This window comes from Patagioenas fasciata, chromosome 9, assembly GCF_037038585.1.
Source record: "Patagioenas fasciata isolate bPatFas1 chromosome 9, bPatFas1.hap1, whole genome shotgun sequence".
Taxonomy (NCBI): Eukaryota; Metazoa; Chordata; class Aves; order Columbiformes; family Columbidae; genus Patagioenas; species Patagioenas fasciata.
The window spans coordinates 1,607,567-1,677,569 of record NC_092528.1 but is presented as its reverse complement, the minus strand read 5'-3'; the positions used below and the strand labels follow the sequence as shown (position 1 = coordinate 1,677,569).

General features: G+C 51.5%; 6 protein-coding genes across 6 annotated transcripts in view; 3 read left to right on the top strand and 3 right to left on the bottom strand.

Annotated features, from left to right (window-relative positions):
- The window catches only part of LOC136105093 (olfactory receptor 14J1-like), a 3,223-nt gene extending 2,380 nt beyond the window's left edge, over positions 1–843 (top strand). Inside the window, exon 2 of the mRNA XM_071812816.1 lies at positions 817–843. Within this exon, the coding sequence (XP_071668917.1) occupies positions 817–843 (27 nt within the window). The remainder of the gene's footprint in view (positions 1–816) is intronic.
- Positions 844–4,877: 4,034 nt separating this feature from the next.
- LOC136105296 (olfactory receptor 14J1-like) lies at positions 4,878–5,828 on the bottom strand. The gene has a single exon (XM_065844995.2). It carries the CDS (start codon positions 5,826–5,828, stop codon positions 4,878–4,880), a length of 951 nt encoding a protein of 316 aa, XP_065701067.2.
- A 7,782-nt stretch (positions 5,829–13,610) lies between these two features.
- Positions 13,611–14,525, bottom strand: LOC136105297 (olfactory receptor 14J1-like). Its single transcript, XM_065844996.2, has one exon. It carries the CDS (start codon positions 14,523–14,525, stop codon positions 13,611–13,613), a length of 915 nt encoding a protein of 304 aa, XP_065701068.2.
- An 8,130-nt stretch (positions 14,526–22,655) lies between these two features.
- Positions 22,656–23,669, top strand: LOC139828672 (olfactory receptor 14A16-like). Its single transcript, XM_071812815.1, has 2 exons — positions 22,656–22,671; positions 23,122–23,669. Exons 1-2 carry the CDS (start codon positions 22,656–22,658, stop codon positions 23,667–23,669), a joined length of 564 nt encoding a protein of 187 aa, XP_071668916.1.
- A 12,308-nt stretch (positions 23,670–35,977) lies between these two features.
- LOC136105243 (olfactory receptor 14A16-like) lies at positions 35,978–51,383 on the bottom strand. The gene is made up of 2 exons (XM_065844908.2): positions 50,961–51,383; positions 35,978–36,511 (listed from the first exon to the last, which is right to left on the bottom strand). Exons 1-2 carry the CDS (start codon positions 51,381–51,383, stop codon positions 35,978–35,980), a joined length of 957 nt encoding a protein of 318 aa, XP_065700980.2.
- A 4,363-nt stretch (positions 51,384–55,746) lies between these two features.
- Positions 55,747–56,343, top strand: LOC136105092 (olfactory receptor 14J1-like). Its single transcript, XM_065844643.2, has one exon. It carries the CDS (start codon positions 55,747–55,749, stop codon positions 56,341–56,343), a length of 597 nt encoding a protein of 198 aa, XP_065700715.2.
- Positions 56,344–70,003: the final 13,660 nt, after the last annotated feature.

The following is a 70,003-nucleotide window of genomic DNA, read 5'->3' as shown; positions in this document are numbered from 1 at the left end:
TCATCCACAGCTTAAGGACCAGAAAGGTTGAGTACAAGTGAGGCATTGAGAAAAATGGTCAGGAAAGCTTTGAGGTGCACAGAGAGCCCATCAACATGCTGGCCTGCTGCTCTCTTCTGAACAGGCCCAGAGGACCTGGACAGCATTTGCTGTGTCCCAGAAACTCGCCTGGAAGGTTGAAATATAGAGAAAACTTTTGGTGCGGGAAGGGACAGACAGGTGCTGGTGGAACAGGCTGGTGTGACCGTGAGACATCTCTCCAACACCTCAGAAAAGTCCTGGCTCTCAGGGAGGATGCATGGTCCTCTGAGAAAGAAAATATCAAAAATGACTTATCATAGAATCATAGAATAATTGTGGTTGGAAGAGATCCTCAAGATCGTTGAGTCCAACCATAACCTAAATCTGGCATTAAACCATGTCCCTAAGAGCCTCATCTATCTGTCTTTTAGACACCTTCAGTGATGGTGACTCCACCACCTCTCTGAGCAGTCTGTTCCATTGCTTCAAAACCTCTCGGTGAAGAAAAGTTTCCCACTATCCAATCTGAACCTCCCCTGGCACAACCTGAGGCCATTTCCTCTTGTCCTGTCACTTGGTACTTGGCAGAAGAGACCAACACCCTCCATGCTCCAACCTCCTTTTAGATAGCTGTAGAGAGTGATAAGGTCTCTCCTCAGCCTTCTTTTCTCCAGACTCAATCCCCCAAGGTCCCTCAACTGCTCCCCATCACACTTGTGCTCCAGTCCCTCTACCAGTGTTGTCACCCTCCTCTGATCTCTCTCCTGCACGTCGATGTCTTCCTTGTCATTTAAGGTGCGACCTCACCAGTGTCGAGTATGAGGGAATGATCACTCCTCTAGTCCTGCTGGCAACACTATTCCTGAAAGAAACCAGGAGGCTGGTGGCCACCTGGGCACACACTGGCTAATGTTCAGCTGCTGTCAATCAACACCCCAGGTCCCTCCCTTCCAGGCAGCTTTCCAATCACTCTCCCTGAGACTGTAGCGTTGCCTGTGGTTGTTCTGACCCAAGTGCAGGATGCGGCACTTGGCCTTGTTGAACCTCATACAAGTGGCCTCAGCCCAACCCTCCAGCCAGTCGGATCCCTCTACAGATCCTTCCTACCGTCCAGCAGATCAACACTCCCACCCAATTTTGTGTCATTTGCAAACTTACTGAGGGTGCACTCGATCCTCTCATCCAGACCATTGATAAAGAGATTAAACACAACTGACCCCAATACTGAGCCCTGAGGACACCACTCATAATCGGTCACCAACTGGATTTGACTTCATTCAACACAACTCTTTGGGTCCAGCTAAAGCATCCCTGTAGTCCCCTTGAGTCTCCTGCCAGTTCTTCCAAAAGTTATACATTCTCCTTTTATTCCCAAGTTCCAGCCACAGCTCTCTTCAGCCGGGCCAGAACTTCCTCCCTGAGAGCTCGCCTTCTGGCACAAGGGCACAGCCGCTCCTGCACCTCTGAGATCACCTTCCTGAAGAGAGAACACCCTTCCTGGACTCCGTTGTCTTTCTGGACTGCCTCCCAAGGGACTCTGCCAACCAGCCTTCTGAACAGATCAAAGTCTGCCTTTCGGAAGGCCAAAGTAGCAATTCTGCTGACCACCCTCATCGAGTCCAACTCCTGTCCCTGCACAGGACACCCCACAGGTCACCCCGTGTGTCTGAGGACGTTGTCCAGTCTCTTCTTGAACACTGTCAGGTTGGGGCCGTGACACCTCCCTGGGGAGCCTGTTCAGTGTCCAGCACCTCTGGGTGAAGAACCTTTTCCTCATGTCCAACCTAAACCTCTCCCAGATCACCTTCTGCCATTCCCTCGGGTCCTGTCACTGGTCACTAAAGACAAGAGTTCAATGCCTGCCCTTCCTCCTCCCCTTGTGAGGAAGCTGTAGACCATGATGAGCTCAACTCTCAGTTTTCTCCAGGCTGAAAAAAAGAAGTGACTTCAGCCACTTCTCATACGGCTTCCCCTTCAAACCCTGCAATAAGTTCATAGCCTCTTCTGGACATTCTCTAGCATGTAATATCTTTTTAATACTGTGGCACCCAGCCCTGCAAACAGTGCTCCAGGTGAGGCTGCAGGAGAAGACTCTAGAACATAGGAGAGACCCTAGATCAGCATCAATGCTGCAATCACCTCTTCTCCACACTGAAAAATAATAAACTATACACTTTACTAAAAAAGAAAATTTTATTACAAGCTTTTGAAATCATTCTCTGTAACTAGACTAGGAAAACTCTTAAATTAACTGTACAAGCTAAAAGGAAATTACACAAAGAGACAAAGTCAGAAGAAAAAAGTACTAAGTACCTTGAAGTATTAATGAGTTCCACTGAGGGCAAGAACCAGCAAAGCCTCCCCAGGGACTCGTTAGAGCAGAGGATTGGAGGCCATGGTGGCAGATAAACAAAGGGAAATGTGCAGGCAGCTGAGGTGCTGAGAAAACCCTGGTTTTGTTGGGTGAAGCACAGAGGCCAAGGCCTGACCCCCAGCCCCTGGGAAGGCAGATCCTGTCGCTCACACATTGCTCAGGGCTCTTCCTGGGCCAGGGGGATGTGGGCTGTGTGGTGCTGAGTGAAGGACAATGGTGTGACAGCTCCCAGCCTTCCTGGGGGTGTGCAAGGAGGCCATGAGGTGCCCCAGTGCCGCAGGACAACATGTCTCCTCACAGGCCTTGGTGGCAGAGGCGATGGCCATAGCCAAGGGGACAAAGACTTGGGTTCTCTTGGTGACATCCAGCCTTGCCAGTGCCCTTTGCCATCTCCACCACAGGTTGTCCTACACTGTCCCACAGCTGCTTCTGTTTCCCTGCGGGCTGTAAACACCCATCTTGCTTCCTCCCCTTGCTCTCACCCCGGTATTTCCATACATTGACTGATGTGTCTCCACTCTCATGCTCTGTTCCTTGAAACACAAGGAGATGGACTGATCTCCTGCTCCTTTTGGGTGATTTCTCATGCTCTGTGTCATCTTCTATGACATATCATAGAAGGGGAGAATAAAGATATTCAACAGTGTTGTCCAAGTGCTGATCACTGAGAGATGACACCAGTAACTGGCTGCATGGAGGACTTTGTACCACTGATGATATTTGTGCCAGCTTCCCACCCAGCCAACATCCCACCCAGCATCCACTTCTTGAGCCCCATCAGCACCACTCTGGCCAGAAGGAGACCATGGCTGAGCTTTGCAAACACCCTGTACACAACATGCCTTTCTTTCCCCTGTCCATTTGGGTTCAGCAATCCCTTCCTTGTCCTTCACATTCCTGGAAATGGCTTCAGGACCACATGTCCCATCCCCTTCCCAGGGAGGGAGGTAGGGTGGCCAGCCTGTAATTCTCCCAGTTCCTATTCCTGCTCTACTTCAAGATGGGTCTGCATTTTCTGAAGACCCCAGAATCATTCTGGTTTCTATGACACATTTGAGAGCACAATCCGGAATCATGGCTAAGGGTGACGTAGCAGACTGGAGCACTTGCAATGATCCTGTCCAAGGCAGCTGAGATGAATCTCATTGATCCAACGGGGTTTGTTCCTCGAGTCACAAACAAAAATATCAGGGTTCCATCAAGCATCCGCATCTGAGCTGCCCTCCTGGACTCCTTATGCACCCAGGGATGTTCAGAGACTGAGTCTGTCCCTTTTTCACACAGAGGCAGGAGTCACAGTGTCCCTCTGGCCTCCTGGTACGACACTCAAATGATGGGAAGTATCTCATCCCTTTGGTGTGTCACATACTCTGTACTCACCTCAGATTTCCCACATCATGAGGAATGGACACATGGACCTTGGTTCAAGGAAGAAGATCCCAGTTCAAGGAAGCAGGCCTTCATGGTACCCCCAAGGAACAGCTGATGGCATTTGTGCTCGCTTGGGTTCATCTCACCTCACATACATGATGTGCATGTTTACAACTCACCTGTACAGTGCAACATGGACTTCAGACCTATTCATTCAATGTATCTTCATGGAAAGAAGAACAACCTCTCTGAGCTAAGGTGGGAGGCCAGGGTTAGAAATGGTAGTCCTGAGGGGCCAGTGCATGATGATTGACCTGAGGCTCCTTCCAAAGGGGTGTCCAGTGCACACGGGCACCAGTCGTACCCTGCTCTGCTGGTCCTGCAGGTCTCTGGCAGGAGGCCTGGCTGTGAGGGGACACTGCTGTGTGCCAGCCCTGCACACACACACTGCTCAGCTGTACAATGGGGTTTGCATCTGTGCGCAACTTTCTTGGGCTTTTCTTGAGAGAAACTCTGTAAAAACACATAAACATACAGGCACTGCCCTGAGGAGATCACCCTTCATTATGCATGCCAGCTCTGTCACAGCAGTGCCCATTGCTTGTCCTTGCCTGCGGTTACAGGTCTCACACACAGCAGGATGGTGACCAAGCTGCCAGAGCACTCAAGCCTTGAACCAACACAAGGGGTGGGAAGGAAACTGTGAAAGTGGAAAAAAAAACAGCACCTGAAGATCCAGAGACGGTGCTCCCCAGTGACACTGCTGTACCTGGACTTCATTTCCTTCCGTACAAACGCACAAACTGTCCCTGCAGCTCCAAAAGTACCTTGGAGTAAGGATTTCAGGAAATATTCCCAAATATTTGTGGTGGCCGTTCTTATGGTTAAACACATAAAACCAACTCTTTATTTAAAAATCCACTCAGACAGAAAGGCACATAAGAGAGTGAATTACAAAGGGGATGACAATATTCTAGTGACTAAAACTAAACCACCATCACAAAAAAAAAAAAAAAAGGCAAAATTAAAGTAGAAAAACAAACCACAAACAAAGAAACAAATAAACCACACAAAAAAAGAAGATGAAATACAATGAATTGTTCTATAACTGCTATGCAGAAGCTGACGAGAAGACTTGCTTCAGGAAAATATCAGTCATCAGTTTGCACAGGACATCCTTGATCTCCTGGTTCCTCATGCTGTAGATGAGGGGGTTCACGGCTGGAGGCACCACCGAGTACAGAACAGACACCACCAGATCCAGGGATGGGGAAGAGATAGAGGGGGGCTTCAGGTAGGTGAATATGCCAGTGCTGACATACAGGGAGACCACGGCCAGGTGAGGGAGGCAGGTGGAAAAGGCTTTGTGCCGTCCCTGCTCAGAGGGGATCCTCAGCACGGCCCTGAAGATCTGCACATAGGACACCACAATGAACACAAAACACCCAAATACTACTGATATACTAAGCACAAGAAGCCTGACTTCCTTGAGGTAGGAGCGTGAGCAGGAGAGCTTGAGGATCTGGGGGATTTCACAGAAGAACTGGTCCAGGGCATTGCCCTTGCACAGTGGCAGTGAAAATGTATTGGCCGTGTGCAGCAGAGCATTGAGAAACCCAGTGGCCCAGGCAGCTGCTGCCATGTGGACACAAGCTCTGCTGCCCAGGAGGGTCCCGTAGTGCAGGGGTTTGCAGATGGCAACGTAGCGGTCATAGGACATGATGGTGAGAAGAGAACATTCTCCTGTAGCATAGAAAAAGAAAAAAAAGACCTGTGCAGCACATCCTGTGCAGGAGATGGCCCTGGTGTCGCAGAGGGAAATGGCCATGGACTTGGGGACAGTGGTGGAGATGAAGCCAAGGTCCAGGAGGGCGAGGTTGAGCAGGAAGAAGTACATGGGGGTGTGGAGGTGCTGGTCCCAGGCTATGGTGGTGATGATGAGGCCGTTGCCCAGGAGGGCAGCCAGGTAGATGCCCAGGAAGAGCCAGAAGTGCAAGAGCTGCAGCTCCCGTGTGTCTGCGAACGGCAGGAGGAGGAACTGGGAGGAACTGCTGTTGGACATTTGCTGCCTCTCGACATAGGACACTGACCAAAGAAGAAAAGGCAGTGACAAGTTAGGGGAGACTTCTCTGAGCAAAATCAAAGCTATTTCTCATACACCCTCCCCCTCATCTACACCCCCTTGTCCTTTCCCAGACCTTCCTCCAACTCTGTGTCTGAGCCCTGGGTGGTGCTGTCTGGAGGTGCTATGAGGAGCAGGGCCTGTACCCGCTGGCTGTCGAGGAGTCAGCCCTGCTCTGCAGCAGGGGACATGGGAACGGGGGGCAGGGGGCAGTCCTGGGGTTCAGCTTTGTCGGATGGAACCAAAACAAGTCTCATCCTTTCCTAAAAAGCATTTTCTTGGTTGCAGCATCTCTGCATTTCTCTGAGGGGCTTTCAGATAACACACAGATGCTGTAGGACAGGTTTCCATCCTGGATGGAACCTCACTTCTGGAAGGAAACCTCAGCGAAACACACAAGGGTCCTAATGGTGGCATTTGATTCAGGGAGACTCAGCTCATTCCCCAGCCCCACAGGCTGCATTGCCCACACCCCACAGGTAAGAGCAAACCTGGGACAACTGTTCCCATGGACACAGCTGCAGGAAAGGACCCACAAGATCAGGCTGTGACTCTGCAGCTGAAACTGCCATCCCCAGAGAGCCTGACAGCAAGAACAAGATCCCAACAGCAGTGACCCAGAGCAGGGGAGCAAGAAGGACAATGCGGTGAGGGTGGGTGTGAGAGAGGCCAGGGCAGAGGCAGCCGGGCACTCAGACAGCGTCACACTTCCCAGCTGTGCAGCCACCTCCCAGACACCAACATTGCCGGGCAGCTGCTCTCAGCCCCTGTGCTCTGCAGAGGAACTGGAGCTCTGGCTTCACAGGAGCTGCTTCATGCCTTGGAGCCCCCGGACCTGAGGGCAGAGGCTTTGCTGGGTGGGACAGGAGGCAAGGGGGCTGCTCACAGGAGGGATCAGCACTGCAGGGGATCACAGGGTCTTTCCTCTGTTCTCCCTCCCATAACAATTCTGGGTTTAGTTTCCTCTCATTTCAGATCATTTCCCTGCTGCCCGGAGATTCTCCCCCTGGGAGGTGTTTCCCTGTCCATGTCTCTTCCCTGTCAGTGCTCACAGACCCCATCCCACCCTCTCTGCCCTCCCCCTGGCCCTACAGGTCCTGCCTGTTCCCAGGGCACTGCCTGGGGGCATCTTCCTGTTTGCAGGCTGGAAAACAGGACAGGTCAGACTAGGCTGACGGGTCCAGCCAAGGTGATGCAGGTGCTGTGCACAGGCAGAGGGGTGGTGAAGGGATGTTATGAGCCTTCTGGCAGATGTACTGATCACTCACAGTTGCAGTTCAGGAGTCTCAGTGACTTGTTTAAGCAGGAGAGCTCATTTTCATTTTCTCCTTTCCTGCACCCCACACCCCTTGAGAGAGGAAACTGAAAAGACAGGCTCAGGAAAGCTCCTTATCTGTCTGGTAATCCTTGCACTGATCTTGTCCTTGAGGCATCCCCTTGGAAAAATCCTGGGAGTGATCTGGAGCTGTGAGCAACTCTGACCCACACAGCACCCTCTCCACAGCGGAAGCATCTTTTCTGCCCTAATAGGGTTTGATCCTTCCACTCACATCTTCTCCCCTCCTTGTTGTTGGAATCTCCCCAGGCAGGCTGAGCACTGACCCTGGCAGGCGGTAGAGTCCCTGCCCCGGCACAGCCCTGGGGTGCAGGGACCCTGCTCTGCAGGACAGCCCTGGGAACCCCTGGGTGCTCCCCCTGCAGTCACCCTCAGCAGAAGGTGCCATGATGCCCTTTCCCATTGATGATGCCACAGGGAAGCCCTGCTCTGGAGTGTGTTCTTCTCTACAACAGAGATACTGTGAGAGAGACTTGACAGGTGCTGTAAATTGTGGGATGTATCATCTTTAGGGTCTCCCTCCAGGAAATGCAGCTGCATTGTCCTACAGCCAGACACTCACCGTGTAAGGACTGTGAAGATTTGTCTCTCAATGAGCCCTCAGCAACGAACCACCTACATTGCCTTTCCCCTCTCTCTGCCTGGCTCCTCTCCCCTCGGTGCTGCAGGCAGAGCCCTCAGCCCTGCTGCGCTGTGCAGAGGAGCTGCTCCTGGGCAGAGCTGTCTCTCTGCAGCGCTGCCGCTTGCCAGGAGCTCCCTCTGTCCCAGGAGCCCAGCCCAGCTCAGCAGCACAGGAGCATCCCATGATGTCCCTTTCTCTGTCCCCTCTGGGCTCCCTCCACATGCCCCTGGGGCTCCAGGGGCACAACTTCAAAGTTGAAGTAATCAGTGATGTTGATTCTCTCTCCTCTTCAGAGACACTTCTTTACAGCACTGTATATTTAGTTTTTAAAAATAAATCACTGTGAGAATCATATTTTCTTGTCCCATCATTAGACAGGACACCAGGAATCTCACAGCAAAGTATCTAATTCCTCAAAGCTAAAGGAGGAATATCTTCAGTTGAATGACTTTAGGCATTTTATTCTGGTTTTATACTCGTAGGCCTAGAGAGACATTCATCAGTCTTTAGCCATGTCATGTCTCTGCTCTGAAGCAAAGCCTTTGCACACATGGGCTCTTGGACACTTGGTACCAGGTTTCTTGTGGCAGGTCAGAGCTGGGCTGGTGCCACAGCTGGGGTGGTTCAGCCCAGATGTGAGGCAATGGCCTCAGCCAGGGACCTGACTGGGGAGCTGGAGCTGTCAGTGCTGCAGACAGAGCTGTGACACGGGTGGAATGAACTGCCAGGCAGGGTGGCAGAAGTGAGTTCATCTGGTCTGCAAGGACAGCAGCCTCCAAGCACAGAACAGCCCAGATCAGAACTCAGTCCAGACCTGTAAGGCGATTCAAGAACTGTTACTACTGCAGGAACAGTTAAAAGAGAAACAAAGACCCTGTGTGGCCATTGATTAATTTAAGAAGGGAGAGAAGTGATATTCTCAGTGTGTCTTGTCTTCCCTCTTCACTACCAAGGTCTCCCAGTTCTCTGTGACTGGAGGCAGAACAACCAGCAGTGGATGGGGATCAAGTCAAGGGTCACTGGAACTAACACAATCCTTTCCAGTCTATGGGACAGCAGGGGCAGCATCCCAGGAGCTGAGACAGCAGGACGATGTCACAGGGAGGCCACTCTCCACCATCTTGGAAAGCTCGTGGAGACTGGGGGGACTCCCTGACCACCGGCAGCTCTCACACAGTGTGTGCACTTTTCAGAATGGCCAATGGGTGAGCAGGGGAACTAAGGGCTGTGCCCCAGAACATGTCCACTGGGACCCCATTTCTGGGTGTCTGGAAGAGAAGGTGACGGGGTCTAGCCAGGGCAGGTCGTGTCTGTCCATCCTCTTTGCTTTCTGTGAGGAAAGGACAGGGTTGTGGACGTGGGCAGAACATTGATGGTCTGTTACCTGGAAGTCAGCAAGGAATTCAGCATCATCCCCCTCAACATTCTTGTGCCCAAGGCAGTATATTATGGTCTGTGTTAGTGTGTAACAAGAGAGGAAAAAGCAATCTGGATGCTACGGCTTGAAAAGTTGCTATAGACAGTGAGAAACTTTCCATTCCTGAGGACAGTCAAGCACTGGAAGCTGTTTCCCAGGTGTGTGCATCCACTCTACCCCAGAAAGTGACCAAGATGTGTTTGGATCAAGCCCTGAGTAATCTGGTCTGACCCTGCTTTGAGGAGGAGGTTGGTCAAGAAACCTGCTGAGGTCCCATCCAGCCTGAATGTCAATGTCCTTTCATCCCCTTCATGTTTTCAATTTAGAGACAGCTTTCAGGTTCTCCCTGACCACAGGAATAATTCAGAGAAGGTCCAGGGCTGCTTTCCAAGTGCCCCCAAACCGCCCCGACCACAACTTGTACATCCCTTTTCCTTTAACCCCACCCAGGTTCTTCTTTTTTGCTGTCCTCATGCCCACCTTGTTCATCCTTTCAGAGCAGGTTGTTCAAGAGGTGTCAGCATCCATGTACAGAGTCTGCACATCAGCCAGGCAGCAAAGCCACCATTACAGAAATGTTGAAAAGGCACTTGACCAGCTCCTTGAACCCAGGAATCCGAATGCCATGTCTGCTGAGATGCCAACAAACACCCAAGCTGTAAGTGAAGGGTATTTGAGGATATTTTGGGTATCCTGGCTTGTCTGCTGACCCGTGTGGTGCTTCAGGCTGTGAAGATAATCAAAACCAGCCATTTGACTGGGGTAGTTCCATTTTCCACGTGTCACACAGGGCAGATGAAGGGAGCTCAGAACTCCAGACTCTGCTGCACAGCTGGGACTGCAGAGACTGGAGATGCAGGTGACAGTGTGTGTCAGTGCACACCACATAAAGATTCTGGCTTCCTTTGTGCCTTTGTACCAAAGCTCAGCCTGCTCAGATTTTGAAAGGATTGCTCCAAACCCCTGTGACCCAAACCTCTACAACTGTCTCTCCTCAACAGCCTTTTACCCCAGGAAGGGGAAAACTGCCAATGCAGGCACCAAACCAATGCCCAACCTGCCTGGAGAGCCAGGACAGTTGTGCCACACAACAGCAGCCTCTGAGGGAAGCTGGAGGTGATGGAATTGAAATGGTTCCAACCCAAATCATAGAATCATAGAATCATTGAGGCTGGAAAAGACCCTTAAGAACATGGAGTCCAACTGTAAATCAAACAGTGCCAAGATCACCACTAAACCATATCCCTCAGTGCCACATCTCCAATTCTTCTAAATACCTCCAGCAATGGAAGCTCCAGTCCTGAGCTGGCAGGACACCATTGGCTGCAGTTGGCCATAAGATACTGGTCATGACTGTGAGTTCAGCCCTCGCTGGCAGAATGTCTCACACATCACTGAGGAGGGCAGGGGGTTGGGAGATGGGAGCACGTTTCAGTTTCCAGATCCCAGCACAGAGCCCAAACCATCCTGCCTTTGAACTCTGGCATCCCAGTTCCTGAGATGCAAAACTGGTGGCCTTCTGTGGATAATCATGTTAAAAAGCATCAATAATCCTTCAAGTGTTTGTGTAATTTGCCTAGGAATGTCAGTTTTTAAACAAAAAAAAAAGTTTAATATGCTTATATTTAAATATCTGTAAAATAGAACCGTGCATCTGTGGAAGCCCCTCTGGCAATAACAATTAAATAGGTATTGGCACTATAAGGCTTCAAACCTCATCCACAAGCACACATCTAAGTGGTTCAGATGAGGGGTGGTCTGGCAAACGTCACCCTTTGTGTCCCCAGGTGCATGGACACTGCTCATGTGCCTCTGCAGAGAGTGGCAGGAGCTGGATCCCCTTCTCGGGACAGACTCCTTCCAGGAGATACACAGACACAGGGGGAACTCATCAGGTCTTTACGGCATTTTACTCAGCATCAAGTTTGAGATATTGGGTGCTGTCACGTGACTGCCCTTTCTGCACAAATGATCATAAAGAGACAACCATTTAGTAAGACACGGTCATAAAGGAGCTGTTATGGACAAGAAAGCTCATCGTGAACTCTGGAGAGAGCGAGGAAGTTTATAACAAGCACCAGGAAGAACCAAGAAGCTCAAGGCCTCTTCTGAAGAGCGGAAGGCCCTGAGCAGCCGTGATTGGCCATGTGTAGGTGTGGGAGATGGTCAGGGCATGTCAGGGAGAAGCAATGAGATGGCTGATGGCTTCAGCGAACCCTTCCAGCCATGTCTGAGCTCAGAAATGGAAAGCAGTTGATGTCTGCAGGTGGAGGAGGAATGGGAGAAAGATTTTCCTGGGAATATGGAAGGAAGAAAGGCCTCTCTTGGGCTACTCATGTATGGCAGTGACATTTGCATGCTGTGAGCTTGGCTGTGCCTGGGAGATGGGGAATGGCTGCTGCTGGGGTGTTTGTGCTCAGTCATGGCCCATGAGCTGACCCTGCTCTGCTCCTCTCTCACACTGCCCACACTTGGATGGTCCTCAGGAATCATCCATGAGCCTGGTGGATGCATGAACCTCCTGGAGTGATGGGTATGGATCCAAATAGAGGATTCAAGCAAGTTTGGGACTGGGACAGCTCAGGTGATTGGTGACCATTGCCAGGTGTATGAAAGAAGCTGGATGAGTGGTGAGGAACTCACAGGCATTTCCAACTCCACAAAAAACCAGAGCCTTGCAGGTAAAGCAACAGCAGTTCACATAAAACCCACACCCAAAATACAAAACACACTGTCCATAGGCAAAGCCTTGAAAAACATTTGAGAAAGATCTACCAGGTCCCAGGGGTCAGGGCTCAGCCATTCTGGTGATGAACAAACATCAGGAGCTGACATGGCATCAGAGCCACCTCCACATGGCCCTCACCACCTGTAGCCAGTGTCTCCAATTCTTTCCTTCACCAGCCTCCAGATCTATTATATCCAAAATCTTATCCCTACATTCAGACCCTCCCAGCAGTCCTAAAGAGCCAAATCTTTACACATTGGTATGTTGGTTACATAATCATTTTATCACCATGCTTGGTTGTTGAGGAAGGGTCCCAGGCTGAGCCTGGGGCTCCCATCCTACGGATGTGTATTTTAGTATTATAAGGAGCGTATAAGGAGCAAAGTTCAGCTAAAGGACACTTGATGTAACAGTCTTGAGCAGATGTTAAAAGAAGACTCAACTAATTGTGCAGGCTCCAGAGTGTCTGCGCTGCAAGGACAGTGTTCTTTGCAGGTTCTGATTGGGAAATTCGTTCACGGAAACACATCCCAGTGCTGCTTTCTGATGGTTCCTTATGGGATGCTAGTCCCAACATGATGTCACCTCAACAGTCTGTCACACAGGTCTTCATGGAACCACAAGAAATAGCTGATGGTGTTTTTGCTGACTCAAGTTCATGTCAACTCACGTACATGATGTGCATGCTCACATCTCATCTGTACAAGGCAAACATGAACCTCTGATCTACTCATTCAGTGTAATTGCATGGAGGGGCAAAGAACTCTGAGCTGGGGTGAGAGGTCAGTGCTTGAAATGGTGGTTGTGAAGGGTCAGTCGATGGTGATTGACCAGAGGCACCTTCTGAGGGGTGTCCAGTGCACAGGGGCACAGTCCAGACCCTGCTCTGCTGGTCCTGCAGGTCTCTGGCAGGAGGCCTGGCTGTGAGAGGACACTGCTGTGTGCCAGCCCTGCACACACACACTGTTCAGATGTACAATGGAGTTTCATCTGTGGGACACTTTTGTAGGAATAAGCTTGAGAGAAACATTGCAAGAAGATAGAAACCATCATGCACTGCCCAAAGAAGATCACTTTTCCTTGTGGAAGTACTGTTACTGAGGCCAGTTCTGTGATACAAGTGCCCATTGCCTGTCCCTGCCTGTGCTGACAGGAGTGACACAAAGCAGGACGGGGACCAAGCTGCAAGAGCAATCAGGCCTTGCACCAACACAAGGGATGAGAAGGAGAGTGTGGGAGTGGAACCAGAACAGCTCTGGAAGACCAAGCACTGGTGCTCCCTGGCAGTGCTCCCATGCGAGAGCTCTTTTCCCCTCCACCCACCCACAGGAACTATCTCTGCAGCTCTAAAAAGCCCTTGCAGGATAGATATAGTGAAAAACAAGTCACTAAACAACCCTTTATTCTGCTTAGAGACAAGAAGAGCACTGCTGCTCATTTAAAAAGCCAACAGTTATAAAAGAAAAGCCAACATGGAATTAGAAAGGGAATGACAACATTATCACAATAAGAAAACAACCAATAACACCAGACAATCCAGTTGACAGGCTGGGCCTGTAATTAGCTACATTAAAACTCCTATATAGAAGATGATGGCCAGTTTATTGCTTAAAAAAACTCTAGGAAATGAGTTTCCTAAGGGCATCCTTGAGTTCCTGGTTCCTCATGCTGTAGATGAGGGGGTTCACTGCTTCAGGCACCACTGAGTACAGAACAGACACCACCAGATCCAGGGGTGGGGAGGAGACGGAGGGGGGCTTCAGGTAGGCAAACATGCCAGTGCTGAGGAACAGGGAGACCACGGCCAGGTGAGGGAGGCAGGTGGAAAAGGCTTTGTGCCGTCCCTGCTCAGAGGGGATCCTCAGCACGGCCCTGAAGATCTGCACATAGGACACCACAATGAACACAAAACACCCCAATATTACTAATATACAAACCGCAAGAAGCCCAGTTTCCCTGAGGTAGGAGTGAGAGCAGGAGAGCTTGAGGATCTGGGGGATCTCACAGAAAAACTGGTCCAGGGCATTGCCCTTGCACAGTGGCAGTGAAAACGTATTGGCCGTGTGCACCAGGGAATAGAGAAACCCAGTGGCCCAGGCAGCTGCTGCCATGTGGACACAAGCTCTGCTGCCCAGGAGGGTCCCATAGTGCAGGGGTTTGCAGATGGCAACGTAGCGGTCGTAGGACATGATAGTCAGAAGAGAAAATTCTGCTGAAGCTAAAAAGACAAACAGAAAGAGTTGTGTAGCACACCCTGCATAGGAAATGACCCCGGTATCCCACAGAGAGTTGGCCATGGATTTGGGGACAGTGGTGGAGATGGAGCCCAGGTCAAGGAGGGAGAGGTTGAACAGGAAGAAGTACATGGGGGTGTGAAGGTGCTGGTCCCAGGCTATGGTGATGATGATGAGGTCGTTGCCCAGGAGGGCAGCCAGGTAGATGCCCAGGAAGAGCCAGAAGTGCACGAGCTGCAGCTCCCGTGTGTCTGTGAACGCCAGGAGGAGGAACTGGGTGACTGAGCTGCTGTTGGACATTTGCTCTCTGTGAACATGGGGACCTGCCATAGGAGAAAAAGACAGTGACAAATTAGGGGAGACTTCTCTGAGCAAAATAAACATGCTGTTTCTCATTAAAACCTCCTCCCTGAAAGAGGGATATGTCAGTTTATTTTGTTTCTACAAAATGAGAAACATGTTTCATCACAACTTAAAATACAGCTTAGGCACCTGGTTTCCATGAATCATCTCTGGGGCAAGACCCCCAGTGTTGGTGTCAGAACAAGAATGGAACCACACTCCCACGCCAATCCCATACAGCAAGAGCACCAGGGAGAGGTGGAGAAACAGGGAAGGACACTGAAGTGTTCCTGGAAATTAAAGCAATAACAAAAAGGCAGATGGGCATGCTGTGGAACCTTCTCCTTACCCGGCTGTGCTGCTGCCACTCACATAATGACACTGTAGAGCAAGTACTTTCAGAATGTTTTGTGTACCATGTTCCAGGAACCCTTCACCTGGAGGAGCAGCTGCTGAGGTGGAGATTCGTGACATGGACCCCATGGCTTTGGGGCAGAGGCTCTGCTGTGGAGGAGAGGAGACCAGGGGTTGCACTGGGCAACGTCTCTGCACTGCAGGGGATGGCAGGGGGGTCCTGAATCCCGCCTCCCCAGCATTTCTGCTCCATCTCCCTCTCCCTGTCCATGCCTGTGTTGCCTCTAGTTGTGTCTCTGTCCCTGGATCTGCTCCCTGTCAGTGTCACAGACCCCGTCCCACTGCTATATGCTCAGCTCTGTCTTGCTCACACCTCCTGGTACTGCCCAGGGGCAGCTCTGTGTGTGCAGGGGCTCAGGAGCAGCTCAGACAAGTCCTAAGGAGAACTCGAGTCTCTGTGTCTTCTCCAAAGAGAGAAAGAAATCCCCATCTCCCACTGCACACCCAGACAACCAAGAGTGGAAAACTGAAAGCACAGACTCCTTCCCTTGCAGCTTTTGCTGCCTTGATGTTGTTGTTCAGAAGGACCCTTTGCAATGTCTGTAGGGCTGATCTGGAGCTCTGGCAGCCCTGACCCACACAGCACCCTTCAACCCCAGAAGCTCCCTGCCTGCCCTGCCAGGGGTCGCTGCTGCCATGGGATTTCCCTGGGCAGGCTGAGCGCTGACCCAGGCAGGCGGCAGAGTCCCTGCCCTGGCACAGCCCTGGGATGCAGGGACCCTGCTCTGCAGGACAACCCTGGGCACCCCTGGGTGCTCACCCGGCTTCACAGCTGTTCAACATTGCCAGACAAGAGCCCCCTCCTTACAGATCCCATAAGCTGTGCCTGTGCCAGTTTTAGGAGATGCCTCCAGGAGCTACAGCTGCATTGCCCTGCACCCAGAGACTTACCATGGCAAGGGCTGCAAAGGTTTCTCCTCCAGTGAGCTCTCAGTCATCCTCCCAACCCTGACCACCTTTAATCTCTCTCTGCCTTGCTCGTCTCCCTGAGATCCCCAGGCAGAGCCCTGAGCCCTGCTGCGCTGTGCAGAGGAGCTGCTCCTGGGCAGAGCTGTCTCTCTGCAGCGCTGCCGCTTGCCATGAGCTCCCTCTGTCCCAGGAGCCCAGCCCAGCTCAGCAGCACAGGAGCAGCCCGAGGCGCTTTAATGACCCCTCTGGTGGGTTTGGTGCTGAGTCCATGACCTCAGGCCCTGGAGGAAGCTGAAGAAACTTCTCAAAAAGTCAAACTCAGATGCAAACTCCAAAGTTTCTTGTTATGTTAATGGGTCCCACTGAGGGACAAAACTGAGAAACCATCCCCAGGGTTGGTTAGAGAAGAAAACTGGATGAAGTTATGACAGTTCAGGAAAAGCAATGTAAAGGTGGCTCTGATGATGAGTAAACTGCATGTGTTTCATTAACCAAAGGGTCAAGCCTTGACCCGCGGTCCTGGGAAGGCAGATCCTCTCCCTCCCACGTTGCCCAGGGCCCTTCCTGGACAGTGTGATGTGGGGCTGTGCAGGACCAAGGGCAGGACTATGGTCCCACACCTCCCAGGTTCCTGGCTGGGGACAAGGAGGCCATGAGGCCCTTGTGCTGGAAGGACAAGGTGTCTCCTCACAGGGATCAGAGGTGCAGACAACAGCCGTAGCCAAGGGGAGAAGGAGCTGATGTCTGGTGGGGCATTTCAGCCTCTTCACATCCCTTGATCATCTCCACCACAGCCTGTCCTGTGCTGTGGCATCCCCTGCACCTCTTTCCCTGCAGGCTGCAGACATCCCCCCTGCTGCCCCACCTTGCTCTTGTCTGAGCATCTTCCTTCCTTTGCTGAGATCTCTGCATCCTCCCCAGCTGCTCCTTGAAGCACAAAGCCTTGGGCTGATGCAGACTCCCTCTGCTGACCTGCTCCACCACAGCACTGCCCTTCCAGTCACATTCCTTTCTGCTCATCTCCAGCCTGGACCTCCCCAGCTGCACTTTGTGCCATTATTTCTTTCTCATGCTCTTTCCCACTATTTAGAAAACCTCCACCACCTCTGAAACCACCCTTCAAGCACTCTCAGGCTACTCCTGCACTGCTGCAGCCTCCCCAGCGCTGCTGGGCCAAAGCAGCCCAGGTCCCTCAGCATCCCACACCATTGCACAAGGTGCTGAACCTGCCTTGGCAGAGCCCTGCACTCTCCAGTTCCTCCCTGCTTCTCCAAACTGGGAAGCCGCACACTGGCACACCCCCGTGTGTGTGGGGTCACACCAGTGCTGAACCGAATGGGATGAGAACTCCAGGTGTCTGGGTCCCCACGCTCCTCCTCATGCAGCCCCGTGTGCAGCTGCCTTGTTCATGGTGAGCATGCACCACGGGCTGGTGTGGGGACCTTGGAGTGCCCAGGCCCTTCTCCTCAGGGTCACTGCTCAGTATGTCAAGTCCTCGTCTGTCCTGACAGATCGTGTTGTTCTCCTGCCCCAGTACAGAACAGGTCACTTCATCTTGTCAAAATTCAGAGCTTTCTGAATGGGTGAACACCAGATTTTCTCAAGGTCTGGATTGTCCCTTGACTGAAGCTCCATTTGCTCATCTGTTAGTGTTTGCAGTCAGGTGGTTTATCCTAATGAGGTTTTCTCTCTCAAGATAACACCATGAGGAGTTATAGAACATTACAAATATCATCTCATGGAGAAACAGTGGGGGCTTGAGGGTCCAGTACTCATCATGCCAGAAGTCTGGAGTCAAAGTGATAGATCCCCTTCATGTTGGAGAGCAGCAGGAATGCGTGGAGCTCTGCCTGGGGACAGACAATGTCAGCTGAAGGTTGAGGAGTCACCATGAGAGGGCAGAACAACATGGGCAATGTTGTAGTCACTGGACATCAGCTGCAGACTCACTGATGAGAAAGAGGAATTAGATGAGGCCTCCTTCAGACAAATGAAAGAAGCTTGGTGTTGTCAGGGCGGTGTCCTCGTGGCAGACCTGAGATATCCCAATATCTGCAAGGTACCAGCCATCCAGGAGGGGTTGGAGCTCATTGACAACATCTTCCTGACACGGGTGACTGAGGAGTCAGTGAGGTGAGATGCCCTGTGGGACTTCACACTTACAAACCAGAAAGAGTTGGTCAGGATGGAACAGTCAGGGATGGGAAAGTGGAGCTGAGGCTCCTGGGAGATGATCACAAGGCCAAGAGCAGGATTTCAGGAGAGCAAGCTTTGGCCTGCTGAGAGACCTGCTTGGGTCCTATGGGATATGACCTTGGTGTCTGCAGTGCTTTTCTCTCACATCTCCTCCCTCCTCTCTCCCACCTGCTGTTGTGCAGCGTTTTTTTACCCCTTCTCAAATAAAATATCCCAGAGGTGCTGCCAACATCACTGAGTGGCTCAGATGTGGCAAGGCGTGGGTCCATCTTGGAGCAGCTGACATGGGCTCTGTCTGATGTCAGTCTAACACCTGTTGTCTTCTCAGAGAGGTGACAACTGTAGCACATCCACACTCACCCCCATTTCCAAGACTTTACCACGTAAATCCATTAGATGTTACAAACTACTTTATCATGAAGAAGAAATGGAAAAGATCTTCTGTCAGCAGCCTTAGAATGTCTCCAGTCAATAAAAAGGTTCCTATGGGGAGCTGTAGTTGCCTGATATTCACTGGCCAGGCAAAGCTGCAGGTGCCAACAGTTCAAAGGATCTTGGGCCAACTTATTAAAATGCCTGCCTGGTGGGCAACAAGGGTGATGCTCACCTGGATCTGGTACTGACAAAGAAGGAAGAGCTGGTGAGGGATGTGAACATGAGTGTCCACCTTGGCTGTCGTGACCAGGAAGTAGTGGGGTCCTGGGCACCAGAGAGGAGGGAGGAAGGCCAGTAGGCAAAGGCAGCACACAGGAGGTGGAATCAGGGGAAGCTGCAAAGCATGAATTCAGAAACCTTGGCCATGGATGCAGTGATGATTCCAGAACTGCCCTGGACTAGATTCCTAAAGGGGAGGCTGAGGGCAGCAAGTGAGCTGACACTGCTTCCTTACAAAAAAAAAAAAGAATAGACAGGGCGATCATGGGCCTGCTGCTGAATTTCATACGAGTAGAATCAGACAGGACTGAGGTTCTCCATGGCTTCTTTGCCTCCATCTTCACCAGAAAAGTCTCCTGGGACTTGGTTCCTGAAGGCAGGAGTCTGGAGAATATCCAGCAGTGGATGGGGCTCAAGTCAGGGGTGACCTGAGCAAACTCAGACACCACTACAGAACAGGAGATGGGTCACTTGACCAGCTCCCTGAACACAAGTGTCACTGTGCACAGCACCTGAAATTCCCAGGTACAACCACCTCTTGGTCCAGAGGATTGTGATTCCTCTTGAGTTGTCCTGTCCTGTCTCCTGTCTCAAGTGGTGCATCAGGTACTGACTTTACAGACATATTGTTTTGTCCTCATCAGTACATGCTCCAGATCAATGCTCCAGAGGCTTGCAAGAGCATTTTCAATGTTAATGAGCCCTCTGCTGCCATGATCCTGAACTGCAGCTATTGAAACAATGAACAAACCCCTAATGAAGTGAAAGGCAGAAGCAAAACACAAGATTCTGAGGGTGTTTGGGACCCCATGAAGGGCCATCACTGACACAGGTGTGAAGGAAACAACCAGTGCAGGACACAGCTTCCAGTGCTTGACTGTCCTCATGACTGGGAAGTTTCTCACTGTCTATAGCAACTTTTCAAGCCCAAACATCCAGATTGTTTTTTCCTTTCTTGTTACACACTAACACAGACCATAATATACTGCCTTGGGCACAAGAATATTGTGGGGGATGATGCTGAATGCCTTGCTGACTTTCAGGTAACAGACCATCAATGTTCTCCCCACGTCCACAACCCTGTCCTTTCCTCACAGAAAGCAAAGAGAATGGACAAGCACAACCTGCCCTGGGTAAACCCCGTCACCTTCTCTTCCAGACACCCAGAAATGGGGTCCCAGTGGACATGTTCTGGGGCACAGCCCTTAGTTCCCCTGCTCACCCATTGGCCATTTTGAAAAGTGCACACACTGTGTGAGAGCTGCCAGTGGTCAGGGAGTCCCCTCAGTCTCCATGAGCTTTCCAAGATGGTGGAGAGTGGCCTCCCTCTGACATCGTCCTGCTGTCTCAGCTCCTGGGATGCTGCCCCTGCTGTCCCATAGACTGGAAAGGATTGTGTTAGTTCCAGTGAGACCTGACTTGATCCTCATCCACTGCTGGTTGTTCTCCAGATTCCTGTCTCAAGTCACAGAGGCCTGGAATACCTTGCTGAAGAAGATGGAGGACAAGAGACACAGAAATTCTTTCACTTATTAAATTCGTCACTGGGCAGATGGTGTATTTGTTTCTCCTTCAACTGTTCCTGCAGTAGTAACAGCTCATTATGGGCCCTTGAATTGCCTTACAGATCTGCACTGAATTCTGATCTGGGCTGTTCTGTGCTTGGAGGCTGCTGTCCTTGCAGACCAGATGAACTCACTTCTGCCACCCCGCCTGGCAGTTCATTCCACCCGTGTCACAGCTCTGTCTGCAGCACTGACAGCTCCAGCTCCCCAGTCAGGTCCCTGGCTGAGGACATTGCCTCACATCTGGGCTGAACCACCCCAGCTGTGGCACCAGCCCAGCTCTGACCTGCCACAAGAAACCTGGTACCAAGTGTCCAAGAGCCCATGTGTGCAAAGGCTTTGCTTCAGAGCACAGACATGAGATGGTCAAAGACTGATGAATGTCTCTCTAGACCTGGAAGTATAAAACCAGAACAAAATGCGTACATTCCTTCAACTGAAGATATTCCTCCCTCAGCTTGGAGAAATCAAATAATTTACTGTAACATTCCTGGTGTCCTGCCTAATGATGGGAAAATAAAAGATGATTCTCATACCAATTTATTGTTTAATACAAAGAACACAATGCTGGAAAGAAGTGTTGCTGCAGAGGAGAGAGAATCAACATCACTTATTACTTGAGGTTGTTTCAAAGGATGTGTCCCTGGAGACCCAGGGACACCTGGAGGGAGCCCAGAGGGGACAGAGGAAGGGACATCATGGGCTGCTCTCGTGTTGCTGAGCTGGGCTGGGCTCCTGGTTCAGAGGGAGCTCATGGCCAGCGGCAGCGCTGCAGAGAGACAGCTCTGCCCAGGAGCAGCTCCTCTGCACACGCAGCAGGGCTGAGGGCTCTGCCTGCAGCACCGAGGGGAGAGGAACCAGGCAGAGAGAGGGAAATGCAGTCTGGGGTGGGAGGATGCTGAGAGATCACTGGAAATGAAATCTTCTAGGATATTAAGCATGTGGTTGCAGAGCATTGTATCTGTAAATCTTGGCAGGATCTCAGAAAGCTGTCACATTGCAGAGCCTACGAGAGATGTAAGTACAGCTCTCAGAGATTCTCTGATGCAGAGGAGAGGATGAGCTGCAGAGCAGGGGTTGACTTCTGCACTGCCAGAGTGACAAGACGTGAATGCTGCGTTCTCCCAAGGGTGGCTGTGGGGTGTAGATGTAAATGTGCAGGCAGGGGTGCCCAGGGCTGTCCTGCAGAGCAGGGTCCCTGCACCCCAGGGCTGTGCCAGGGCAGGGACTCTGCCGCCTGCCAGGGTCAGCGCTCAGCCTGCCCAGGGAGATCCCAACAACACTGAGAGGAGACGCTGTGAGGGGAAGGAGCGACCCCCAGCAGGGCAGGGCAGGGTCCTTCTGCTGCTGGGTTCTCTGTGGGTCAGGGCTGCTCACAACTCCAGCTCACTGCAGAGTGCTTCCAATTGGAGGTTTCAAAGAGAAGATCTATGCAGGTATTACTGTAAAGATAATGCTGCTGTAGAGAGAATTCAGAAACCTCTGTATGATCCCCTGCAGTGCAGATTTATCCTCTGAGCGGCCTCCTTGGCTCCTCTCCCACCCAGCAAAGCCTCTGCCCTCAGGGCCGGGGGCTCCAAGGCATGAAGCAGCTCCTGTGCAGCCAGAGCTCCAGTTCCTCTGCAGAGCACAGGGGCTGAGAGCAGCTGCCCAGCAATGTTGGTGTCTGGGAGGTGGCTGCACAGCTGGGGAAGGGTGGCGCTGTCTGAGTGCCCGGCTGCCTCTGCCCTGGCCTCTCTCACACCCACCCTCAGCGCATTGTCCTTCTTGCTCCCCTGCTCTGGGTCACTGCTGTTGGGATCTTGTTCTTGCCGTCAGGCTCTCTGGGGATGGCAGTTTCAGCTGCAGAGTCACAGCCTGATCTTGTGGGTCCTTTCTTCCAGCTGTGTCCATGGGAACATGTGTCCCAGCTTTGCTCTGACCTGTGGGGTGTGGGCAATGCAGTCTGGGGCAGGGTAATGAGCTGAGTCTCCCTGAATCAAATCACATTATTAGGACATTTTGCTATGTCTTTGAGTTTTCCTTCTAAGCTGTAAGCTCCACATCAGGATGCAAACGTGTGCTATAGCACCTTAGTGTTATCTGAGAAACACATAGAGGTTACATCATTGAAAATGCTGTTTGGTTTGAGAAATGAGCCATGTCTGTCTTGGGCTAAATGTGGGGTGCTGAGATCTTAGGAAAGGGTGAGATGTCATGGCTCCATATGGCAATGCTGAACCCCAGGACTGTCCCCTGCCCCCCATTACCATGACCCCCTGCTGCAGAACAGGGCTGACTCCTCGGCAGCCAGCGGGCACAGGCCCTGCTCCTCACGGCACCTCCAGCCAGCACCAGCCATGGCTCAGCCATGGAACTGGAGAAAGGTCTGGAAAAGGACAAGGGGTGTGGAACCAGGGAGGGTGTGTGAGAAATGGCTTTGATTTTGGTCAGAGAAATCTCCCCTAAATCCTCACTGTCTTTTCCTCCTTGCACAGGTCCTCATGCCCACAGGCAGCAAATGTCCAACAGCAGCTCCATCACCCAGTTCCTCCTCCTGCCGTTCGCAGACACACGGGAGCTGCAGCTCTTACACTTCTGGTTCTTCCTGGGCATCTACCTGGCTGCCCTCCTGGGCAACTGCCTCATCATCACCACCATAGCCTGGGACGAGCACCTCCACACCCCCATGTACTTCTTCCTGCTCAACCTCGCCCTCCTGGACCTGGGCTGCATCACCACCACTGTCCCCAAGTCCATGGCCAACTCTCTGTGGGATACCAGGGTCATTTCCTATGCAGGATGTGCTGCACAACTCTTCCTGTTTTTCTTTTTAGCTTCAGCAGAATTTTACCTTCTCACCATCATGTCCTATGACCGCTACATTGCCATCTGCAAACCCCTGCACTACGGGACCCTCCTGGGCAGCAGAGCTTGTGTCCACATGGCAGCAGCTGCCTGGGCCACTGGGTTTGTCAATGCTCTGCTGAACACGGCCAATACATTTTCACTGCCACTGTGCAAGGGCAATGCCCTGGGCCAGTTCTTCTGTGAAATCCCCCAGATCCTCAAGCTCTCCTGCTCACACTCCTACCTCAGGGAACTTGGGATTCTTGTGGTTAGTGTCTGGTTAGGATTTGGGTGTTTTGTGTTCATCGTGGTGTCCTATGTACAGATCTTCAGGGCCGTGCTGAGGATCCCCTCTGAGCAGGGACGCCACAAAGCCTTTTCCACCTGCCTCCCTCACCTGGTCGTGGTCTCCCTGTACGTCAGCACTGGCATGTTTGCCCACCTGAAGCCCCCGTCCATCTCCTCCCCATCCCTGGATCTGGTGGTGTCTGTTCTGTACTCGGTGGTGCCTCCGGCAGTGAACCCCCTCATCTAAAGCATGAGGAACCAGGAGCTCAAGGATGCCGTGTGGAAACTGACAACTGGATTTCTTCTGAATCTATAAACTGTCTGTCTTCTACATAAGAAGACATTCTCATTGCAGGTTCATCCTGTGTGCAGTATTTTTTGTCTCTACTTGTGAGTTTGGTTTTTTTTTATGATAATATTTTTATTCCCTTTGTAATTCACTGCCTGCTTTTCTTTTCTCAGTGAGTGTCTGTGTCAATGTGGAATCGTGTTCTCTGTGTTTAAGCAAAATAAAGGATCCTTCACCAATAATTTTCACTGACATTCTTTCTCCAAGACCTTTCTGGAGCTGCAGTGATAGTTCCCATGCGCATGGGTGGAAGGGAAAAGAGTCCAGCATGGCAGCCCTGCCAGGGAGCACCAGTGCTTGGTCTTCCAGAGATGTTCTGGTTCCACTCTCACACTCTCCTGCTCATCACTTGTGTTCGTGCAAGGCCTGAGTGCTCTGGCAGCTTGGTCACCGTCCTGCTGTGTGTCAGTGTTGTGAGCGCAGGCAGGGACAGCCAATGGGCACTGCTGTGACAGAGCTGGCCTCTGTAACAGTACTTCTATAAAGAAAAGTGATCTCCTATGGGCAGGGCCTGAAAGTTCTTCTCCCTAGGTTCTTCTCCCAAGAACATGCCCAAGAAAGTTACCCACAGATGAAACACCATTGTTCAGCTGATCAGTGTGTGTGTGCAGGGCTGGCACACAGCAGTGTCCTCTCACAGCCGGGCCTCCTGCCAGAGACCTGCAGGACCAGCAGAGCAGGGGCTGGGCTGTGCCCTGTGCACTGGTCACCCCATCAAATCTGCCCTAATCATCATGGACTAATCACTCTAGCCCAGATCTGTCACCCCAGTTCAGAGAGGTACTTTGTCCCTACGGTACATACAGGCTGGGGGACGAGATGCTGGAGAGCAGCTCTGCAGAGAGGGATCTGGGAGTTCTGGTCGACAGGAAATTGAACAAGAGCTACCAGTGTCCTTGGAACCAAGAGGGAACCATGTCCTGGTGCATCCAGCACAGCACAGCCAGCCGGGCAGGGCAGCCGGGCAGGGGGGGGTGGATTGTCCCGCTCTGCTCTGCGCTGGGCTGACCTCAGGATATAAAGCTACTGGAGAGTGTCCAGAAGAGGCTGCAAATTTGGTGAAGGGTTTGGTGGGGAAGCCGTATGAGGAGTGGCTGAAGTCTCTGGGTTTGCTTAGCTGGAGCAGAGGAGACTGAGGGCAGAGCTCATGGGGCTGCAGGTTCCTCAGCAGGGGAGCAGGAGGGGCAGGGCTGAGCTCTTCTCTCTATGACAGTGAGAGAAACCAAGGGAATGGCAGAAGATGTGCCACGTCTTCCTGCACCAATCTCTAGGCACTTGAAGGACAAGGAAAGGATTGCTGAACAGAAATGAGTGGAAAATCCAATGAGTCCCAAGAAATGCTCTGTACCCATTCCAGAGCTTTAGATCCCTGGGAAAGAGCTCAGTGACAGTGCAGCCCATCCAGCTGCATCTGTGTCCCTCACTGAGCAGCACAACCAGTCTGCAGTCACTCCATGGTTCTGCAACCAACCTGTTCTGCAGAGCATCACTGCCAGTTTGGGGCCCTGTGGGGAGCACAGGGAAGGGGCCAGGAGCACCAGAGCAGATCAGAGGAGGGATGGGGGAGGTCAGACAGGAGCTGACCTGGGCTGGAAATGGCCTTGGAGAGAAAAATGCTGGTGTTCAGCTGCCCCAAGAATATACCCAGAGCTTAGGGTGCAGGGCCAGAAGTCCTTGCTGTCCTGGTGCTTCACCAGGCCTGGGAAGTAGCTGGAGAAGGATTGGTGTCCCCCACTTGCCATCTCTTAGTGCATCATCCCTCGTGAAGGGTGGCATGGAAAGCAAGTCTGGGACCCTGTGTCAGGTCTTGCACTGAAGAAAGTATTCACCCAGAAGCCACATCATTTTGCTCTGGTACTTCAGTCCTGGTGCTCATCACATGTCCTGAAGACAAACTTATGCACCCCTCTTGTCAACCTTACCCCAAAAGTCACGCCTAGACAAGGCTCCTGAGCTGGGTCTGAGCTGGAGAACTGGGGTCCAGCTGTGACCAGAGGAAGGACAAGGCCTGTCCTGGGTCCTCTAAAGGGCTGGCAGCCTCTGTGATCTCCACCAGAAAAGGAGCCATTCAGGAAACCGTAGACCATCCCCATGCCCTTTGGAGGCCCTTAGTAAGAGTTCCTCTCTCCAAATATCCAGCCCAACTTGTTACTGCATGAACAACCTGGAGAAACTGCCCCAGGACCCTCATTCCAGACTCCACCTCCTCCACCCCATACAGGCAGTGCTCTTCCCATTATCACTGTGATGGTTCCAGGGGACCCAAGAGGGGAGGAGATGTTGGGTAGGGATATGGTGTCCTTCAGTACTCCTCATGGTACCTTCTGCTGGGCTTTGTGCCACTGGTCACCACCCTCTGAGCCTGGATGTTCAGCCAGTTCTCAGTGGTGCTAAACAGGAATATGCCCATGAGCACATTGGGCTGCACTGGGAGGAGCGTGGCCACCCAGTCAAGGGCAGTTATTGCCCATCTTGACTCAGCACTGGTGTGGTCACATCTGGAGCGGTGTGTCCCAGTGTGAGGTTCCCCATTCTGGAGGAAAGGGGAGGAGCTGCCATGTGGCCAGAGAAAGTCTGGGTCACATGTGGAGATGTTGAGAGACGCAAACTTCTTCAGCCTGGTGAAGGGGAGGCTGAGGAAATGTGCTGTTTTTACTGAAATTAAGTTAATTTTCTTCATGCATTTTGAACCTCTCTCCTTCATAGCCAGTAGAGTCTTATGTTTAGATTTACTATCATAACAATGAGATAACGCTGATTCTTCCCTGGATTACAGTTAATGTTTTCTTTTAGCAGCTTTACAGTGTTTGCCACTTGCTCTGAAAGGAATGTCAGAACTCACTGATATCTTGGCTGTTGTCAGGGAAACCAAGGACTTGTTTGGCCATCTGGCTGCAGGTGCAGATTGGCAGGAGGGGATACAGACAGGACAGCACCTGGATTGACATGCAGGCTGATCAATGAAATATTCCCTATGATTAGCGCCATGCTCAGTCTAAAGCTGGATCTGGCTTTTAGGGCTTGTTACATCCGTTACTCCGGGTTTTCCAGCTGGTTTGGTTGTTCCATTCACAAGTTTCATTCTGTCAGGAGTTCGATGTCAGTTCGGCCTTTTGCGGTTCTACCATTCTGCAGTTGGCCTTTGGGTCTTTCTGCCTGTTGCCCTTTTGCTCTCTCTTGCTGGGATGGGCTGCTCAGGAACAAGGTGCTCCCTTCTGCAGGACTGGCTGTTCCGTGTGACTGGAGTTACATGGGGGATAGCACTGAGTATATTTTCTTAATTTAATTAATCTGTTTCTATTTAATTTACCTGGACTATTGTCAGGGAAACCAAGGACTTCTTTGGAGTGCAGCTGCAGGTGCAAATTGGTAGGAGGGGGCATTGACAGGACAGCACCTTGATTAACATCCAGGTCAATCAATGAGCTATTCTCTACCACTAGCGTCATGCTCAGTATAAAGCTGGAGATGCCTTTTCCAGCCAGTTAGTTTTGCTTTTCAGACTACTTTAGTTGGCTCTGTTTGGAAGTTCCATCCTATTGGGAGTTCAGTGTTAGTTCAGTTTTATGGTGTTTTGCTGATTTTCAGTTGGCCCTTGGGCCTCTCTGTCGTTTGCACTTTTACTTTCTCTTACCTGGATCAGCTGTTCAGGACCAGGGTGCTCTCTTCTTTTGGGCTGTCAGTTTAGCACAAACGGAGTTATGTGGGAGATTGTACTGAGTATCATATGTTCTACTTTATGTATGTTTTAGTACGTATATTTTAGATTATTATTATTATTAGTGTATTATTTTTATTGTCTTATTATTATTTTTTTTCTAAACCCACATGTTTCTCCCTTTCCTTTCAGTTCTCTCCCTTATCCCACTTGGGGACTGGGAGCAGGATGTGAGCAGTTCTCATGGTCTTAGTTGGTGGTTGTAGTGAAATCACGACAAGAAAGGGCACTAGTAGCTTCAGAAAACTTGAAATCACTTTCCAAGATGATGGCAATTTCTTTCTTTTTTTTTTTTTTGGTAGAGGAAAACCACATGAGAAAGGAAAACCATCAGAAACTGCAGCTCTGGAGGTCCAGAGTGGAGCTCAGGATACAGAAATGTCATTCTGAGCACAGTGCTGTTCAGAAGGACCCCGGATCAGCCATGACTTTGTGTTCCAAGGAACAGCTCGTGAGGATGGAGAGACAGCAGCACAGGTGGGGACACACTGGGGTGAGAACAAGGTGGGGAAGCGCATGGGGTGTCTGCAGCCTGTGTGGAAACAGCCACAGGCCTGGAGCAGTGTAGGATGGACTGTGGTGGACATGGTCAAGGGTGCTGGCAAGGCTGGATGTCCCTGCAAGAGCCAAGGTCTTTGTCCCCTTGGCTATGCCTGATGTTCCTGCCACCGAGGTCTAAGAGGAGACACATGGTTGTCATGGCCATGGCACCCATTGCCTCCTTGCACCCCCAGGGAGTGTCACACCATTGTCCTGCACTGGGCATCGCACTCCCCACATCCCCAGGAGGAGCCCTGAGCCACAGGTGAGGGACAGGATCTCCCTTCCTAGGGGCAGGGGCTCAAGGCTTGGCCATTGTCCTTCATCAAACAAACCAAGGGGTTTCTCAGCATCAGAGCTGCTGCACTTTGCCTTTGCCTGATGCAATCACAGCCTCCAATTATCTGCTCTAACGAGTCCCCGGGGAGGCTTTGTCAGTAACAGCCCTCAGTGGGGACCATTAATGCTTCAAGGTACTTTGGAGTTTGCTTCTGACTAGGACTTCTTGAGCAGATTCTTCAGTCTGTGCTTGGTATCTGAGGTTCATGGACTCAGCACCAAATACGCCATGGGGCTCATTAAAACACAGAAAGACCTAACGAGCGATGTTTCTTTCTCTAATTTTCTTCAAATCTTCCAGACTTGTAGAAGTAACTGGAGAGGTTTCAATGGGACATTGCTGATGAAGATTTCAAAGAAGATCTCATAAAGGAGGGTTTTTTCTTTCAAGGCTGTTTTCTGTCATTTTTCAGTGTATAAAGGAAGTGACAGCAGCATTCTACACTGGACATTGATCCAGAGGGTCTCCCGAAGACATCTGGACAGGCAGGAGAACAGTCCCTTGGGGCTGGACACTGTATGGACAACCTCGCTCCTCACCCCCCACCCCCAGTCTGCCGGTTCCCTCATTGGCCACCAGAGACTGCATCACTTTTCCTCACATCAGACTTCTCCACTGAGCTCTGCAGGAGATGCTGCAGCTCCTGTGCACCAGCTCCACCTGCTCTCCTGTGCAAACACTGCACAGTTTAATAAACAGTAAAACACTTTCCTCAGCTGTGTGTGTAAGCTGGATCTGATGAGGTCCACCATCCACAAGGGACATCCACACAAGAACTGGTCTAGACAGAGAGACAGGAAAGGATAGCAACAAACACAATGAACGTGTTGACTGCCATGTTAATTAGAGCTCTGAAGAAGGGGGCAAGTTTGTAACTCCCTGAAGCTCAAAGCAGGAACCAGACAGTTGAGAGGAACTGAATGACCAAAGAGCAAGTGGAGGAGAAACCTGAGAGCACTGGGAAGGGCAAATGTCCAGACCGTCTGCCGGAAAGTTGTCCTTTGACAGGGACATTGAATCAGGAGAGGTGGGAACTCCTGAATGACGAGGGAGATGAAAAAATAGAGTGTTGGTAATAGAAGTACAGGGGAAGACCGATATTTCTTCTTCTACCCTTAGTACACTTCCCCATAATTCACTTTTTGGTCTTTAATTTTTTTAATTAATACGTTTAAAAGAACAAACCACACTCAAACCCACACAAAGAAACAAACAAACAAAAACCCAAACAAACAAATAAAAAAATAACTAAACAAAAATCTCCAATCAAACAAACAAAGAAAAAAAACCAGGAGAAACAAATACCCCACAAAACCAAAGCAAAAACAAACAAACAATCAAACCCAACAAAACAACAACCAAAACCAAAACCAAAACAGCAGGAACAACAACAACAAAACAAAGCAGAAACAAAACAACAACGCAAAGGTGCACCTTTTCAAGCAGACATCAGTCATCAGCTGTCTCATCATTAACAGCCAGTGCCAGTTTAGGGGCCCCAGTGTACCTGAGGTGCTGGCCTGGGATTGGCATCTATCACACAGGACCTGGGGAGACCAGAGCACCTTGCAATGCAGGTGGAGCCTGGGCAGGGCTTCCCAGGGCATCTACACTGGCACCAGGTGTTTGTGTCTCTGGAGCTAAAGACGTTTGTGTCCTAAATCCATGCCCAGTTCTGGAAAACTCTTTCCTTTTCAAAGAAAAGAAACCCCCCCCTAATGAAAAATAAGGAAAAGTATGTTGACACCTTCCTTTGCTTTGGATCTTTGTCTTCAGTTCTTCTTCTTTTAATTTTCATCGACATTAACTGACATCTGATGGGCCTACAATCATTAAGCCAAGATCATTTTGTGTCTTGCATAGCGCCCCATGCCCTCTAAACCTTCCCTGCCCAGGACTCCTCACACTTTGCCCAGAGCGAGTCGCACTGAGGTGTTGGCTGGTTCACTGGCTGAGATGTTGGTTTAGATGGTCACCTACAGCACAGGTGGATCCTGCCCCATCATCGTCTGCTCTGCTCCAGTTAGAAACTGAGCCCAACATCACAATGGGATCATAAGAGAACTGAGGTTGAAGGGACCTCAGGAGTCTGCAGTCCAACCTGTCACCAACGGGGTCAGACCAAGGTGTTCAAGCCTTGATTCAATCTGAGTTTTAGCAGGACTAGAGGAGTGATCATCCCTTTGTACTCGGCACTGGTGAGGCTGCACCTTGAATCCTGGGGTCAGTTTTAGGCCCCTCATGACAAGGAAGACATTGAGGTGCTGGAGAGAGTTTAGGGGAGGGCGACAAGGGTGGTGAAGGGTCTGGAGCACCAGTGTTATGAGGAGCGGTTGAGGGAGCTGGGGCTGTTCAGTCTTGAGAAAAGGAGGCTGAGGGGAGACCTTGTCACTGTGTACAACTGCCTGAAAGGAGGTTTTATCATGGTGGGTGTTCGTTTCCTCTCCCAAATAACAAGTGATAGGACAAGAGGAAATGGCCTCAAGTTGCACACAGGGAGGTTTAGATTGGATATTAGGAAAAAATTATTCAGGGAAAGGGTTTTGAAGCAGCAGAACAGACTGCCCAGCGAGATTGTGGAGTCACCATCACAGAAGGTGTTTAAAAAACACCTTAGGGGCTCTTAGGGACACGGTTTAGTGCCAGATTTAGGTTATAGTTGGACTCAATGATCTTGAGGGTCATTTTTGATATTTTCTTTCTCAGAGGACCATGCAACCTCCCTGAGAGCCAGGACTTTTATGAGGGCTTTGAGAGATGTCTCATGGTCACACCAGCCAGTTCCACCAGCTCCTGTCTGTCCCTTCCCAGACCAAACCTTTTCTCCATATCCCAGCCCTCCAGGTGAGTTTCTGGGACACAGCAAATGCTGCCCAGGTCTTCTGGGCTTGTTCAGAGAGTACAGCAGGCCAACATGTTGATGAGCTCTCTGTGCACCTCAAACCTTTCCTGACCATTTTTCTCTGTGCCCCACTTGTACCCAAACTTTTTCACCTTCAAGCTGTGGATGAGGGGATTGAGCAGGGATGTGGGAATGGTGTTGAAAAAAGGCTTTGTCAAACTGTCTTGTGAGGGCTGTTATGGGCATCCCACAGTCAAGGATGAAGGTGGTGTAGAAAACAGTGGCATGCTGAGAGGTCCAGGTGGACAAGACCTTGTGCTTGTCCACACTGGGGTAGAGAGTAGTGATGCATTCATGGGATACCCATATGAACAGGAAGGGAACAAATGGCTCCAGGGGGACAAAATGCCTTCCAGCCAGTTCTTTACCCATCGCAGATGCACCATCCAGGCCATGAGCTGCAGCTTCTCCAGGAGATGCTGTGGGATACAGTGTCAAAGGTTTTACTGCAGTCTAAGGACACGACACCCACAGCCTGCGTGGCGGATTCACTCCCCACGACAGACTTTCCCTCATCTGCTCAGCCGGTCACCTTGTCATAGAAGGAGATCAGGGTGATCAAGCAGGACCTGCCTTTCACAAAGCCACGCTGATTGGGCCCGATTGATTATCTTGTATGTGTGACCTCACAGTCCTTTCCCAGCCATGTTCCTGCTGTTGGCCTATCCCCTGCAGAGGCAGAAGTGACCTCACAGTGCCCTGCACAGCCATTGCCTTCCTACTGGACTATGAGTTCCTGAGACACAAGTGACCACATGGCATCGGACCCAGCCATCACCCTCCTTGTGCTCCAGTGTGTGAGCAGATAGAACTGAGCTGCTTTCATCAAATGTATCCAATAGATTTCCTATCAAGGGTTTGAGTGCAGAAACGTTCCTCAGAGGAGCTGCTGTATTTACTCTGGGGCGTTATATATCTCTCTTGATAGAGCTCTCCAAGGAAAAGATTCATGGAATCCTACAATACTGCAGGTTGGAAGAGACCCCTGAACATCATCTCTGTCCCACTGACCTTTATGGCACCCCAAGGTTCATTTGTGCTCCCTTGGGTTCATATCATCATGTGCACACATTGGACATGCACATGATCTGTATGGTTACAACTTATCTGTACAATGAAAACATGGACTTTTGACCTAGTATTTCATAGAATTGTAGAATGTCCTGAGTTGGAAGGAACCCACAAGGATCATTGAATCCAACTCCTGTCCCTGCACAGGACACCCCACAGGTCACACCGTGTGTCTGAGGACATTGTCCAGTCTCTTCTTGAACACTGTCAGATTGGGCCGTGACACCTCCCTGGGAGCCAGTTCAGTGTCCAGCACCTCTGGGTGAAGAACCTTTTCCTCATGTCCAACTGACCCTCCCCTGGCACATCTTTCTTCCATTCCCTTGGGTTCTGTCAATGGTCACCACAGAGAAGAGATCAGTACCTTCCCTTCCTTCTCCCCTCATGAGGAAGCTGTAGCCACCATGAGGTCTCCTTTTAGTCTTCTCTTCAGCTCTGATGCTGAGAAACCCCTGGGATTGATTTCTGAAGCAGAAAGGAGAAGCCATGACCTCCAGGCAATGGGAAGGGGGATCCTGTCCCTCACACACGGCTCAGAGCTCTTCCTGGGACCGTGGGATGTGGGCGTGCAAGGCCGAGGGAAGGACAACACTTGGACAACAACTTCCAGCTTCCCCATGGGGCTGCAAGGAGGCAACGAGGCCCCAGTACCATGAGGACAACATGGCTTCTCCTGGGCCTCAGTGGCAGAGACAATTCCCATGACCAAGGGGACAGAGACCTGAGTTCTGTGGGTCCCTTCCAGCCTTGCCAGCGCCCTTTGCCATCTCCACCACAGGCTGTTCTACACGGTCCTACCCCTGCCCCTCTTTCCCTGCAGGCTGCAGACACCCATCTCGCTTCCCCACCTGCTCTCACCCCAGCATTTCTGCACCTTCACTGCTGTGTCTGCACCCTCACTGGCTGCTCTTTGGAACACAAACCATGGGCTGATCCAGCTCCCTCTGGGTGACCTCTTGCACCACAGCACTGCCCTTCCACTGACATTTCTTCCTCCTCATATCCAATCCTCACCTTCCAAATTGCACTTTGCGTTTTTTTTTTCTCTCTTCTGCTTTTTCCAACTACCATGGAAAGCTCAGCCGCTTCAGAAACTGCCCTTCATGCAGGGAATCCAACCCATTAGGCTTCTTGTGGTCTTTTACCTGACCTCACCATGATTTTCTAAATCCCATGACTGCTACGGGCCGCTCAGCTTCTCTGACAGACACGACCGTGTTCCTGCTGCTGTCCCGTCATGTTCTCAGGTGGGATGGACATGGTAACACATCTCTAAGGCATCTCCTACCCATCACCTGGGTAGGGCCTGTGGGCACCTAGGCAGAGGTTCTTTTCCAGCCATGTCCCTGCTGCTGGGCTGTCACCTCCAGAGACAGAACTGACCACACTGTCCCCTTCACAGCCACAGGATTCTGATTGGATTATGAGTGTCTGAAACACAACTGAACTCATGATAGCACACTCATCCATCCTCCTCCTTAGCACCCAGGACCTCCCAAGACTGAAGCGTGTTCTACTCAGTCCTATACCTGCCCCTCTTTCCCACAGACTGCAGACACCCATCTCGCTTCCTCACCTTGTTCAAATTTGTCAAATATATTTCCCACTAACACTGTGAGTGAAAAGCACTCCTCACTGGAACTGCTGTTTTTATGTTAACACCTTCTAGATCTCCTCTACAGCCTTATTTTTCATTTATTTATTTATTTTTATTATTATTATTCTACCTATTCCCTCTCCAGAAACCTCTCCAAGGCAAAAATTCTGTCAAATCACAGAATAACTCAGGTTTACAGAGAACCCTTGTCTCACTCATCTTGTCTCACTCTCCTGCCCAGGGCAGGGTGAACCAGGTGAGGTTGCTCAAGGACTCCATCATCCTCAAAGGCACTGAAAGTTCACTCCGTTACATCATAGGAGGGGAGAATAAAGATGTTCAACAGTGTTCCCCAAGTGCTGGTCACTGAGAGATGACACCAGTAACTGGCTGCATGGAGGACTTTGTACCACTGATGATATTTGGGCTTGATGGTTCAGCCAACTTCCCACCCAGCATCCACTTCTTGAGCCCCATCAGCACCACTCTGGCCAGAAGGAGACCATGGCTGAGCCTTGTAAACACCCTGTACACAACATGCCTTTCTTTCCCCTGTCCATTTGGGTTCAGCAGTCCCTTCCTTGTCCTTCACATTCCTGGAAACGGCTGCAGGAGGACGTGTCCCATCCCCTTCCCAGGGAGGGAGATAGGGTGACCAGCCTGTTATTCTCCCAGTTCCTACTCCTACTCTTCTTGAAGATGGGTTTGAGGTCTGTGTTTTCTAAGGACCTAAAAACCATTCTGGTTTCTATGGCACTTTTGACATAAATATCAGGGTTCTGTCAGCTGTCCACTGGTTTCATGGGCTCCTTATGCACCCAGGGATGCTCAGAGACAGAGTCTGTCCCTTTTACACACAGAGGCAGGAGTCACAGTGTCCTTCTGGCTTCCTGTTGCCACTCCCAAAGGATGGGAGACACCTCACCCCTGTGCTGTGTCACCTGCTCTGCACTCATCTGAGATGTCCCGCATCATGAGGAATGGACACGGGGACCTCAGTCAAAGGAAGCACAACCCAGTGCTGCATTCAGGTGATTTCCCATAGGTTGTTCCTCCCAATATGAAGTGAGCTCAAGACCTCGTGTGTTCCACAGGCCTTCACAGAATGGAAAGGAGTAGTTGATGGTGTTTGTGCTCACTCACGTTCATGTCACCTCACGTACATGATGTGCATAGTCACATGTCATCTGTCCAAAGCAAACATGGACTGCTGAACCACTCATTGAGTGTCCATCCATGAAGGGAAGAACAGCCTCTTTCGGTGAGAGCGCAGGGCTGGAAATGGTGGTTGTGAGGGGCCAGTCCATGATGATGCCCTGTGGCTCCTTCTGAGGGGTGTCCAGTGCACAGAGGCACAGCGCAGCCCCTGCTCTGCTGGTCCTGCGGTCTCTGGCAGGAGGCCTGGCTGTGAGAGGACACTGCTGTGTGCCAGCCCTGCACACACACACTGTTCAGCTGTACACTGGGGTTTGCATCCATGGCCACTTTCATATGCATATTCTTTAGAGAATCTTTGGAAGAAGACCTAAACCATCATGCCCTACCCATAGGAGATCACCTTTCTATCTGGAAAGGCTGTTGTGAGGCCAGCTCTGTCACAGCAGTGCCCATTGCCTGTCCCTGCCTGCACTCACAGCACTGACACACAGCAGGACGGGGACCAAGCTGCCAGAGCACTCAGGCCTTGCACCAACACAAGGGATGAGAAGGAGAGTGTGGGAGTGGAACCAGAACAGCTCTGGAAGAACAAGCGCTGGTGCTCCCTGGCAGGGCTGCCAGGCTGGACTCTTTTCCCCTCCTGCCATGCACAGGAACTGTCCCTGCAGCTCCAAACAGGCCTTGGTGAAAGGATCTCATGAAGAAAAGTCACTACAGGGCTCTTTACTTTCTTTAAATACACAAAGGGCACAGTCAGTGGTTATAAGAACAGCAGAGAGTGAATTTACAAGGGGATGACAACATTATCACAATAGAAACACCACCAACAACAAAAAATAGAGATGACAGGCCAGGCCTAAAATTAGTTACATTAAAACTACTATGCAGAAGGAGATGGGCAATTTGTTATTTCACAAAATAATCCAGTCATCAGTTTCCACAGGGCATCCTTGAGCTCCTGGTTCCTCATGCTGTAGATGAGGGGGTTCACTGCTGGAGGCACCACTGAGTACAGAACAGACACCACCAGATCCAAGGATGGGGAGGAGAATGAGGGGGGCTTCAGGTAGGCAAACATGGCAGTGCTAATAAACAGGGAGACCATGGCCAGGTGAGGGAGGCAGGTGGAAAAGGCTTTGTGCCGTCCCTGCTCAGAGGGGATCCTCAGCACGGCCCTGAAGATCTGCACATAGGACACCACAATGAACACAAAACACCCAAATGCTACTAAAAGACTAACCATAAGAAGCCCAAGTTCCCTGAGGTAGGAGTGTGAGCAGGAGAGCTTGAGGATCTGGGGGATTTCACAGAAGAACTGGCCCAGGGCATTGCCCTTGCACAGGGGCAGTGAAAATGTATTGGCCGTGTGCAGCAGAGCATTGAGAAACCCAGTGGCCCAGGCAGCTGCTGCCATGTGGACACAAGCTCTGCTGCCCAGGAGGGTCCCGTAGTGCAGGGGTTTGCAGATGGCAACTTAGCGGTCATAGGACATGACGGTGAGTAGAGAATACTCTGCACCAAACAAGAAACAAAAAAAGAAGACCTGTGCAGCACATCCTGCATAGGAAATGACCTTGGTATCCCAGAGAGAGTTGACCATGGATTTGGGGACAATGGTATAGATGGAGCCCAGGTCGAGGAGGGAGAGGTTGAGCAGGAAGAAGTATATGGGGGTGTGGAGGTGCTGGTCCCAGGCTATGGTGGTGATGATGAGGCCGTTGCCCAGGAGGGCAGCCAGGTAGATGCCCAGGAGGAGCCACAAGTGCAAGAGCTGCAGCTCCCGTGTGTCTGTGAACAGCAGGAGGAGGAACTGGGTGATGGAGCTGCTGTTGGACATTTGCTGCCTGTGGGCATAAGGACCTGTGCAAGGAGGAAAGGACAGTGACAAGCTAAAGGAGACTTCTCTAAGGAAAATAAACATGCTGTTTCTCATGGAAAACCCCCTGACCGATGGAGGGATGTTTCAGCTCATTCTCTCTTTCTACCAGCTGAGAAAAACAGTTCATCACAGTTTAAAATGCAGTTGGGCATGCAGTTTCCATGGACACAGCTGTAAGGCAAAATTCACTGAATTGGTGGCAGAACAAAAACTGACCCACACTCCCACCCCAACCCCAGAGAGCAAGAGCTCCAGGAACAGGTGGAGAAACAGGGAAGGACACTGCAGTGCTACCAGAAAATAAAGCAAGGACAGAAAGGCTGATGGGCATGCCGTGGAACCTTCTCCTTACCCGGCTGTGCTGCTGCCACTCACATAATGACACTGTAGAGCAAGTACTTTTAGCACCTTTTTTGTGTACCACGTTCCAGGAACCCTTCACCTGGAGGTCCAGCTGCTGAGGTGGAGACTCATGACCTGGACCCCATGGCTTTGGGGCAGAGGCTCTGCTGGGGAGGAGAGGAGACCAGGGGTTGAACTGGGCAACGTCTCTGCACTGCAGGGGATGGCAGGTGGGGTCCTGAATCCCGCCTCCCCAGCATTTCTGCTCCATCTCCCTCTCCCTGTCCATGCCTGTGCTGCCTGCAGCTGTGTCTCTGTCCCTGGGTCTGCTCCCTGTCAGTGTCACAGACCCCGTCCCACCCGCTGTGTGCTCAGCTCTGTCCTGCTCACACCTCCTGGCATTGCCCAGGGGCAGCTCTGTGTGTGCAGGGGCTCAGGAGCAGCTCAGACAAGTCCTAACGAGAATTGGGGTCTCAGTGTCTTCTCCAAAGAGAGAAATAAATCCCCATCTCCCACTGCACACCCAGACAACCAGGAGTGAAAAACTGAAAGCACAGACTCCTTCCCTTGCAGCTATTCCTGTCCTGATGTTATTGTTAGGAAGGACCCTTTGCAATGTCTGTGGGGTTGATCTGGAGCTCTGAGCAGCCCTGACCCACACAGCACCCTTCAAACCCACAAGCTCCCTGCCTCCCCTGCCGGGGGTCGCTCCTTCCCCCACAGCTTCTGCCAGGGCATCTCCCTGGGCAGGCTGAGCGCTGACCCTGGCAGGCGGCAGAGTCCCTGCCCCGGCACAGCCCTGTGGTGCAGGGACCCTGCTCTGCAGGACAGCCCTGGGCACCCCTGGGTGCTCACCCGGCTTCACAGCTGTTCAAGATTCCCTCACAATATCCCCGTCCTTACTGATCCCACCAGCTGTGCCTGTGCCAGTTTTAGGAGATGCCTCCAGGAGCTACAGCTGCATTGCCCTGCACCCAGAGACTTACCATGGCAAGGGCTGCAAAGGTTTCTCCTCCAGTGAGCTCTCAGTCATCCTCCCAGTCCTGACGACCTTTAATCTCTCTCTGCCTTGCTCGTCTCCCTGAGATCCCCAGGCAGAGCCCTCAGCCCTGCTGCGTGTGCAGAGGAGCTGCTCCTGGGCAGAGCTGTCTCTCTGCAGCGCTGCCGCTTGCCAGGAGCTCCCTCTGTCCCAGGAGCCCAGCCCAGCTCAGCAGCACAGGAGCAGCCCAAGGCACTTTAATGACCCCTCTGGTGGCTTTGGTGCAGAGTCCATGGACCTCAAACACTGAGGGGAAGCTGATGAAACCTCTCAAGAAGTCAGATTCAAACTCCAAAGTTTCTTGCTGTGTTAATGAGTCCCACTGAGGGACACTACTGAGGAACTGACCCCAGCGTCTGGTTGGAGAAGAAAACGAGATGCAGTGACAACAGATCAAGAAAAGCAAGGTGAAGTTCTCTTAGATGCTGAGTAAACCTGGATGTGTTTCATTAACCAAAGGGCCAAGCCCTGACCCCCAGCCCTGGGAAGTCTGATCCTGTCTCTCCCACGTTGCCCAGGGCCCTTCCTGGACAGTGTGATGTGGGGTTGTGCAAGGCCAAGGGCAGGACTATGGTCCCACAGCTCCCAGGTTCTTGGCTGGGGACAAGGAGGCCATGAGGCCCCTGTGCTGGAAGGACAAGGTGTCTCCTCACAGGCATCAGAGGTGCAGACAACAGCCATAGCCAAGGGGAGAAGGAGCTCATGTCTGGTGGGGGCTTTCAGCCTCTTTACATCCCTTGATCATCTCCACCACAGCCTGTCCTGTGCTGTGGCATCCCCTGCACCTCTTCCCCTGCAGGCTGCAGACATCCCCCCTGCTGCCCCACCTTGCTCTTGTCTGAGCATCTTCCTTCCTTTGCTGAGATCTCTGCATCCTCCCCAGCTGTTCCTTGAAGCACAAAGCCTTGGGCTGATGCAGGTTCCCTCTGCCGACCTGCTCCACCACAGCACTGCCCTTCCAATCACATTCCTTCCTGCTCATGTCCAACCTGGACCTCCCCAGCTGCTCTTTGTGCCATTATTTCTTTCTCATGCTCTTTCCCACTAGGAAGAAACCTCCACCATCTCTGAAACCACCCTTCAAGCACTCTCAGGCTACTCCTGCACTGCTGCAGCCTCCCCAGTGCTGCTGGGCCAAAGCAGCCCAGGTCCCTCAGCATCCCACACCATGTGCACAAGGTGCTGAACTTGCCTTGGCAGAGCCCTGCACTCTCCAGTTCCCCCCTGCTTCTCCAAACTGGGAAGCCGCACACTGGCACACCCCCGTGTGTGTGGGGTCACACCAGTGCTGAACCGAATGGGATGAGAACTTCAGGTGTCTGGGTCCCCACGCTCCTCCTCATGCAGCCCCGTGTTCAGCTGCCTTGTTCATGGTGAGCGTGCACCACGGGCTGGTGTGGGGACCTTGGAGTGCCCAGGCCCTTCTCCTCAGGGTCACTGCTCAGTATGTCAGGTCCTCGTCTGTCCTGACAGATCGTGTTGTTCTCCTGCCGCAATACAGAACAGTTCACTTCATCTTGTCAAAATTCCGAGCTTTCTGAATGGGTGAACACCAGATTTTCTCAAGGTCTGGATTGTCCCTTGACTGAAGCTCCATTTGCTCATCTGTTAGTGTTTGCAGTCAGGTGGTTTATCCTAATGAGGTTTTCTCTCTCAAGATAACAGCGTGAGGAGTTACAGAACATTACAAATATCATCTCATGGAGAAACAGTGGGGGCTTGAGGGTCCAGTACTCATAATGCCAGAAGTCTGGAGTCAAAGTGATAGATCCCCTTCATGTTGGAGAGCAGCAGGAATGTGTGGAGCTCTGCCTGGGGACAGACCATGTCAGCTGAAGGTTGAGGAGTCACCATGAGAGGGCAGAACATCATGGGCAGTGTTGTGGTCACTGGACATCAGCTACAGACTCACTGATGAGGAAGAGGAATTAGATGAGGCCTCCTTCAGACAAATGAAATAAGCCTCGTGTTTTCAGGGCAGTGTCCTCACGGCAGACCTGAGATATCCCAATATCTGCAAGGTACCAGCCATCCAGGAGGGGCTGGAGCTCATTTACAACATCTTCCTGACACGGGTGACTGAGGAGTCAGTGGGGTGAGGTGCCCTGTGGGACTTCACACTTACAAACCAGAAAGAGTTGGTCAGGATGGAACAGTCAGGGATGGGAAAGTGGAGCTGAGGCTCCTGGGAGATGATAACAAGGCAAAGAGCAGGATTTCAGGAGAGCAAGCTTTGGCCTGCTGAGGGACCTGCTTGGGTCCTATGGGATATGACCTTGGTGTCTGCAGTGCTTTTCTCTCACATTTCCCCCCTCCTCTCTCCCACCTGCTGTTGTGCAGTGTTTTTTACCCTTTCTCAAATATAATATCCCAGAGTTGCTGCCAGCATCACTGAGTGGCTCAGATTTGGCAAGGAGTGGGTCCATCTTGGAGCAGCTGAAATTGTCTCTGTCTGACGTTGGTCAAACTCCTGTTGTCTTCTCAGAGAGGTGACAACTGTAGCACACCCACACACTCTCCCCAGTTTCAAGCCTTTGCCATGGAAACCCAGTTAGATGTTACAAACTACTTGATCATGGAGGAGAAATGGAAATGATCTTCTGTCAACAATTCAAGGAAGTCACCAATCAATGAGCATGTTCCTATGGAGAACTGTAAGTGCCCTGACAGTCACTGGCCAGGCAAAGCTGCAGGTGCCGACAGTCCAAAGGATCTTGGGCCAACTTCCTAACATGTCTGCCTGGTGGGCCAATAGGGGGTGATACTCACCTCGATCTGGTACTGATCAAGAAGGAAGAGCTGATGAGGGATGTGAACATCAGTGTTCACCTTGGCTGTTTTGACCTGGTAACAGTGGGGTCCCAGGCAGCAGAGGGGAGGGAGGAAGGACAGCAGCAGAGCGCAGGCTGGTGGGCTCCAGAGGAGAAGACTTTCACATACTGGGGAATGGTGGGTGAGGTGGTGATATGGAAGTCGGTCTGAAGGTTGATGGAGCTCAGGATATCTGATAATCCTTACAGAAAAGCCTGCTCCAAGCACAACAATGATTTCTCCAAGTACCCACTAAAAGAAGCATTTATGTAATGAGGCTACCCGTCTGAACTGATGGAGCTCCAGGGCACAAAGGCAGCACACAGGATGTGGAAACAGCGGAAGCTGCAAATGAGGAATTTAGAAACCTGTTCCACATGTGTGGGGATGATGCCAAAGCTGCCCTGGACTTGATACCTGCAGGGGAGTGCAAGGGCAGCAAGATGAACTGATACATCTTCCTTACAGCAGAAGAACAGACAGGGGGAACATGGGCCTGCTGCTGAACTTCATAAAAGGAGAATCAGACAGGACTGAGGTTCTTCATGGCTTCTTTGCCTCCATCTTCACCAGCAAGGTCTCCTGGGACTTTGTTCCTGAAGGCAGGAGTCTGGAGAACACCCAGCAGTGGATGGGGCTCACGTCAGGGGTGACCTGAGCAAACTCAGACACCATTACAGAACAGGAGATTGGACACTTGACCAGCTCCATGAACAGAAGTATCGCTGTGCACAGCACCTGAGATTCCCAGGAGCATCCACCTCTTGGTCCAGAGCTGTCTGACTCCTCTTGAGGTGTCCTGACCTTTCCCCTCACTCACACGGTGATTTGGGCACCCAAATTTCTGACAAATTAAGTCTTTTTCAAGAGACACTCCAATATGAAGTGGAGGATGCTGATACCACCTGTTCTTGAAAGGGAGGGACAGAAAAGCAGGGAAGGAAATAGAAGAAAGTTGGCTTTACTGCTATTTATTATGGAAATGCTCTCTGTTTGGCTGTTTCTGAAATCTCCCTGATCATCCACACCAGACTCGAGGCCTTTAGGAAAATGACACACAGGGCATTGGCTTGTAAGAGCATTTTTGATGTTAATGAGCCCTCTGCTGCCATGATCCTGAACTGCAGATGCTGAAACAATGAACAAACCTCTGATGAAGTGAAAGGCAGAAGCAAACCCCAAGTTTCTGAGGGTGTGTGGGACCCCATGAAGGGCCATCACTGACACAGCTGTGAAGGAAAGAAGCAGTGCAGGGCCCTGTCCCTGTGGGCTGGTGAAGGAAAGGCTTGGAGACACTGGTTACAGGTGATGAGGGCCATGTGGAGGTGGCTCTGATGCCATGTCAGCCCTTGATGCTTGTTCATCACCAGAACAGCTGAGCCCTGACCTCTGGAACCTGGTAGATTTTTCTCAAATATTTTTCAAGGCTTTTCCTGTGGGCTTTTTGCCCATCTACTTACACACTGACACAGACAATAATGTCCTATCTTGGACACAAGAAAACTACAGGGGATGATGCTGAATGCCTTGCTGACTTCCAGGTAACAGACCATCAATGTTCTTCCCACGTCCACAACCCTGTCCTTTCCTCACAGAAAGCAAAGAGGATGGACAGGCACAACCTGTCCTGGGTAAACCCCGTCACCTTCTCTTCCAGACACCCAGAAATGGGGTCCCAGTGGACATGTTCTGGGGCACAGCCCTTAGTTCCCCTGCTCACCCATTGGCCATTTTGAAAAGTGCACACACTGTGTGAGAGCTGCCAGTGCTCAGGGAGTCCCCCCAGTCTCCATGAGCTTTCCAAGATGGTGGAGAGTGGCCTCCCTGTGACATCGTCCTGCTGTCTCAGCTCCTGGGATGCTGTCCCTGCTGTCCCATAGACTGGAGAGGGTTGTGTTAGTTCCAGTGACCTCTGACTTGATCCCCATCCACTGCTGCATTGTTCTCCTCCAGATTCCTGCTTCCAGTCACAGAGGCTTGGGAGGCAGCATTTCCTCAGAAGAAAGATTCAGAGTGCTGGTAGGAAATGTATTTTGCTGAGTAACTGGACACAAATATATATTTTACTATATATTTGCCAACACATAAATGTATTATTTACCTCATGATCATATAGAAAGACAGATAACACAGATCTCTTTAGATCACTGTCAACATGGCCATCTAAACAGAGAACAGTTCAATTAACCTTTTTATCCATCTTTCCTCCATCAGGCAAGAGTGGCCAAGAGCTTCCAGCAGGACTCACTGTGTGCCAAGGGTAAAAAGTGGCACTGGCAGTCCATGGCAGTGGATTGTTTGGTGCCTTCGACTCTGTGCAAGACACAAGGATTATTTTTCTTTATGCTGGAGGCTTTGGTAGGAGAGAAATCTAGAGAACATTTTTTTAAAAATGAAGGGAAAAAGAAACCAATTGAAAGATGTAGATGAAGGAAATGTGTTTTGTAACTTTAAACATCAAAAGTTGTTGGTGTTGTAATTCTCCTCTCTTTGTTTTGAATACCTTAAATAGAAGTGTTTTCCCATGAGATCAAAATGAGACTTTTCAGGATGTGCATTAAGAGCAAGAGGAGAACTTCTGATCCTCCACTACATTTCCCTTCTCAGCACTCTCTCTGTTATCTGTGCATCTGATCTCCCTCATCCTCCAGGTATTTCCTCCTGCCCTAACTAAACTGACCATGTCTGAAGTCCCATTTCCAGCAGCTGATCTGCACACAAGCACTTGCGATTGCTCTCTGGGTTTTCCTTCCTCTCACTGTTTGATCACTCGGACACTTGTCAACAGTCCAGTTGCTGCTTTCAGCTTCAAGGAGTTAAATGCTTCCTTGTCTTTCAGTAGTCTGTCTAATTCCGCCTTTAGCCAATTCTTTTATTGTGTTTATTTTATAATTTCCTTTCTGTCTACAAGATTTCTTTCATGGTTCTGCCTTGGAGAAGGTGAACCTCAGTGGTGGCAGTTTGTCCTTGGCGTACAGTTGAGGAGTGTGTTTTCTTTAAATCATGACTCTCATCAGTTGTATTTTGTTTGTTCAAAGGTAAAGCAAAGTCCCTGTTTGCTGTGTGCAGCCAGGTCTCCAAGGAGAGCAGGTGGGAGCTGGTGCAAAGGAGCCGGCACATCCAGCTGCAGACTGCAGTGGAGAAGTCTGGTGTAAGGAAAAGGGATGCAAGGCCCAGGGGGCCATGAGAGAAACGATGGGGTTGGGGAGGTGAGGAGCAAGGTTGTGCACACGGTGTGAGAGCTCAAGGGACAGCTTCTCCAGCCAGTCCAGACCTCCTTAGGAGAGACCCTGGATCAACATCAGATAATGCTGTAGTCACCTCTTCTGCAAACTGAAGAGTAATAAAATACACCCTTTACAATAAAAAAGACATTTTTATTAGAAGCTCTTTAAATCTTTCGCCATGATTACAAAAAGAAAGCTCTCTAATTCACAGTACAAGACTGGAAGGAAATTACAAGAAGAGACATGGTTTGTCAGAGCTTTCTTCTCTGTAATGAGCCCCATGGAGCATTTGGTGCTGAGTCCTTGAACATTACTCAGGTGCTGAGAGGAGATTGCACAAACCTTTCCAGAAGTCAAAGCCAGAAGAAAAAGTACTAAGTACCTTGAAGTATTAATGAGTTCCACTGAGGGCAAGAACCAGCAAAGCCTCCCCAGGGACTCGTTAGAGCAGAGAATTGGAGGCCATGGTGGCAGATAAACAAAGGGAAATGTGCAGGCAGCTGAGGTGCTGAGAAAACCCTGGTTTTGTTGGGTGAAGCACAGAGGCCAAGGCCTGACCCCCAGCCCCTGGGAAGGCAGATCCTGTCCCTCACACATTGCTCAGGGCTCTTCCTGGGCCAGGGGGATGTGGGCTGTGTGGTGCTGAGTGAAGGACAATGGTGTGACAGTTCCCAGCCTTCCTGGGGGTGTGCAAGGAGGTCATGAGGTGCCCCAGTGCCTCAGGACAACATGTCTCCTCACAGGCCTTGATGGCAGAGGCCATTGCCATAGCCAAGGGGACAAAGACTTGGGTCCCCTTGGTGACATCCAGCCTTGCCAGTGCCCTTTGCCATCTCCACCACAGGTTGTCCTACACTGTCCCACAGCTGCTTCTGTTTCTCTGCAGGCTGTAGACACCCATCTCGCTTCCTCCCCTTGCTTTCACCCTCGTATTTCCATACATTGACCGATGTGTCTCCACTCTCATGCTCTGTTCCTTGAAACACAAGGAGATGGACTGATCTCATGCTCCTTCTCGATGATTTCTCGTACCACAGCACTGCCCTTTGGGTGACATTTCTTTCTCCTCGTGTCCATTCTCCATGTTCCAAGCTGTGCTGTGTGGCAGTGTTTCTCTGCTGTAGAAAGGAGGACCCTGAAAACTACTGACCTGTCAGCCTCTTACCTGTGCCTGGGAAGATCATGGAACAGATCCTCCTAGAAACTGTGCTAAGGAACAAAGAATGGTGACTCAACCACTTCCCTGGGCAGCTTGTTCCACTGCTTCACAAACTTTTCCATTAAGAAATGTTTCCTAATATAAATTCTGAACCTTCTCTGGCACAATCTGAGGCCATTTCCTCTCATCCTGTCACTTGCTACTCAGGAGAGACCAACACCCTCCATGCTACAATCTGTTTTCAGATAGTTGTAGAGGGCGAAAAGGTCTCCCCTCAATCTCCTTTTCTCCAGGCTAAAACCCCTCAGATCCCTCAGCTGCTCCTCAGAAGACTTGTGCTCCAGACCCTCAACAGCCTTGTTCCCCTTTTCTGCACTCAGTCCAACACCCCGAGATCTTTCCTATAGTGAGGGGCTCAAAACTGAACTGAGTATTCGAGTTGTGGCTGCACCATCGTCGAGTACAAGGGGATGATCGCTGCCCTGGTTCTGCTTACTACACTATTCTTGATGCACACCAGGAGACCATTGGCCTTTTTGGCCACCTGGGCACACAATGGTTCATGTTCAGTCATTGTCGATCAGCACGCCCAGGTCTTTTTCTGCCAGGCAGCTTTCGAGCCACGCTTCTCCAAGCCTGTAGGGTTGCAGGGAGTTGTTATGACCCCAGTACAGGAACTGGCACATGGGCATGTTAAACTTCAGACAACTGTCCTCAGCTTAATGAACCAGCAGCTCCAGATCCCTCTGTAGAGCCTTCCTACCCTCCAGCAGATCAACACTCCCACCCAATTTGGTGTCATCTACAAACTTACTAAGGGTGCACTCGATCCCCTTCTCCAGATCACTAATAAAGAGATTTAACAGAACTGGCCCTGACACTGAGCCCTGGGGACACGACTCGTGATCGGCCACCAACTGGATTTGGCTCCGTTCACCACAACTTTTTGGGCCCGGCCCTCCATCCAGTTCTTTATCCATCACAGCTACACCATCCAGGCCATGAGCTGCAGCTTCTCCAGGAGATGCTGTGGGATACGGTGTCAAAGGCTTTACTGCAGTCTAAGGACACAACACCCACAGCCTGTGTGGCGGATTCACTCCCCACGACAGACTTTCCCTCATCTGCTCAGCCGGTCACCTTGTCATAGAAGGAGATCAGGCTGGTCAAGCAGGACCTGCCTTTCACAAAGCCATGCTGATTGGGCCCGATTGCTCGTCTGGTATGTGTGACCTCACAGTCCTTTCCCAGCCATGTTCCTGCTGTTGGCCTATCCCCTGCAGAGGCAGAAGTGACCTCACAGTGCCCTGCACAGCCATTGGCTTCCTACTGGCCCATGAATTCCTGAGACACAAGTGACCACATGGCATCGGACCCAGCCATCACCCTCCTTGTGCTCCAGTGTGTGAGCAGATAGAACTGAGCTGCTTTCATCAAATGTATCCAATAGATTTCCTATCAAGGGTTTGAGTGGAGAAACGTTCCTCAGAGGAGTTGCTGTATTTACACTGGGGTATTTTATATCTCTGCTTCTGACTCTTTGTATCCTTCTTCCTCTGTCTATTCTGCCTTGTGAAAGAGCTCTCCAAGGAAAAGATTCATGGTATCCTACAATAGCGCAGGTTGGAAGAGACCCCGGAACACCATGATGTGTATGTTTACAACTTATCTGAACAATGAAAACACGGACTTTTGACCTAGTATTTCATAGAATCATAGAATGTCCCGAGTTGGAAGGACCCACAAGGATCATGGAGTCCAACTCCTGCCCCTGCACAGGACACCCCACAGTTCACACCGTGTGTCTGAGGATGTTGTCCAATCTCTTCTTGAACACTGTCAGATTGTGGCCGTGACACCTCCCTGGGAGCCTGTTCAGTGTCCAGCACCTCTGGGTGAAGAACCTTTTCCTCATGACCAGCTGACCCTCCTGGCACATCTTCTGCCATTCCCTTGGGTTCTGTCATTGGTCACCCCTCCTGAGGAAGCTGTAGCCACCATGACCTCTCTTTTTAGTCTTTTCTTCAGCTCTGATGCTGAGAAACCCCTTGGTTTGCTTTCTGAAGCAGAAAGGAGAAGCCATGACCTCCAGGCAATGGGAAGGGGGATCCTGTCCCTCACACACGGCTCAGGGCTCTTCCTGGGACCGTGGGATGTGGGTGTGCAAGGCCCAGGGAAGGACAACACTGGTACAACAACTTCCAGCTTCCCCATGGGGCTGCAAGGAGGCACCGAGGCCCCAGTGCCATGAGGACAACATGACTTCTCCTGGGCCTCAGTGGCGGAGACAACTGCCATGGCCAAGGGGACAGAGACCTGGGTTCTGTGGGTCCCTTCCAGCCTTGCCAGTGCCCTTTGCCATCTCCACCACAGGCTGTTCTACACGTTCCTACCCCTGCCCCTCTTTCCCTGCAGGTTGCAGACACCCATCTCGCTTCCCCACCTGCTCTCACCCCAGCATTTCTGCACCTTCACTGCTGTGTCTGCACCCTCACTGGCTGCTCTTTGGAACAAAAATAATGGGCTGATCCAGCTCCCTCTGGGTGACCTCTTGCACCACAGCACTGTCTTTACCGTGACTTTTCGTCCTCCTGATATCCAGTCCTTACTTTCCAAACTGCATTATGTGATATTTTTTTTCCCTCTCCTGCTTATTCCCACTTAAAGGAATACTCAGCCACCTCAGAAACTGCCCCTCATGCAGGGAACCCAACTCGTTAGGCTTCTTGTGGTCTTTTACCTGACAGGAGAGAAGTCATCTCACCATGATCTCCTAAATCCCATGACTGCTGCTGGCCTTTCAGCTTCTCTGGCAGACACGACCATGTTCCTGCTGCTGTCCCATCATGTTCTCAGGTGGGATGGACATGACAACCCGTCTCCAAGGCCTCTTCCTGGGTAGGGCCTGTGGGTACCTTGGCAGAGGTTCTTTCCCAGCCATGTCCCTGCTGCCTGGCTGTCACCTCCAGAGACAAAACTGACTCCACTGTCCCCTTCACAGCCACACCCTTCTGACTGGATTATGAGTGTCTGAGACACAACTGACCTCATAATACCACACCCATCCATCCCCTTCCTTATGGACCAGGACCTGATCAAGACTGAACTGTGTTCTACACAGTCCTACACCTGCCCCTCTTTCCCTACAGGCTGTAGATACCCATCTCACTTCCTTGCCTTTCTTGAAGAGATCCCTTGTCTCACTTATCTTGTCTCACTGTCCTACTCAAAGCTGGGTGAACACTGTCCTGTTCAAGGCCTTGACCCATCTTTGCATCACCCTCAAAAGAGTTAAAATTGCATTCTACAGGAGGACGTGTCCAATCCCTTCTCAGGGACAGAGGAAGGCTGACCAGGCTCCCAGTGCCTTTTCTTGCCTTTCTTGAACATGGCTTTGATTTCTGCCTTTTCCAAGGACCCCAGGACCTCCCTAATTGCCCTGGTTCTTATGAGAGCACAATCCAGAATCCCAGGCAAGGGTGACAGAGCAAACTGGAGCCCTGGCAATGATCCTGTCCAAGGCATCTGAGATCAATCTCACTGGGGCGGTGAGGTTTGTTTCTGGAGTCACACACAGAAATGTCAGGGTCTGTCTGGCATCCATGTCTGAGCTGGTCTTGTGGGCTCCTTCTGCACTCAGGGGTGTTCAGAGACAGACTCTGTCTTTTTTACACACAGAGGCCGTAGTCTTAGTTTCTCTCTGGCCTCCTGTTGCCACTCCCAGAGTACAGGAGGCGCCTCAGCCCTGTGGTGAGTCAGCTGCTGTGCACTCATCTGAGATGTCCTGCATCATGAGGAATGGACACGGGGATCACAGCTGAAGGATGCACAACCCAGTGCTGCATTCAGGTGGTTTCCCATAGGATGTTTCTCCCAACATGAAGTGACCTCAAGACACTGTCTGTTCCACAGAACTCTCTTCATGGAACTCTCAGGAATAGCTGATATTGTTTGTGCTCACTTGGGTTCATCTCACCTCACATGTGCGTGCAAACATCTCATCTGTACAATGCAAACATGGATTTTTGACCTGCTCATTCAGTGTCCCTCCGTGGATGGAAGAGCAACCTTTGTGAGCTGGGGAGAGAGGCCAGGGCTGAAAATGGAGGTTGTGAGGGGCCAATCCATGATGATGCCCTGGGACAGCTTCCGAGGGGTATCCAGTGCACAGGGGCACAGCCCAGCCCCTGCTCTGCTGGTCCTGCAGGTCTCTGGCAGGAGGCCTGGCTGTGAGAGGACACTGCTGTGTGCCAGCCCTGCAAACACACACTGTTTATCTAACCCTATCTATACACAGGTGTTTCAATCTGTGGCCACTTTTGCGGACATGTTCTTGAGGTAAGGCTTGGAAGAAGACCTAAACGTTCAGGCCCTGCCCCGAGGAGATCACCTTTCTATCTGGAAAGGCTGTTGTGAGGCCAGCTCTGTCACAGCAGTGCCCATTGGCTGTCCCTGCCTGCGCTCACAGCACTGACACACAGCAGGACGGGGACCAAGCTGCCAGAGCACTCAGGTCTTGCACCAACAAAAGGGATGAGAAGGAGAGTGTGGGAGTGGAACCAGAACAGCTCTGGAAGAACAAGCGCTGGTGCTCCCTGGCAGGGCTGCCAGGCTGGACACATTTCCCCTCCTGCCATGCACAGGAACTGTCCCTGCAGCTCCAAACAGGTCTTGGAGAAAGGATCCCATGAAAAAGAGTCACTACAGGGCTCTTTAATTTGTTTAAATACGCAAAGGGCACAGTCAGTGGTTATAAAAGAACAGCAGACAGTGAATTTGAAAGGGGATGACAACATTATCACAATAGAAACACCACCACCAACAACAAATAGAGATGACAGGGCAGGCCTGAAATTAGTTACATTAAAACTGCTATGCAGAAGGAGATGGGCAGTTTGCTGCTTCAGGAATTAGTCCAGTCATCAGTTTCCACAGGGCATCCTTGATCTCCTGGTTCCTCATGCTGTAGATGAGGGGGTTCACTGCTGGAGGCAACACCGAGTACAAAATGGCCATCATCAGGTCCAGGGATGGGGAGGAGATGGAGGGGGGCTTCAGGTAGGCAAACATGGCAGTGCTGACATACAGGGAGACCACGGCCAGGTGAGGGAGGCAGGTGGAAAAGGCTTTGTGCCGTCCCTGCTCAGAGGGGATCCTCAGCACAGCCCTGAAGATCTGCACATAGGACACCACAATGAACACAAAACACGAAAATGCTAAACAGGCACTGACCACAAGAAGCCCAAGTTCCCTGAGGTAGGAGTGTGAGCAGGAGAGCTTGAGGATCTGGGGGATTTCACAGAAGAACTGGCCCAGGGCATTGGCCTTGCACAGTGGCAGTGAAAATGTATTGGCCGTGTGCAGCAGAGCATAGAGAAACCCAGTGGCCCAGGCAGCTGCTGCCATGTGGACACAAGCTCTGCTGCCCAGGAGGGTCCCGTAGTGCAGGGGTTTGCAGATGGCAATGTAGCGGTCGTAGGACATGACTGTGAGAAGTGTATATTCTGATGTCAAAAAGAAGAGAAACATAAAGATTTGTGCAGCACATCCCAAAAATGAGATGGCCCTGGTCTCCCAAAGAGAACTGGCCAAGGACTTGGGCACAATGGTGGAGATGCAGCCCAGGTCGAGGAGGGCGAGGTTGAGCAGGAAGAAGTACATGGGGGTGTGGAGGTGCTGGTCCCAGGCTATGGTGGTGATGATGAGGCCGTTGCCCAGGAGGGCAGCCAGGTAGATGCCCAGGAAGAGCCACAAGTGCAAGAGCTGCAGCTTCCGTGTGTCTGTGAACGGCAGGAGGAGGAACTGGGTGATGGAGCTGCTGTTGGACATTTGCTGCCTGTGGGCATGAGGACCTGTGCAAGGAGGAAAGGACACTGATGGTTTAGATGAGACTTCTCTGGAGGAAACCAAAGCCATTCCCCACAGACGTCCCCAACAAAGAGGCATTTTTATTTTTCCAGGAGAACGTCCTGGCTGGAGCCCTGGTCAGTGCTTGGTGAGTGTGCAATGAAGAACAGGGTCTCTGGCCAGGGGCTCTTGATCAGTCAGCCTGACCCTGTGTGATTGGGTGGGCATGGGCCAGTCCTGGGGTTCAGCTGTGTCAGCTGGAACTGCTCCTGGTGCAGAAGGGACTGTCAGCATCTGTACCCCCAGGCCTGAGAAACTGAGTTGGAGAGGTTTGGGGTTCCTACAGCTCCTTCTGCCCTCCCACCCTGGGCAGTGTTCTTGGGTGTCAGAAACCCTCAGCATTTCTGCTGCACTCAGGGAGAACAGAGCGAGTCCTGTGAGACCAGAGGATGCCTGTGGGTCAGTGCAGAGTGAGGGCAGCTGCTCTGTCCCTCTGTCCTGCTCCAGCTGCCCTGGGCTGGCACCTTTCTGAGATGGAGACTGATCACACTCCCATGTTACCCTGAAAAGCCACCAGGCACTGTTTAGAGTACAGGGATCCACCTCAGACCATGCCATGTCTCACCCTTTCCTAAGGTCTCAGCACCCCACATTCAGCCCAGGACACACACGACTTTTTTTCACAAACCAAACAACATTTTCTCTGTTGCTTCATTTCTGTGCTTCTACATGGGGATTCAGATAACACACAGATGCTGTAGGACAGGTTTGCATCCTGGATGGAAGCTCACAGCTTGGAACAAAACCTTAAGGAGACAATCAAGAGTCCTAATGATAGCGTTTGATTCAGGGAGACTCAGCTCATTCCCCAGCCCCACAGACTGCATTGCCCACATCCCACAGAGCAGAGCAAAGCTGGACACGTGTTCCCATGGACACACCTGCAGGAAAGGACCCACAAGGTCAGGCTGTGCCTCTGCAGCTGAAACTGCCATCCCCAGAGAGCCTGAGAGCAAGAACAAGATCCCAACAGCAGTGACCCAGAGCAGGGGAGCAAGAAGGACAATGCGGTGAGGGTGGGTGTGAGAGAGGCCAGGGCAGAGGCAGCCGGGCACTCAGACAGCGTCACCCTTCCCCAGCTGTGCAGCCACCTCCCAGACACCAACATTGCCGGGCAGCTGCTCTCAGCCCCTGTGCTCTGCAGAGGAACTGGAGCTCTGGCTGCACAGGAGCTGCTTCATGCCTTGGAGCCCCCGGCCCTGAGGGCAGAGGCTTTGCTGGGTGGGACAGGAGGCCAGGGGGCTGCTCACAGGAGGGATCTGCACTGCAGGGGATCACAGGGACTTCTCTCTGTTCTCCCTCCCATAGAATTCGAGGTCTAATTTCCTCTCATTTCTGATCATTCTCCCCCTGGGAGGTGTTTCCCTGTCCATGTCTCTTCCCTGTCAGTGCTCACAGACCCCATCCCACCCTCTGTACCCTCCCCCTGCCCCTACAGTTCCTGCCTGTTCCCAGGGCACTGCCTGGGGGCATCTTCCTGTTTGCAGGCTGGAAAACAGGACAGGTCAGACTGAGGCTGACGGGTCCAGCAAAGGTGATGCAGGTGCTGTGCACAGGCAGAGGGGTGGTGAAGTAATGTTATGAGCCTTCTGGCAGATGTGCTGATCACTCAGAGTTGCAGTTCAGGAGTCTCAGTGACTTGGTTAAGCAGGAGAGCTCATTTTCAGTTTATCCTTTCCTGCACCCTCCACCCCTTGGGATAGGAAACTGAAAAGACTGGAAAGCTCCTTATCTGTCTGCTAATCCTTGCATTGATCTCGTCCTTGAGGCATCCCCTTGGAAAAATTCTGGGGGTGATCTGGAGCTGTGAGCAGCTCTGACCAACACAGCACCCTCTCCACAGCAGAAACACCTTTCCTGCCCAATAGGGTTTGCTCATCATGCGACAGCTTCCCCCCTCCTTGTTTTGGGATCTCCCCGGGCAGGCTGAGCGGTGACTCTGGCAGGAGGCCGAGTCCCTGCCCTGGCACAGCCCTGGGGTGCAGGGACCCTGCTCTGCAGGAGAGCTCTGGGCACCCCTGGGTGCTCCCCCTGCAGTCACCCTCAGCAGAATTTGCCGTCATGCCCTTCCCCACTGACAGTGCAGCAGGGAAGCCCTGCTCTGGAGAGTGTTCTTCTCTACAAATGAGATACTGTGGAGACGTGGCAGATCCTGCAAACTGTGTCATGTGCCAGCTTTAGGAGATCCCTTCAGGAAATTCAGCTGTATTGACATACAGCAAGTGACCTACCGTGTTACAACTGTGAAGATTTGTCTCTCAGTGAGCCCTCAGCAACAAACAACCTACATTGCCTTTCCCCTCTCTCTGCCTGGTTCCTGTGCCCTCGGTGCTGCAGGCAGAGCCCTCAGCCCTGCTGCGCTGTGCAGAGGAGCTGCTCCTGGGCAGAGCTGTCTCTCTGCAGCGCTGCCGCTTGCCAGGAGCTCCCTCTGTCCCAGGAGCCCAGCCCAGCTCAGCAGCACAGGAGCAGCCAAAGGCACTTTAATGACACCTTTGGTGCATTTTGTGCTGTGTCCATGGACCTCAGAAGCTGAGGGAAAGGTGATGAAACCTCTCAAGAAGTGAATGTCAGATTCAAACATCCAGGTTACTTGTAATGTTAATGGGTCTGACTGAGGGACACAACTGAGAAATTTTCCCCAGGGTTGTTCAGAGCAGAAAACTGGAGGCCACGATGACTGGTCAGAAAAAGCAAAGTAAATGTCTCTCTGATGGTCAGTTAACCTGGATGTGTTTCATTAACCAAAGGGACAAGCCCTTACACCCAGCCCTGGGAAGTCAGATCCTGTCCCTCCCATGTTGCCCAGGGCCCTTCCTGTACAGTGTGATGTGGGGCTGTGCAAGGCCAAGGGCAGGACTATGGTCCCACACCTCCCAGGTTCCTGGCTGGGGACATGGAGGCCATGAGGCCCCTGTGCTGGAAGGACAAGGTGTCTCCTCACAGGCATCAGAGGTGCAGACAACAGCTATAGCCAAGGGGAGAAGGATCTCATGTCTGGTGGGGCTTTCAGCCTCTTTACATCCCTTGATCATCTCCACGACAGCCTGTCCTGTGCTGTGGCATCCCCTGCACCTCTTCCCCTGCAGGCTGGAGACATCCCTCCTGCTGCCCCACCTTGCTCTTGGCTGAGCATCTTCCTCCCTTTGCTGAGATCTCTCCATCCTCCCCAGCTGTTCCTTGGAGCACAAAGCCTTGGGCTGATGCAGACTCCCTCTGCTGACCTGCTCCACTGCCCTTCCAGTCACCTTCCTTTCTGCTCATGTCCAGCCTGGACCTCCCCAGCTGCACTTTGGGCCATTATTTCTTTCGCATGCTGTTTCCCACTACGCAGAAAACCTCCACCACCTCTGAAACCACCCTTCAAGCACTCTCAGGCTACTCCTGCACTGCTGCAACCTCCCCAGCGCTGCTGGGCCAAAGCAGCAGAGTATTGTTACAGTGGTTGACAGATGGAAAGTTAGGGCTGAAATTGAGTAACAGGAGAGTGAGGAGCTGCATCTCCTCCCTGCAGCTCCATCAGTTCAGACGAGCAGCCTCACAAGATCAATGCTTCTGTTCATGGGTACTTGGAGAGATCATGCTTGTGCTTGGAGCAGGCTGTCCTGTAAGGCTGATCAGATTTCCTGAGCTCCTTCACCCTTCACACCCACTTCCATGTCACCACCTTTATTGGCCGCCATCCCCAGTATGTCAAAGTCTTCTCCTCTGGAGCCCACCAGCCTGTGCTCTGCTGATGGCCTTCCTCCTTCCCCTCTGCTGACTGGAACCCCACTGTGTCGGTGTCACAACAACCAAGGTGGACACTGATGTTCACATCCCTCACCAGCTCTTTCTTGTTTCTCAGTTCCAGAACCAGGTGAACATCACCCTTGTTGTCCCAACAGGCAGCCATGTTAAGCAGGGGCCCAAGATCCTCTGGACTGTCAGCACCTGCAACTTTGCCTGGTCAGTGAATGTCAGGACAATTACAGTTCCCCATAGGAACCTGGTCATTAAGTGGTGACTTGCTCGAGTTGCCGACAGAAGGTCCATTTCTTCTCCATGATAAGTAGTTTGTAACACCCAACACATTGTCACCCTGTACTGGACTTACATGGCAAAGTCTTGGAACTGGGGGTGAGTGTGGGTGTGCTACAGTTGTCACCTCTCTGAGAACACAACAGGAGTCTGACCAACATCAGACAGAGCCAATTTCAGCTGCTCCAAGATGGACCCACTCCTTGCCAAATCTGAGCCACTCAGTGATGCTGGCAGCACCTCTGGGATATTGTATTTGAGAAAGGGTATGTCCTACGACCACTACGTTGCCATCTGCAAACCCCTGCACTACGGGACCCTCCCGGGCAGCAGAGCTTGTGTCCACATGGCAGCAGCTGCCTGGGCCACTGGGTTTCTCAATGCTCTGCTGCACACGGCCAATACATTTTCACTGCCCCTGTGCAACGGCAATGCCCTGGACCAGTTCTTCTGTGAAATCCCCCAGATCCTCAAGCTCTCCTGCTCACATTCCTATCTCAGGGAAACTGGGCTTCTTGTGGTTAGTATCTGTTTAGGATTTGGGTGTTTTGTGTTCATCGTGGTGTCCTATGTGCAGATCTTGAGGGCCGTGCTGAGGATCCCCTCTGAGCAGGGACGGCACAAAGCCTTTTCCACCTGCCTCCCTCACCTGGCCATGGTCTCCCTGTTTGTCAGCACTGGCGTGTTTGCCCACCTGAAGCCCCCGTCCATCTCCTCCCCATCCCTGGATCTGGTGGTGTCTGTTCTGTACTCGGTGGTGCCTCCGGCAGTGAACCCCCTCATCTACAGCATGCGGAACAGGGAACTCAAGGAGTCTATAAGGAAACTGATGACTGTTCGATTCTCTAAAGTAGTAATGAACTGACCTTCTCCTTCTGCATGTCACTTGTAATATCACACATTACTAGTTCAAACATTGTCTTCTTATGGCTGTGTCCATATCTACCTGTCTGGTGTGTCCCATAGTGTTTGTGTGAATAAAGAGCCGTACTTTCTGTGTGTTTAAATGAAATAAAGGACCCTGCACTGACTTGTTTGTTCTCTCTGAGATATCTGGAGCTTCAAGAGCCATGTCTGTGTGCTCAGTGAGCAGGAGCCACCCTGAGCTGGTTCTTCCTCCCATCCTGACCAGTATGAGTCTGCAGACTCGCCCCATGGCCCTGGGCACCACAGCCCACTTGCTCTGCTGAGCAGCACCACCAGTTTGGGGATGTATGGAGCATGGGAAGGGGGTGCAGGAACAGCTGGCCAGGTCATCACAGATCAGCTCTCTTGGGAAAGGCCTCTGTGGGGAGATGGGATGTTCCAGGAGAAGAGTGGAGCACTGTATGTGTGCAGAAAAGACACAGAAAGAGAAACCCTTTGCTGCAGGTGGCAGCTTGGGGCAGGTGGCCCTGGCACTGTGGCAGCAGGACCTTCCTGAGGATCCCCTAGGCCAAACATCTCATGCTGTCCTGGGGGGCAAGTCTGGAGCTGGGTCTGCAAGCTGCCTGGGCTGGAGATCCTCTCAGCGTGCTGGCTGGATGAACATTCTCACTGTCCTTCATTCTCACTGGTCCTCACTGCTGTGGGACCAGTTCCAGTGTGGCTGCTCTGCTGGGCTGGGCTGGGGAGAGGGCAGGGGGCTGGCACAATTCAGGAGGGGGTGGGAGGGCTAAACTGGCAAATGCCCCAGAGAAGAAAACACCAGTGAACAGCTGAAGTGTGTGAGTGTGCAGGGCTGGCACACAGCAGTGTCCTCTCCCAGCCAGGCCTCCTGGGAGAGCCCTGAAGGACCAGCAGAGCAGGGTCTGGTGTGTGCCCATGTTCATGGGACTGTCCTGGGGCAGCTTCCCCAGTCATCACAGACCAGCCCCTCAAAACCACCATTTCCTGCACTGGCCCTTCACCCCAGCTGAGAGAGGTTGTTCATCCCTCAACACAAGGACACGAAGTCAGAATCCAGTGTTTCCATTGTACAGATGAGTTATGAGCATGCATATCATGTACGTAAGTTCTGGGTCCTGCACTTGGGTCTCCACAACCCCATGAATGCTACAGCCTTGGGGAAGAGTGGTTGGAAAGCTGCCTGGAGGAAAGGTATCTGGGGGTGTAGACTGACAGCAACTGAACATGAGCCAGTGTGTGCCCAGGTGGCCAAAAAGGCCACCAGCATCCTGGCTTGTATCAAGACTAGTGTGGCCACCAGTGATTGTGCCACTGTTCTTGGTGCTGGTGAGGCCACAGCCTGAATCCTGTGTTTACTTTTTGGGCCCCTCATCATAAGGACAGTGAGGCACTAGAGAGAGTGCAGAGGAGGTGATGAAGCTGCTGAGGGGTCGGAGCATACATGTGATGAGGAGCAGTTGAGGGAGCTGGGGCTGTTCAGCCTGGAGAACAGGAGGCTGAGGGGAGACCTCCTTGTTCTCTGCACTACCTGAAAGGAGGATGGGGCATGGGAGATGTTGTTCTCTTCTCCCAAGTAGCAAGTGATTGGAGAAGACAAAATGGTCCTAAATTGCACCAGAGGAGGTTAAGATTGGATATTAGGAAAAATTAATTGACAAAAAACGTTTTCAGGCATTGGAATAGGCTGCCCAGGGCAGTGCTGGAGTGCTTTAAAATAAGTTTAGACAAGGTTCTTAGGGACATGGTTTAGGGATAGAGTAAAGTTATGTTTGGACTCAATGATCCTGAGAGTCCCTTCCAACTGAAATGTTTCTGATTCTACAATATCAAATAGAAAATTCTTCTATCACTTCTTCACATACCTGCCTCTTTACCCATACTCCTGAAACTTACCTAATTAAGTACACAAATCTTGAACACTAGATGTAAATGACAAAAGCGACGTGGCTCTATCAGTGGGGTCTGATACCTGCCAGTCCCAGGCAAACACCTCAGGTACGCAGGGGCCTCTCGAGGTTTGCACTGGGTGCTTATAGTGAGACCATGGAGCTCAGCCTGAAAACCTGAGAACTCTCCTCAAAACTGAAAAACCAAACCAACAATAACAACAGCATCCAGAAAAACCCCACTCATTTTTTCATCAGGTGAAATAATACAATATTTCCAATGAAATGTCTGTGGAATTTCTATCCTGCTCAAATATGAATTTTCAGAATGTGTATGGACTGTGGGAGATGAAACATTGGCCTTTCCCTGTGCTTGCATTGCCAGAACTCTGTCTATCACGATGTGTATTTAATCCCCAAACATCCAGGAGTTTCTCCCTGTCCTTATCCAGCTCACCATGTCTGAACTCATCTCTTCAGAAGCCGGTCTGGACATTGGCACTTTTCATCGCTCCCCAGAGGTTCTTCACCTCTCACTCTTTGCTCATTCAGAGCCTCTCAGCTCTCACTCTGCTTTGAGCTTCAGGCAGGTAAAGTCTCTCAGCAGTTGCTCTCGTACTCCCTACAGGCAACTCTTCAATTATGGCAACGGACCTCGCTGTACACTGCTTAATTTAACCATAGAACTGGTAAACATCATTAAGTTCTATTGTGGTTTTTTTTTTTTTCCTCCTTTTTTGTTTCCTCTAATTAAAAATTCCCCAATGCCTGTTTACGTCCAGTCCTCTAAGGAACCATGAAGCGATTCCTGCGAAGAAGCTGTAACAATCAGTGCAAACTTCAGTGCAGAGTCTGATGTAAAGAAATGTGCTGTAAATCCCAGGGGCCAATGAGCAGAACAGGGAGTTTGGGGAGCTGATTATAGATTTCCTGCTAACAATTTGAGTAGAGAAACATTCTTCTCAGGAACTGCTCTGTCTATTTGACAACTTTCAGGTCTCCTACTCTACCTCTTTTTTTGTTTTGTTTTGTTTTTTTCTTGTTCCTCCACCTATTCTGTCTTCCAAAACCTTTCCAAGGGAAAGATTCCTTGAATCACAGAGTAACTCAGGTTGAACATCATCTTGTCTCAGTGTCCTGCTCAGGGCAGGGTGAACCCGGTGAGGTTGTCCAAGGCCTCTGCCCGGCTTTGCACCATCCACAAAGGAGCTGAAGGTTCACTCTGTCACATCATTCAGGGGCCCAGGTTTGGGGCCGTGACACCTTCGTGGGGAGCCTGTTCCAGTGTCCAGCACCTCTGGGTGAAGAACCTTTTCCTCATGTCCAACAGGCGTCTTGTGGTCTTTTACCTGATCAGAGAAAAGTAACCTCACCATGATCTTCTAAATCCCATGAGTGCTGCTGGCCTTTCAGCTTCTCTGACAGACACAACCATATCTCTAATGCTGTCCCATAAAGTTCTCAGGTGGAACGGGCATGACAACCCATCTCCAAGACCTCTTCCTGAGCAGGGCCTGTGGGTACTTTGGCAGAGATACCTTCCCAGCTCTATTCCTGCTACTGGGCTGTCACCTCCCCAGACAGAACTAATCTCACTGTCCCCTTCACAGCCATGGTCTTCCAACTCAATTATGAATTTCTGAGACACAAGTGACCTCATAATCCCATACCCATCCATCACCCTCATTATGGACCAGGACGTTACTAGATAAAACCATGCTTGTTTTATCAAATTGATCAAATCTATTTCCTAGTAGAGATCTGAGTGGAGAAGCATTCTTTATGGGAATTTGAAATGTTGACACCTTTTCTATGTCCTCTCCTGCCTCTTTTATTTTATTTTTTTTCCTTTTTCCTGGTCTCTAATTGCGACCTCAGTATCCGAAGTGCAAAGCCAATCCCACACCTGGAGATGAGATTTTGTTTATTCCAGAGTTGTGGAAGTCTGGATGCTGGAATAAAACCAGCACAATAGATAGAAAAAGAATATCTATTATATCCAAAATCTTATCCCTACATTCAGACCCTCACGGCAGCCCTAAAGAGCCAAGTGTTTACACACTGGCATATGGGTTACATAATCATTTTACCACTACACATGCTTGTTGAGGAAGGATCCCAGGCTGACCCCAGTCTCTCATCCTGGGGATGTGTATTTTAGTATTATAATGAGTGTATAAGGAGCAAAGTTCAGCTAAAGGACACTTTATGTAACAGTCTTGAGACAGATGTTAAAACAAGGCTCAACTAATTGTGCAGGTTCCAGAGTGTCTGCACTGCAAGGACAGAATTCTTTGCAGGTTCTGATTAGGTGTTTTAAAAGTCACTTTTATCTCTGTTAGCAGAGCAGACTTACCACAACTGAGAGGATTTACATATTTTAGGTTAGCAACTACAGGCAGGATTCATTCTTTTAACTGGTAAGGACTACATCTTCTGTCTTCAAATGCCTCTCCAAGGTAAAGATTCATTGAATCCTAGAATAACTCAGGTTTGAAGAGAGCCCTGAACATCATCTTGTCTCACTCTCCTGCTCAAGGCAGGGTCCACCAGGTGAGGTTGTTTTAGGCCTCTGCCCAGTTTTGCATCATCCACAAAGGAGCTGAAACTGTGCTCCATGACACGATGCAGGGGCAGAATAAAGACATTCAACAGTGTTGGCCCCAGTACTCATCACTGAGGGATGCCACTAGAAACCGACTAAACACAGGACATTGTACCACTGATGATCTTTGGGCTTGGTCATCCAGCCAACTTCCCACCCATCACAACATCCGCATCTTTATCCCAGATCTCCCCAAGCTGCTCTAAGGCCACCACAGGAGACCATGTCTGGGGCCTGCAAAACTCCATGCACACAACGTGCCTTTCTTTCCCCTGCCCATCTGGGTTCAGCAATCCCTTCCTTGTCCTTCAACTGCCTGGAGATGGCTGCAGGAAAATATGACTCGTCACCCTCCCAGCGATAGACATAGGCTGACCAGCCTGTCATTCTCCCAGTTCTCCTTCCTGCCATTCTTGAAGATGGGTTTGACATCTGCCCTTCTGAGGGACCACTGAATCTCTCTGATTACTCTGGCACTTTTGAGACCACAATCCATAATTTCCCAGAGAGAAAGAGGGGCAGGTGTAGGACTGTGTAAAACAGCATGGGATGAGGATGGCAAAGGTGATCCAGCAAACAGGGACACTTGCAATGAGCCTGTCCAAGGCAGCTGAGAGGAATCTCACTGTGCCACTGGGGTTTGTCCCTGGAGTCACACACAGAAATATCAGGGTTCTGTCAGGTGTCCACATCTGAGCTGGCCTCATGGATTCTTAAAACACATTGAGATATTCAGGAACAGACACTTTCCCTTTTACACACAGAGGCAGGAGTCACAGTGTCTCTCTACGCTCCTGTTCCTATTCCCAAAGGATGGAAGGCACCTCAGCCCTACAGTGTGTCACCATGTTCTACATTTATCTTTGATGTCCCTCATCATCAGGAATGGACATTGGCTCAAGGAAGCACATCCAGGTGCTGCATTCTGGTGATTTCCTATGGGAAACCCAACATGATGTGACCTCAACAAACTCTGTCTCACAGACTTTCATGGAACCACAAGGAATAGCTGATGGTGTTTGTACTGATTTGGGTTCATATCGCCTCACGTACATGGTGTGCATGCTCAGATCTCATCTGTACGATGCAAACATGGACCTTAGACCTGTTCATTCAGTGTACTTCCATGGAGGGACAAAGAACTCTGACCAGGGGTGAGAGGCCAGTGATGCAAATGATGGTTGGGAGGGGCCAGCCCATGACGATTGCCCTGGGTGTCCAGTGCACAGGGGCACAGCCCAGCCCCTGCTCTGCTGGTCCTGCAGGTCTCTGGCAGGAGGCCTGGCTGTGAGAGGACACTGCTGTGTGCCAGCACTGCACACACACACTGTTCAGGTGTACACTGGTGTTTCATCTGTGGCCACTTTTGTGGGCATGTTCTTGACAGAAACTTCAGGAAGACTTAAGTCTTCTGACACTGCCCTAAGAAGATCACTGTTCTTTATAGAAGTACTTCTACAAAGACCAGCTCTGTCACAACAGTGCCCATTGCCTGTCCCTGCCTGCGCTCACAGCACTGACACACAGCAGGACGGGGACCAAGCTGCCAGAGCACTCAGGCCTTGCACCAACACAAGGGATGAGAAGGAGAGTATGGAAGTGAAACCAGAACAGCTCTGGAAGACCATCCTCTGGTGATCCCTGGCAGGGCTGCCGTGATGGACATTTTTCACCCTTCTCCCACGCACAGTAACTGTCCCTGCAGCTCCAGAAAAGCCTTGGAGGAACAATATCAGAGAAAAATATCACTGCAGAGACCTTTATTTCATTTAAATACACAGAGAGCATGGCTCCATATTTATACAGCCAGTGGGTTGAGAAGGAAAAGCAGACAGTGAGTTAGAAAGGGGGATGAAAAATATAAAAGGATTTATTAAAAAATAAACACTAACACCACACACACACACAGATCTGGGCCTCTAATAAGGTCCATTAAAACTGTTATCCATTAAAGAGAAGATGATGAAAACTTTATTATTTTTTAAATGCATCCCGCCATTAGTTTCCTCAGGGCATCCTTGAGCTCCTTGTTCCTCATGCTGTAGATGAGAGGGTTCAATGTTGGAGGTATCAACGAGTATAGAGCAGACACCAGCAGATCCAGAATGGGGGAGGAGATGGAGGGGAGTTTCAGGTGGGCAAACATGGCAGTGCTGACAAATAGGGAGACCACGGCCAGGTGAGGGAGGCAGGTGGAAAAGGCTTTGTGCCGTCCCTGCTCAGAGGGGATCCTCAGCACGGCCCTGAAGATCTGCACATAGGACACCACAATGAACACAAAACATCCCTCAAAAAAAAAACAACTAAACATGAGAAGTCCAAGTTCCCTGAGGTAGGACTGTGAGCAGGAGAGCTTGAGGATCTGGGGGATTTCACAGAAGAACTGGCCCAGGGCATTGCCCTTGCACAGTGGCACTGAAAATGTATTGACCGTGTGCAGCAGAGCACTGAGAAACCCAGTGGCCCAGGCAGCTGCAGCCATGTGGACACAAGCTCTGCTGCCCAGGAGGGTCCCGTAGTGCAGGGGTTTGCAGATGGCAACGTAGCGGTCGTAGGACATGGCAGTGAGGAGAAAAAATTCTGCTGCAGCACAGAACAAGAGAAAAAAGAGTTGGGCAGCACATCCTGTGTAGGAAATGGCCCTGGTGTCCCAGAGAGAATTGGCCATGGACTTGGGTACAGTAGTGGAGATGGAGCCCAGGTCAAGGAGGGAGAGGTTGAGCAGGAAGAAGTACATGGGGGTGTGGAGGTGCTGGTCCCAGGCTATGGTGGTGATGATGAGGCCGTTGCCCAGGAGGGCAGCCAGGTAGATGCCCAGGAAGAGCCAGAAATGCAAGAGCTGCAGCTCCCGTGTGTCTGTGAACGGCAGGAGAAGGAACTGGGTGATGGAGCTGCTGTTTGCACACTGGACATAGGGCACTGTCACAAGAACTAAAGACAGTGACAAAATAGGGGAGATTTGTCTGAGTAATATCAAAACCATTACATAGACTCCTACTGTTCCACAACCCCTTGTTCTTTTCCAGACCTTCCTCCAGCTCCGTGTCTGAGCCCTGGGTGGTGCTGGCTGGAGGTGCCGTGAGGAGCAGGGCCTGTGCTCGCTGGCTGCCGAGGAGTCAGCCCTGCTCTGCAGCAGGAGATCAATGGAACAGGAGACAGGGGACAGTCCTGGGGTTCAGCTTTCTCATATAGAACAAGGACATGTCATAGCCTTTCCTAAGGTCTCAGCACCCCACGTTTAGCCCAGGACACACACAGCTTGTTTCACAAACCCAACAGCAGTTTTATCTGTCACAGCATCTCTGCACTTCTCCATGGGACTTTCAGATAACACACAGATGCTGTAGGACAGGTTTGCATCCTGGAGGGGAGTTCAGAGCTTGAAAGGAAACCCTCAGGAGATATCCAAGTGTCCTAATGATGACATTTGATTAAGGGAGACTCAGCTCATTCCCCAGCCCCACAGACTGCAGTGCACACAGCCCCACAGGTCAGAGCAAAGCTGGGACACGTGTTCCCATGGACACACCTGCAGGAAAGGACCCACAAGATCAGGCTGTGACTCTGAAGCTGAAACTGCCATCCCCAGAGAGCCTAACAGCAAGAACAAGATCCCAACAGCAGTGACCCAGAGCAGGGGAGCAAGAAGGACAATGCGGTGAGGGTGGGTGTGAGAGAGGCCAGGGCAGAGGCAGCTGGGCACTCAGACAGCGTCACCCTTCCCCAGCTGTGCAGCCACCTCCCAGACACCAACATTGCCGGGCAGCTGCTCTCAGCCCCTGTGCTCTGCAGAGGAACTGGAGCTCTGGCTGCACAGGAGCTGCTTCATGCCTTGGAGCCCCCGGCCCTGAGGGCAGAGGCTTTGCTGGGTGGGACAGGAGGCCAGGGGGCTGCTCACAGGAGGGATCTGCACTGCAGGGGATCACAGGGGCTTTTCTCTCTTCTCCCTCCCATAACAATTCTGGGTTTAGTTTCCTCTCATTTCTGATCATTTCCCTGCTGCCTGGAGATTCTCCCCCTGGGAGGTGTTTCCCTGTCCATGTCTCTTCCCTGTCAGTGCTCACAGACCCCATCCCACCCTCTGTGCCCTCCGCCTGGCCCTACAGATCCTGCCTGTTCACAGGGCACTGCCTGGGGGCATATTCCTGTTTGCAGGCTGGAAAACAGGACAGGTCAGACTAAGGCTGAGGGGTCCAGCCAAGGTGATGCAGGTGCTGTGCACAGGCAGAGGGGTGGTGAAGGGATGTTATGAGCCTTCTGGCAGATGTACTGATCACTCAGAGTTGCAGTTCAGGAGTCTCAGTGACTTGTTTAAGCCTGAGAGCACATTTTCATTTTATCCTTTCCTGCATCCCCCACCCCTTGGGATAGGAAACTGAAAAGACAGGCGCAGGAAAGTTCTTATCTGTCTGGTAATTCTCGCATTGATCTTGTCCTTGAGGCATCCCCTTGGAAAAATGTTGGGGGTGATCTGGACCTGTGAGTAGTGCTGACCCACACCGCACCCTCTCCACAGCAGAAGCACCTTTCCTGCCCTGATAGGGTTTGCTTCTTCCACCCACAGCTTCTCCCCACAGCATCGTGGGGGAGATCCCAGGTAGGCTGAGCGCTGACCCTGGCAGGCGGCAGAGTCCCTGCCCTGGCACAGCCCTGGGGTGCAGGGACCCTGCTCTACAGGACAGCCCTGGGCACCCCTGCCTGCACATTTACATTTACACCCCACAACCATCCTTGGGAGAACACAGCATTCACGTCTTGTCGCTCTGACAGTGCAGAAGGCAATCCCTACTCTGCAGTACATCCTCTCCTCTGCATCAGAGAATCTCTGAGAGTTCTACTCACATCTCTCGCAGGCTCTGCGATGTGACAGCTTTCTGACGTCCTAACATGATTTGCAGATGCAATGCCCTGCAGCCACAGGCTTCAGATCTGAGAGGATATCATTTCCAGCGATCTCTCAGCATCCTCCCACGCAGACTGCATTTCCCTCTCTCTGCCTGGCTCCTGTGCCCTCGGTGCTGCAGGCAGAGCCCTCAGCCCTGCTGCGCTGTGCAGAGGAGCTGCTCCTGGGCAGAGCTGTCTCTCTGCAGCGCTGCCGCTTGCCATGAGCTCCCTCTGTCCCAGGAGCCCAACCCAGCTCAGCAGCATAGGAACAGCCCATGATGTCCCTTTCTCTGTCCCCTCTGGGTTCCCTCGTGGTGTGCTTGGGGCTCTAGGGGCACATCCTTTGAAAGAAGCTCAAGTAATCAGTGATGTTAGTTGTGCCTGCTTTGCAGAAATACTTCTTGCCAGCATTGTATTCTTGCTAGTAAAAAATAAACTGGTATGAGAATCATCTTTTCTCGTCCATTCATTGAGGTCACCCCTCAGTCTCCTCTTCTCCAGCTCCAGAGCCCCAGCTCCCTCAGCCTTTCCTCACACGGGAGATGCTCCACTCCCTTCAGCATCTTGGTTGTCCTGCGCTGGACTCTCTCCAGCAGTTCCCTGTCCTTCTGGAACTGAGGGGCCACAACTGGACACAATATTCCAGGTGTGGTCTCCCCAGGGCAGAGTAGAGGGGCAGGAGAACCTCTCTGATCTACTGACCACCCCCTTCTAACTCACCCCAGGTACCATTGGCCTTCCTGGCCACAAGGGCCCAGTGCTGGCTCATGGTTACCCTGCTGTCCCCAGCACCCCCAAAGCCCTTTCCCCTACACTACTCTCTAGCAGGCTGTTCCCCAACTTATGCTGGAACCTGGGGTTGTTCCTGCCCAGATTCAAGACTCTACACTTGCCCTTGTTATATTTTATTAAATTTTCCCCTGCTCAACTCTCCAGCCTGTCCAGGTCTCTGGATGGACAGCTTCCAGTGTCAGCCACTCCTACCAGCTTGGTGTCACCAGCAAACTTGCTGACAGTCACTCTATTCCCTCGTCCAAATCACTGATGAATATATTGAATAATACCGGCCCCAGTACTGACCCCTGAGGCACTGCACTGGATCCAGGCCTCAACTGGACTCTGCCCATTGACCACGACTCTCTGGCTTCTTCCCTTCAGCCAGTTCACAGTCCACCTCACTACCCGCTCATCCAGACCGCACTCCCTCAGTTTAGCTGTGAGGATGCTGTGGGAAACTGTGCCAAATATCTTACTCAAGTCAATGTAGACCACATCCACTGCTTTGTCATCATCTATCCATCTTGTTTTGTCTTCATATAAGTCTATGAGGTTGGGCAAGCACGACTTCCCCTTGGTGAAGCCATGCTGACTGCCCCTAATGACCCTCTCATCCCTGATATGCCTTGAGATGGCACCAAGGAGAAGTCGTTCCATCAGTTTCCCAGGGATGGAGGTGAGGCTGACCGGTCTATAGTTACCCGGGTCCTCCTTCTTGCCCTTTTTGCAGACTGGAGTGACATTCGCTTTCCTCCACTCCTCAGGCACCTCTCCTGTTTCCAAAGACTTGGCAAAGATGATGGAGAATGGTCCAGCAATAACCTCAGCCAGCTCCCTCAGCACCCGCGGGTGCATCCCATCCGGACCCATGGATTTATGGATGTCCAGATTGCCCAACTGCTCCCTAACCCAGGCCTCATCAACCCAGGCAAACTCCTCCATTGTCCTGCCTTCCCCATGGGCCTCACTGGTACGGGGCTCCTCAGGACAGCCCCTGGCAGAGCAGACAGAGACAAAGAAGCATTCAGTAACTCTGCCTTCTCTGGATCTTCTGTCACCAGGGCACCCACCTCGTTCATCAGTGGGCCTACATTGCCTCTGCTGTTAGTTTTATCTGCCACCTATTGGAAAAAGCTCTTCCTGTTGTCCTTGACCCCTCTCGCCAGGTTTAATTCTAAGGAGGCCTTAGCTTTCCTAGTTGCCTCCCTACACCCTCTGACAACAGCCTGATATTCTCCCCAAGTGGCCAGACCCTCCTTCCATGATCTATAAACTCTCCTCTTCCACTTGAGCATCCCCAGCATCTCCCTGTTTAACCACGCAGGTCTCCTGGCTCCCTTCCTTCACTTCCTACGTGTCGGGATGCTCTGATCTTGTGCCCGGTACAAACAGTCCCTGAACACTGACCAACTATCTTGGGCCCCTTTACCTTCAAGCAGCCTTGCCCAGGGGATTTCCCCCTGCAATTGCCTGAAAAGGCCAAAGTTTGCCCTGCTCAAGTCCAGGGTCGCAATTCTGCTTGCTATCCTGCTCCTGCCACAGAAGATCCTGAACTGCACCATCTCATGGTCGCTGCAAACAAGGCAGCTCTCAACCTTTACCGCTTCAACCAGCCCCTCCTTGTTAGTGAGGATGAGGTCCAGCAGCTCCTCTCCCAGTCGGCTCCTCCACCCTGTGCATCAGGAAGTTCTCATGGATGCACTTGGTGAACCTCCTGGACTGTGTCTGGCTGAGTCGTCCTTCCAGAAACACAGGGGAGTTCAAACCCCCACGGCAACCAGGGCCTGTGACTGAGGCCGCTCTCAGCTGCTGGAGAGGCCTCGGCAACGTGCTCACCCTGAGCTGGTGGATTGTGATAGACACCCACAGCAGTATCACCCTAATGCTCCCAGTGCTCCCAGTAACCCTCCCACTAACCACTCCAGTGCACCCAATAACCCCCAGTAACCCCTCCAGTGTTCCCAGTAACCCCCAACTAACCTTTCCAGTGATCCCAGCAGCCTCCATTGTTCCCAGTAATCCTCCAAGAGCTCCCAGTAAACCCCCAGTACTCCCAGTATCCCTCCCCATGCTCCCAGTAACCACGTAGTGTTCCCATTAACCCCCCACTAATCATCCTACTGTTCCCAGTAACCCTCCCAGTAAACCTCCCAGTGCTCCCACCAACCTCTTCTCACTGCTCACAGTGAGCCTCAGCAACGCCCCATTGCTCCCAGTGATCCCCCACTAGCCCTCCCAGTGATCCCAGTAACCACCTAGTGCTTTCATGTGAGCCCCAGCAATGCCCAGTGTTCTGAGTAACCCTGCCACTGCTCCCAGCAAAACCCCCAGTAACCCTCCCAGTCATCCCAGTAACCCTCCCAGTGCTCCCAAAAATCCTCTTAGTGCTCCCAGTAACCCACCCACTGTTCCCAGTACCCTCCCAGTGTTCCCAGTAACTTTCCCAGTAATCCTCCAGTAACTCCTAATGAACCCAAATGCTCCCAGTAGCCCTCCCAGTGCTCCCATCAAGCCCCCACAGTGCTTCCAGTAACAACCTAGTGCTCCCAGTAAGGCCCCACCAACTGCCCATGTTCCCAGTAATCCTCCCCATACTCCCAGCAACCCCCATTGTTCCCAGTAATCCTGCAAGTACTCCCAGTAAACCCCCAGTGCTCCCAGTGACCCTCTCACTGTTCCCAGAAACCCTCCTCTAATTCTCCTGGTGTTCCCAGTAACCCTCCCTGTAACCTTACCAGTGCTCCCAGTAACCACCTAGTGCTCCCAGTAACTCCCCAGCAAACCCCAGTGTTCCCAATAACCCTCCCAGTGTTCCCAGCAACCCCCCCAGTGCAGCCAGTGACTCCCAGAAGCCCCCCCATTGCTCCCAGTAATCCCCCACTAACACTCCCAGTGCTCCCAGTAACCACCATTGTTCCCAGTAATCCTCCAGTAACTCCCAGTAAACCCCCAGTGCTCCCAGTAATGACCCCAGAGACTGACCCAGTGGTTCCAATAACCCACCCAGTGTTACCCAGTAATCCTTGTAGTGTTCCCAGTGAGCCTCCCAGTAACCCTCCCAGTAACCCTCTCAGTAACCCTCCCAGTAACCACCTAGTGATATAAGTACTCCTCAGCAATTCCCAGTATTTCCAGCAACCCTCCCAGTTCTCCCAGTAACACCCACTAATCCTCCTAGTGCTCCCAGTACCCTCCCAGCAATACCCAGTATTCCCAGCAATCCTTCCAGTGCTCCCAGTAACACCCACTAATCCTCCTAGTGCTCCCAGTACCCCTCTCAGCAATCCCCAAAGTTCCCACTAACCCCTCCCAGTGCTCCCAGTAACCCCCCACTAACCCCTCCAGTGATCCCAGCAACCCCTATTGTTCCCAGTAATCCTGCAAGAAGTCCCAGTAAACCCCCAGTGCTCCCAGTAAACCTCCCAGGGTTCCCAATATTCCCTCACAAATCCTCTTAGTGTTCCCAGTAACCATCCCAGCTGCCC

Excerpts from the sequence above, each read along its gene's own strand:
- LOC136105296 (XM_065844995.2), bottom strand. The coding sequence starts at position 5,828 with ATGTCCAACAGCAGTTCCTCCCAGTTCCTCCTCCTGCCGTTCGCAGAC.
- LOC136105297 (XM_065844996.2), bottom strand. The coding sequence starts at position 14,525 with ATGTCCAACAGCAGCTCAGTCACCCAGTTCCTCCTCCTGGCGTTCACA.
- LOC136105243 (XM_065844908.2), bottom strand. The coding sequence starts at position 51,383 with ATGTCCAACAGCAGCTCCATCACCCAGTTCCTCCTCCTGCCGTTCACA. Across the intron at positions 36,512-50,960 it reads GCAGCAGAGCTTGTGTCCAC|ATGGCAGCAGCTGCCTGGGC; the intron begins ATGGCAGCAGCT and ends GCTTGTGTCCAC.
- LOC136105092 (XM_065844643.2), top strand. The coding sequence starts at position 55,747 with ATGTCCTACGACCACTACGTTGCCATCTGCAAACCCCTGCACTACGGG.